The sequence below is a fragment of the Helianthus annuus genome, chromosome 11 (genome assembly GCF_002127325.2).
Source record: "Helianthus annuus cultivar XRQ/B chromosome 11, HanXRQr2.0-SUNRISE, whole genome shotgun sequence".
Lineage (NCBI taxonomy): Eukaryota > Viridiplantae > Streptophyta > Magnoliopsida > Asterales > Asteraceae > Helianthus > Helianthus annuus.
The window spans coordinates 102,090,269-102,162,357 of NC_035443.2; the positions used below are offsets into that span (position 1 = coordinate 102,090,269).

The following is a 72,089-nucleotide window of genomic DNA, read 5'->3' on the forward strand; positions in this document are numbered from 1 at the left end:
CATGGTTAGAGCCTCTTTAAAGTCAACCACCACAAGTGGCCTAGTGGTGGAGTGACTTGGGTTCTCCAATGGAGACCCAAGTTCAATTCCCATTAGTGCCACTTTGGTGGCCACCAACACCCGCTTTAAAGCCGGACCGAGGACACTCGAGGTCTCGGGTTTGAAACATGTCTTACCCCTCTTTGATGGCTATGGGTATTTGCCGCCAGGGATCCTTGTCGGGTGGTGAACTGGGAAGGGAGATCCCTTCCGCGGTCAGGGGTACCGTGCAACTACTCTTTTTTAGAGCCTCTTTAAAGTCATGATCAGCCGATATTTCAATGAGCGCCCTAGCATAGCTGCTCCTTCCCCAAGCCTCATTACACATATCACTTGTATACGAATCCAACCGCATAGGAGAACCAATTTTAGAAGCCAGCATGCTTAACCCATCATCTGTATACGCCACTAACGGAACCTCATGCAATTTAACCCAAACCGCAACCTTTTTAATATTGTCACACCCCCAAAATCCACGTGCGGAGTATCACCGCTTGGGAGCGTGACTGACCAGGATCAAGCCACCAATCATATTGAACATGTAATAAATAGTAATAATTAACCATCAATACGAAAGGTGTTTATCAAACCAACGTAATTAAGTATAGCGGAAGCATTAATGTAAAACCCAATCATAAGTATTAATGTATGAAATAACATAAGTAATCACGCTCCATGTGCCCACAACGACCTGCTCCTCTTTGTGCAAGCTCCATTAGTACCTAAGGTCCTGCAAGGCATGCAGCAGAGAGTCAACAACTAGTTGAGCGAGTTCACAGTAAGTAAATGCGTAACAGTAAGTACATGAGTATCAAGTAGCTCTAATGGGCCAGTATAGGTTTCTATTGGTGGGGGCTTCCTATGTTATTAATCCACTAGACTATGCGTAACCATATGTGTTCTTCACAACCGAGAACAGTAATACGTACAAGTTTACGCAGGATTTACGTAAGTATCCTTCACAACCGAGGATAGGGTACGCGGGGGTTTACGTAGGTTTTACGTAAGTGCCTGACACAACCGAGGCAGTAGTGAGTATCCGTTCACGCAGGTTTTACGTGAGTATCCTACACAACCGAGGATAGCGAGTAGCATAAGTGTACGTAGGTTTTACGTACGTGTCCTGCACAACCGAGGACGATGGTGTGGTAGTCTAGTAATGGTATCCGTATGAATCTATCCAATCTTATCCTTATCAATCCCATTCCCAACACCCCGGGAATCCCATGCCTTGGTAAGAGTGTGAACTCACCTTGGGTTGCTCGGCAGATACACAAATAAAAGACTCTTGAACTAAGGGTGGTCAACCACGTCCTAACAGGGTTACCACACAAGTCAGGTTTTGACTCAAGTATTGCACACAATCATCACATAAGATAGCATATAGGAAACACACACGGACCATGGCAAATACGACACTTCATGTTCAACAGTCATATCATTTTCGAGGATGGGCTCGCACAAGCCCAACCGTCTTGTGCGATCCATCATTTGCTTCCCAAACATGCCCGGCCCAAATATTAAACCTATCAGAATGTGGCCCAAAAGACAATGTGCGATTGAGTTGGGTTGTGCCATAGGAATGGGCTTGTGCGACTTGAGTTAGCCCAGCCCAACATACCATCCGGCCCACATAACAACATACAGCTTGTGTGATCGAGGTAACTTGTGCGACTGGAGACCCTTGTGCGACCAGGGTCTTTTGTGCGACCAGGACTGTTGTGCGATTGGATTGGGTTGTACGATCCAATCCATCTTGTGCGAGTGGGGGCCTTGGGCGGTCCAGCCCAATAGCAGCACAGTATAACAGGCCCAAATAAACAGACCTTGTGCGATCCAGGAACCTTGTACGAGTGGGCTCCCTTGTGCGATCGGCCAGTCTTGTGTGATTGATCCATTTGTGCGATTAGTTAACAACTTTCCATGAATTATGCAATCAGTTACAAATCAATGGTTTCCAAATTCATCATTCTATCAATTAACAGTTAATCAATTCCAAATCATGCTCATACACGATCAAATGAGAGTTTTAACCTTCTAAATCTCATGAACCCTAATCTTGATTCAACAATCAACAAGAACACCATTATAACATTCATACCATTTAACATCATACAACATCATCATCGAGCAACATTCAATCTATCATTCAAACAATCCGAACCTATGATATAGTGGCCGATCTACATCTATTATGCCTTAGATTATTTCATGCAATTCGATTTATTAACATCTTCACATAACCCGATTACATAATAACTATATCATCATTCCAGATCCTAGCACATGATTACCCATCTATATAATTCACATCTCATCCGATTACAATCATTCGGTAAACAATCAATTAGCATGAATACGAGCAATACCACATGAACCATACATGAACACAATCAAAGATATACTAACCGAATTAGAGAAGAAGCAAGGGTGATCCGAGTATGGAATGATCTTGCCGTCGGGTTCAAGCAAAACGAGAGAGAGAGAAGTCGTCTAGGGTTCTTGTGTGTGTTTTCTTGTGTTTGCTAGTTGTGAGAAACAAACCCACCACTTGGGTGTTTGTACGAATAAAAGGGGTGGGCCGGCCCTTGCTTGGGCTGCCCTCGGGCCGTGTGCGAGTGAAGTAGCCCAACATAGGCTTGTGCGATTGTTGTGTGTATGTGTTGTGCGGTTCGAGTTGTGTAGTGTTGTGCGTTCGGGTCATAACCATACATAAATACATTACATACACAAGCATAATAATCATACTTTCAATTAACCGATCAAGTTCATATAATCACATATCGTGCACAAAGTAAATCTAAAGTTCGAGTTGTCACAAATATCTTCTTTTTTCAGGGTGTTTGTAGGAGGTTTCGACGTCGAACCAATGCGTATAAAATAAATTGTTTTGTAAAACAAAGTCTTGTGAAAAATATGTTATTTAACCATGCATTATTCTTGGTTATTCATTTAACCAAGTCTTGTAAAACAACTCATTTTACTTGGTTATTCATTTAACCATGCATTATTCTTTATTTATACATATCATCTGATTTATTATCATTTTTCAAATGATTTATACAAACAAACACTTAAACAAGGTTCATGACAAATTTTCATTAAACATTTCTTTAAAACTAAGTCATGAATCCCATTTTCATAAAACCTATGTTACTCACAGGCATTTTTATGATGACGTACCTATTTTCACATGTGTTTCAGGAGCTAATGCATAGGACGTTCGTGACATGCTAGGGTGGACTTGGGCCTTAGTGACATAAAATGAAGATAGACTTAGTTTAATTATGTTATGTACTCTTTGGTTCTTGTTTTGAAACAATGTATTCCACCTTTGGTATATGAATAAAATGTAATTTAAATTGCATGGCTTTGGGTTTCATCAGAAGATGGTGGCATGGAACAATAATTCTGTTACAACACTCCCCGACGTTTCCGCCACGATTTGATGTTTTACGTGGTCGGGGTGTGACAGAAGAGTTGGTAACAGCCAATGGTTATAGGGAATTAGGTTATTATTTTTTTGGGTAAAGGGTTACCCCGGTGATTCTATATATTCACACCCAATAAAAAACCAAGTAGTGTAGGGAGTCTACACTAGTTCAATCATGGGACATGCCCCATGAAAGTAGAAACAAAGAAATCAACCAAGAAATACAAATCAAACTGAAACCGAACCACTAGACTACAATCTAGACCAAACCAATGTAAAAAACACAAATTACTCAGCCACCATCATCTACAATGTCGTTGCCATGAATCTCCCACTCCCTCCAAAGTCTTCGCACATTTTCCGTTGTCTTCAATCTCGCACCCATTAGCTTGTATCTAACCAAACTAATGATATTTTCACTAACAGTCTCTGGAGGACGCATCCGATTCTTGAATATCCTGAAATTACGCTCCTGCCAAATAACATAAGCACATGCCGCCACCAGCAGCTTCGCAACATAATCAGATGCTAACTTTGATTTGGACCGATCACGAAGCCAATTGATGATATCCTCCCATTTAGGTTGAACCGTACTCATGCCCACTTTTTGCCTCACGATATACCAAACTTTCGTGGAAAATTCACATTCGAAGAACAAATGGCTATGAGAGTCATGATTAGCATAGCAAAGCAGACAACACATCATATTCATCGTCTTTCTACGAGAGATATCCCACTTAAGAATCTTATCCTGCGTGAGAAGTTTACCTCTCATAATCAGCCACATCAAAAAAGCATGCCTCGGGATACATTGGTTAAACCAGACAATAGTGCACCAATCTATTTCTGTACCTTTGAAACGAACCGAATTCCAAGCCTCCGAAGACGAGAAAACACTTGTGTTATTACCATCACGCCACATAACTCTATCAGGATTATTCGGCCGGATATTGACATGATCTAGCTGAATCAGAACAGGAAAGAGATCCCTCCAAGCAACCGGCCACTTCCACTGACCGTTGGCCTGAATGTCAGAAACCGAATCCTCTAACCGGAACCCAGCATTTGAAATAACTCTTGGCGAGATAAATTCCCCAAGCGGCCCAATGTCACTCCAACGGTCGTACCAAGCCGAAGCCAAGGCCCCATTGCCAATATCAATCCAAAAGAAATCCCTCAAAACCGGACGAAGATTAAGAATCTTACGCCACGAGTAGCTACACGAAGAGGGCATTTTGGCAATCCAAAAGCTCTTACCTTTTAACCTGTAAACATGAACCCAATCCACCCACAAAGACTTCCTCCTCGTAAGAATACTGCAAATGTGATTAGCCATAAGGGCTTTGTTTACATCACCGATACGCCGAATACCCAACCCCCCTTCATATTTAGGAAGGCAAACTGCTTTCCAAGCAACTTTAGCTTTGCCTTTCTGGAATACCATATCTTGCGACCACAAAAAATTTCTCATCTTTGCCTCCAACTCGAGAACAACTCTATTCGGAAGCATAAACACAGAAGACCAGAAAATATGCATAGACGATAACACAGAAACAATTAGCTGCACTCTACCTGCGAAAGAGAGAAGCTTATTTCTCCAATGCATGATTCTTTTGTCTAATTTCTCCAACAGGACGTTACAGTCTCTATATAACAAACCCGACGAGATAAGCGGGACACCAAGATACCGCACAGGCAAAGAACCCTCCTTAAATGGCATGATACTCAGAATAGCACTTTTAATATAACTTGGAACATTACAAAAGAAGACAGTGCTTTTCTGATTATTAGGGAGGAGACCCGACATCTTCGCAAATGTAGAGATAGAGTTCATAAGGTACCTAGCCGAAGCAATCTCCCCTCTAGCAAAGAGAAACAGATCGTCTGCAAAACAGAGGTTGATAATTTGGTGCTTTTCACATTTATTATGGAACTTGAAGGATGAGTCAATCCTTAACGAATGATGCAAAATGGCCGTTAAAACTTCCATAACAAGAGTAAACAAATACGGGGAGAGAGGATCACCCTGACGAAGCCCACGATTACCTTTGAAATACCCATGCACATTGCCATTGATACACACAGAATACGATGTAGTAGAGACACATACCATGATCCAGTTCACCATCAAATCATTGAACCCAAAACCAAGGAGGATATTTTTGAGAAATTTCCAGTCAACCGTATCATAGGCCTTTTGGATATCAATTTTAAAAGCACATCTTGGAGGGCCGACATTCCTATGGTAATTGTGCATCAGCTCTTGGGTTAACAAGATGTTATCAGAAATCTTCCTGCCAGGAACAAAAGCGGACTGGTTTATACTAACAATATTAGCTAGAACCCCCTTCAGTCTATCCGCAATGATCTTGCTTATGCACTTGTAAATGACATTACAACAAGCAATCGGCCTATAATCCGTAACAACGGATGGTGAAGGAACCTTAGGCACAAGCACAATAAGGGTATGATTCAACTCTTTGAGCAAATGACCGGTGTCAAAAAAATCAATAATAGCCTTAGAAACATCATTCCCGACAATAGGCCAAGCACTCTTGAAAAACGCCGCTGTGAAACCATCCGGACCTGGCGCTTTATTAATACCAATAGAGAACATAGCCTTTTTGACTTCATCTTCAGTCACTTGTCTGATCATATGAGTAGCAATCTGAGGATCCAATATTTGCGTGAAAAGGTCCGGAGCCGGACTGGTCGACGTATCTCCATTGCAGCCCAAAAATTTCTCATAATGATCCACAAAGGCATGTTGAACTTTATCACCTTCAAAAACGACACCTCCCGAATCTCTAATAACATCAATACGGCTATGGTGATTCTTACATTTAACCGAAGAGTGAAAGAAAGCCGTATTATTATCCCCAGCCCTCAACCAATCGACTTTAGATTTTTGTTTCAGAAAGCGTTCCTCATCCAACATAGCTTCTTGAAGTTCACTAGTACTAGTAGCCTCTTGAGTCCGTAAACTTTCATCATTCGGCTCCTTGTCAATTAGATTCTGCAGATTATCTAGCTTATCACGAAGGCTTTCCACTTTTTTATGTAAATTACCCTGCTTGAATAAAAGCGCCCTGAGAGGAGTCTTTAGAAGTCGAAGCCTTTTAGCAACACAAAACTGATGAACACCTTGAATTCTCGTCTCCCAAACCCTCTTCACAATCTCCATAAATTCTGGTTTGTAAACCAAAAAGTTAGCAAATTTAAAAGACCGCGGCTTCAGGATACCAGCATCAGGAATAGATAGGACGCAAGGACAATGATCTGAAAGCCGATACGGCTGAAAGATAGCAACTGCACTCGGGCATTGGGTTACAAATTGCGTGTTCCCCAGCACTCTATCAATCTTCTTAAGCAACCCAATCCCTTTCTTAGGCTTTTGATTCCAAGTATAATGCAAACCTGACCTTTTGATATCGAACATCTCAATCTTATCTACACAATCTTGAAACTCTTTCATACTAGCAGACACGGTCGAGGAGCCCATCGACTTATCTTCTAGATTTAAAGCAGAATTGAAATCACCCAAAACAACCCAGGGATTATTCCCGACAAACACTTTATGTAAAGCCAAATGATGCCATAATTCCCTTCGAGTAACATGATAATTAGCGGCATAAACAATCGAGCAAAAGATCATTTTCTTATCCAGCTTGAAAAAAAGTTGTATGTGAATAACCTGATCCGTCTGAGATAATACCATGACATCAAAAACAGCTGGGTTCCACCCAATAATAATCCTTGTACCTTTTTTACACCGAGCACCATTAGACGTCCAATCCCATGAGCGAAAAATCGATTTACAAATGTGACCAAGTTTGCTGACATCAACATGCGATTCTAAGATAGCACATAAGCTCAAACTATAATCCTTGACTGCCTGACGAACCTCCGTTTGTTTCAGAGGGCGGTTCAACCCCCTAATATTCCATGAAGCAATGCTAACCATTGATAACATTCAGAGAAGGAGTGCTTGCCCCTTGTGGATTATCAGGTTTTAAAGTCCCACTAACCAGAAAATCATCGGTTTCATTATAAATTTCCTCGACTTCGTCGTCATCCGAACCATAAGGATCATCTCTATTTCCCACCCGTTCAGCCTCATTAACTAACTTGGAATCATTCAACACATCAAAAGGATTAGACGAGCTAGCCCTTGGATCAGATTTGCTACTACTTCCGCTAGCTTTAGAGGAGATAGGTCGGTATTCAAATTTTTGTTTCGGTTTAGACATAGGGAATCCTGTTCTTTTGGCCGCTTTTTTAGAATCAACATCCATAAACCCATCCTTGTCGATCATCGGTTTCTTTGAAGCCTCTTTATTCTTAGACACTAGTTGAGTTTGTTGAACTTTGCCAGGAGCTTTTGTGACCTGTCTGATCTGTTTCGGACAAGTATTATCATTGTGACCAAAAATTTTACAATAAGCACATCTATGAGGACACCATTCGTATTCAACGTAAACTTTCTCCTTAACAAACCCTTCACCTTCCAATTCCGGAACAGCAATAACAACTTCCTCTTTGAAATCATGCTCAGCCGAGACCTCCACTAAAGCTCTCGCAAAACTGCTCCTCCCCCAAGAGTCAAGGCACATAGAGGTAGTATACTTATCTAGTTCCAATGGAGTTCCAACAGCCGTCGCAATCATGCTTAACCCATCCTCCGTATATGCTGCAATTGGAACTTCATGAAGCTTAACCCAAACTTGAACATTCTTGACTTCTTTCTTTTCCAGTTTCGAAGACGGGGACCATATATTAAGAAATAAAGGTTGTGAGCGAATAATCCACGGACCCTCCTTCATAACATTCTTCATACCAATCTCGTCAGCAAATTTAAAGAAGAAAAAACCATTAGCGTTCATCATCGTTTTTTGAAGGCCAAACCTCTTCCAGTTATTCCGAACATAGAATTCAACCACCGGGTATGCAACACGATCACCTAGAAAGTAACCATATAGAGTGTTGGCTAGTTTATCCTTAACAGTTCTAACGGATTCTTTAGGTAAAACCACATCACAACCTGCAGGCCCAGCCGGACTCGTAAGAGCTCGAAAGTTAACTTTCTTATTAGTAGCTACCCCAACTGACTCAGCATACGATAATGGAGATTTACCCAAATCCAATCTGCCACTTTGAAAACCCTCGGACCCTAGATTCTCCAATGGATTAACAGGAACAGTAACCTTAGTTAATTCGTCAATAATATTAATCTGCTTCGGATCAGATTGAACAGTATGCACCGTACCCCTCCTAGGCAGCAGAGGGTTACCATCAATGTTCACCACTCTACTCGCTAAACCCTTAACCGGTAAAGGTGGCTTACCTCGATCATCCTTAGCAATATCATCAGACTTTGAGAAGATATCCATTAGACAGCAGACAACTCTCCCTTTAGACAGCAAAAGAAACAACCATGCACGCAAGAACCCTAGAAACCAAGAAACCCAGCCGTACGTATTAGGTTATTAGTAATGCTTTGACCTAGACTATAACTTTTCTAGGACCCCAACACAAGTTGCCTTGTGTTTAGATCTTAAATCATGCACTTCACCTATTCTTAGCAATTGTAAATCCAGTAGCGGATCAATTCCAACGAGCCTTTCAAACTATTACTTTTTGTAATTGACTCTATAGCTTCTTCAATAAACGCTGGTTCTTCGATCAAGTTTTTAATGACTTTCTAGTCAGATCGTTCCTGCGTTTCGGATATGAAGTTTCATTTGAAGCTTTAGACAAAGGTGCTGTTGAGATATTGGGCCCTTATGGTATCTCGTACACATTCCGACGATTGACCGAGCAAATAAGTCAACTTCAAAGTGGATTTGTTCTGCGAAGAGTGCGTTATGACCCGTGGCCACCTGCCTGGTGGGGGTGGCTCCTCCGTTGTGGGTAAACGGGAAACCCGACTCTACGAACAAGAGGAAAGGTTGCACAGCAGTAGTAGGGGCGTTAAGATCGGAGCTTTTTGTAGTGCTAGCAGGAATGCAAGTGAATGAATCCCATCCTCTAGCGAGTAAAGTGCTTACGCCCCTTTAGAGAGAGGGGCGCACTAGCGCTTGACTAATAGAATAGGGGGCTGGGAAGCTCTTGCTTGCTGTCTACTTCGCGAGCCTTCACTGCCCCGTTCTGTAACTTACCTTCTTTCGTCCGTCCACGAGGCTGTAAAAAGAGAGAAAGGGGCGGCTATGTAACATTTGTGCTCGAAACCATTATGAACAGTTCAATTATCAATAAAACAATGTTATTTGATCCCAATGTTTGTTTGGTTGTGTTTTACATTTTTCATGTTTTGACTTTTGTTCAATTTCAAACTCTACATCGCTTTCTAGAGAATTATACGCAAACTGGTGCGTAAACGTACTCAATTTAATGCGACAAATACTCCGGAACATCAACATATACTCAACATACCTTAAATAACCTTTACATAACTTAGAAATAAGTATTGAAGGCTTTTGGATGGCAAAAACAAGTTAATTCGCTTACAGGGACTAAACTTGACAAACTGCGAAAGTATGCCAATTTGAACTGTAACGAACATTCCGGAACATGTCCATAAGTTAAACATACCATAATTATCCTTTACATAGCTTAGAAATAGCCTTTCAGGGGTTTGGTATGCTAAAATAAACTTTTGGATCATTCAGGGACTAAAAGTGTCAAAAAGTGCACAAGTTTGCACTTTCGCGCATAACTTACGTTCTGAATACATCCGGACATCCAAAAATTTATGTAAGCATCCTTATATTATGCCTTAGTGGTTGGGATGAGAAAAATCCATTCGTCGCGTCATTTGGATCGTTTTTCGCGCTTATGCGCATTCCGTCATAATTAACCGAACATCGCGACCGTACGGCCAAACGAACCGACATCCGGGATATTTTTGAGCACATTTTAAGTTCCCTATACTTTAACTTCATTTTAGAGCTTTGAAATGGGGTTAACAGGGCTTAAACATGTCAAAAATGCATCAAATACCAAGTTTCGGGGTTGCAGGGACCAAAACTGTAAATCTGCCAAACTAAGGGCTTACGGACCGTAAGCCATCACCCATACGGTCCTTAAGTCTTCTCCAGTACAGCAGATTCAGCATTTAATGCTGTTGCCTCTTCATGAAGTGAAAGGCCAATCTTGCCCTTGTCTCTTCCAGCCAATAAGGGGCAAGATCAGATGTACCACAACAATTCGACAAGTGTACGGGTGAGATCGTGGCATGATATTCAAGAAACGATCCTAACGGCTCTACTTTTCCTAGAAATACCCCCCCCCATTCTTGCAAAAACCCACAAGAATCTGATCTAGAACTCTAAGTTGGAGCCATTGCTTCATACCTGAGTTCCTTGGATCGAGATTAGCATTCGGGGACCCTTTGTAAGTGTTCTTTCGTTCTTTATTTGCTTTTCAAGTCCGAAAGTCAATGTTTTGTTTGACTTTCTGCATTGACCAGTTTATGGTCGATGCGAAGTTCGTTGGAACTTCATAACGTGAGCGTGATCACGATGGTTATAGTCCGTAGTGACTATACCTACTGATTACCACGTTATCTAGGCTTAGTGACAAGATGTAGTTTCGGCCAAAAGGGCATTCTTGCGTATTTTGTAACCAAACTACTCGTGGGCATCAAAGCCGTTTGTTTTGATGCCAAACCTGTTTTCTAAACTTAGTTAAGCATGTCCTAACATGCTTAGCTCGTCACTTTTAGTTTAGTGCTTATATAGGGTCGTAAGGTAAGCGATCTAAACCATCGCTTATACTTTCGAACCCGACCCATTTGGTCGATCATTAGGATCCGACCAAACACATTAGGTGACCATAGCTGTAACCTTCGAGGTTATACCTTGTGGTCACGATGTTAGGCGTTCCAAACGCGTTCTACGCGAACGACGCGTTAAGGTAGCATAAGCTACCTAAACGGGTCGTAATGGGTCGCAAGCACTTAGGATAGGTTTCATTTTAGTATGTAGGCTTTGTTAAACCATATTTCACGAGTCTCCATACTCGTTTGGTTTACGAACCCGCATACTATCCGATCCTTCCGATTTTGGTCTGGTATATTAATATAGCTACCTATTACGTGTCGTTTGATATCCCGTGATCTCTAGCATTGTGTGATTATTACACAACGAATTCAAAGCAATCTCAGGTGAGTACATTGAACCCCTCTTTTACTGTTTTCCAAACTGTTTTGGGGTGAAACACATGTGCCTACTTGTTACTTTCATGCTTTCCCTGTTTTCACATCATATGCCTGCTATGTTCGTTAGTACATTATAGTACATTGCTTTACATTACATTTCATGCTATGTATGCCCATTGTGTGCGTACTTAGTACATTGCTTTGCATTACATTTCATGCTATGTATGCCCATTGTGTGCGTACTTAGTAAATTGCTTTACATTACATTTCATGCTATGTATGCCCATTGTGTGCGTACTTAGTACATTGCTTTACATTACATTTCATGCTATGTATGCCCATTGTGTGCGTACTTAGTACATTGCTTTACATTACATTCATGTTGTGTATGCCCATTGTGTGCGTACTTAGTACATTGTTTCACATTGCATTTCATGCTATTTATGCCCATTGTGTGCATACTTAGTACAATTGTTTACATCACATGCCTTCATTTTGGTATCACATTTGGTTTGTTTAACATGGAACAATACATTCATTAACATTAGCTACGCCGTTCGTTAGTAGGTAGTGGTACCATAGGAATTGACAACTCCCGTTCCTGAAATCCTGGGTTTGTTTGGATTGGAAGGAATGACCGAATTCGATATACATAACTTAGATAAACCGTTAATTTGTTTAAGGGTTTATCGCCACAGTCTCAAGGCTTGGATGTATGCATATTTCACAATACCGCATAAATGTTAATATCAGTAGAGCATGCATTGTTCCACAAAACATAACATTGATTTAAACCATGTTTTACTTCAACACCTTGTTTTGTGCATTTTACATATGGTTTAGTTGATACATCTCACTTACCATACAAGATATATTTTGGGTACACATTACATGATCTACATTAAACATAAACATTTTGACATTGATATACATACTTGGTGGTTTACATTGAACATAGACATTTCGATATGGTTTACACAATAACACTTGACAATTGATTTATACATGAACAATTTACATGGTGGTTGGTTTGGGTAAATGGTTGGAGTAACGTAGCGTATGTAATATGATACAAATATGGTGGATACGCCGCTGGTACTTCCTATATATAAATGTTTGTATGGTATTACATATCGTAGCGTTATTTGAATCATTTCAATGTGAGACATAGAACATTTTATACAAATAACATATTCTTCACAAGACATTGTTTTACAAACAACTTATCTTATACGTACTCATTTTACTAGGTTATCCTTTTAACCTTACATTTAGTTTAGATATCATCTGATATTATCGTTTTTCAAATGGTTTACAAAGAAAGACAAATTACAAGGTTCATGACTGACTGTTATTAAACATTTCTTTAAAACTCAAGTCATGAATCCCATTTTCACAAAAACTATGTATCTCACAGGCATTTTTATGCTGACGTACCTACTTTCACATGTGTTTTCAGGAGATATTCCATAGGATGATGATCATGACACTAGGGCGGACCTGTGCCTTAGAGAATAAAAAATGAAGATAGACTAATTTAATTATGTTCTAAACTCCTTGTTTTCCTGTTTAAGACAATGTACTACTCTTGTTTAATAAATAAAATGTAACTTTGATTTCCATGGTTATGAAACAATTAATTCTGTCAACAACACTCCCCGGCGTTTCCGCCGCGGTTGCATGTTATACGCGGCCGGGGTGTGACAGGCTATCTAGCGGGAGTCGTTTCTGTTGTATGCCACGAGGTCCCTATGGACAAGGGGATAAGTGAATCATCGCTTTTGGGCGCAGGCAGCCCTCTATCGTCTATCCCATTGCATTCCATTGTCTCGTATTGTACTGTAACGTATTAGACCAGATACATCTATTGAGTGAGAGAAAGGTAATTTATTTCATTCTATTTTATTCATTTTGATATTGATAGGGATCCCCATTCATTCCTAGATTCCCGGATTGATTGTCCCTACCTAACTACATGATAATGGTCTAGGGAGTGCAATTGCTAGAGCACGGGAGAATGAAGAGTAATGATTTCAGCAAGAACAGTCGGACGGACTACTATAGTGACTCTAGTGACTACTAGAGTAGAGTTAAGTCAGAAGGTATGGTATAGCAGCCTTTCCGAGCGAGCCTCTAGGATCTCCTGTAAACCCCCATCATGTGGTAAAGGGAGGATATTAGGGGAAGTAGTGAGTGGAGATTCCCCTGCAGAGAGCCGGATGAGGGGAGACCCTCACGTCCGGTTCGGAGGGCGGGGATATCCCGACCCTACTATCATTACGCCTTTGCAATGTTACTTGGTTCAACTCTATTTATGACCTTTTCTCGTATGTGGGACTCTCTATCTTCTTGGGGTAGATAATCGATCGTCTTTCATTTGGATAGTGAGTTGTTTTTATAATAAGTCAGGTCAAGAATCATAACCGAACTGGAGGAGCTTGCCAGGATGGCTTGGTAAGCAAGCAAGCAAGCAGTTATGTAGGCGCCAACTCCCAGTTCTTTCTTTTCTTTCCTTTCTTTTTTTCTCGGAAGAATAGAGATCCGTTCGCAACAAGGTAGCCATAGGGAGAACCTGTGGCTGGATTGAATCCTATGCCCTCAAGTTCTTCAAGTCCGGATTCATGGATAAGCCTTCAGCTAAGAGAAGGAGAAATGTTGTAAGTCAAAGTCAACTTCGTTCACCACTACGTTCTTTCACCCCTGAAAGCTAAGATGTGGAATAGCACTAGCTAACAAGTAAACGAGTGAATCTTGCATAAGTGAACGGAAGCATGTTCGAGCTAAGCAAGTAAATTACTTCTCTTCGTTGCGTAGGCAAAGTGAGTTGGCTATTTCGAGCTAGGGCTAAGCGTGCCAGAAGTGCTGGAAGTGAGCCGGAGTTCGTAGGCTAGGGAGCAACGGCTGATCAAAAAGCGAAGATAGGCGCATAGTTCAGTGATCTACAAGATTGGTAGAGGTCCCGATCAGGTTGTTTTAACAAGCTAGTTAGGCCGGATAGGCTAAACTAGTAGTTCGTAGTTCCCCAAGTAGGTGCTTAGCTTGTTAGGAACCGAAGGCTGTTTGCGTACTTGCTTATTAACTGAAAAGTGCTTAGCTTGTTAGGAACAAAAAATGCCGGGGTAACCCTTTACCCAAAAAAAAAAATCCTACCGTGTAATCAAGTTGATTTCTGAATGAGAAAGCTGTTTTAAAGTGATATCTCTGTTTTCTACTCCATTCTTCACTGATTCTAATATGTTTGTTAGATTCCGCCTCTCAAACAGTGTGTATTGCGTATTATTGACTCAATTGGTCGGTAAAACGATCCTACAATTGGTATCAGAGCCAGTGATGAGTAAATACACTTGAATCAGTGCCTTTTTCTACACTGTTTTGGACTTCTGGACATTTTAACGGACAAAATGGACTGATTTTCTAGTATTGTGTGTAAAACTATGTTTTAACAAACCCTTGATAGTTTTAGATCAAAATTCAAAGTAAAAGTGACAAAAACGGGCCAAACAAGTAATTTCCCTTGAACGTAACACATAATTTCGTTTCAAAAGGTCTTAGTAATTCCGCACGGAATTACTATTTTCGCTTGAAAAACATACTGAGTTTGGCTAATTTCGCACGGAATCACTATTTTCGTTTGAAATGACTTCTGATTTCGTTTGAAGTGGTAATTTCGTATGAAAGTAATCTCGCTTGAATCTAATTTCGTGTGAGGGTCTAATCTCATGTGAAAGTGTAATTTCGCCAAAGAAAGTGGAGATTTATGTCGCGAAGCTTCTAGTTGCGGCTGCTGCGTATACGATTTGGCAAGAGCGGAATGCTAGACTATTCAGAAACCAATTACGTCCACCTGAAATGGTGAAGGATGCTATTCTGAAAACTGTGAGATACAAGCTGATGGGAGCTAAGCTGAAGATCAACGCTAGGGTGCGGAAGCTGCTTGGGGATTGGGATGTTGCAAGTGAAACGAAAGATGACGGAGGCTAATTAGTTAGTTTATTTGTAGTTTCGTTTCTGTCTAGATGAGTGTCTAGGTGTTTATGTCCGGTTGGTGCGTTCGGTTTCTTTTGGTTTTGTTTTACTGGCTTTACTTTCATGGGGCATGTCTCATGAGTGAACTGGTGTAGGCTTTCTACACCACTTGTTCTTTTTTGGTTGTGAATATATAGAATCACCGGGGTAACCCTTTACCCAAAAAAAAAAGTGTAATTTCGCACCAAAGTCCATAGTGTACATAATTTCGTTTGGAAGGCTAATTTCGTGTGAACCTAATTTCGTTTTAAAAACCTGTTTTTCAAAACTTGAAACATTTTCGGTAATCTGATTTCTAAAAATGGAAAATCAAGATTTTTATAACCTCTTTGCTGGCGGTGGGATGACAGCAGCACAAAACCCAGCCAGTATAGTGCAAAACGTCAATATGGAGAATGAGTTAGGGACGATGCAGAAACCACCTAAACTGATGAATATCGATGAGTATGCGGGTTGGTCTGGGAGATTCAAAAACTGGGTATAAGCTAATCACTTTGAGTGTTGGATGAAGATTGAGTCAAAGTATGTTCCACCAAAAGATGGTTTGGGTCTTGAGAAGGGGATTGGCAGTTTGACACAAACTGAACAGGATGACTTCAAAGCTTAGAAGAAGATGATAAGTATTCTTCAACAGGCAATTAAAGAGGATATCTTGGTGTTGTTGCAGCATGAGGATAATTCACAATCTATTTGGCAGTCGATGCAAGTAAAATTTCAAGGGAGTGTGTCTATGATCAAAAGCAAAAAGGCTTTGATAAAGAAAGAATTTGACATCTTCACTGGTATGAAAGGTGAAACTACAAAACAATTGATTGAAAGATACTGCCATCTAGTTGTGGAGATGAAGAGATTGGCAATAACCAAGACTAATGAGGAGTGGATCGATAAGTTGGCAGATGCATTGCCATACGATGAATGGGGTACTTATTTGATGATGTTGAACAATTCAGATTTTGTTAATTTGAATCTTAGTTCGTTCATTGAGAAGATCGAAGCACATGAGTTAGAGTTAATAAAGATTAAAAAGATGAATTCTGCAAATGTTCAACAGGATGTGTCTCTTTATTACAAAGGCAGCACTCCGGCAACAACAAATCTAAGCCTGAAGATTCAAACAGAGTTCAGCGCAGATTCAACATCAGGTGTTTCGTCTAGTACTCCAATCAACAACAAGCCTTCACCGTTTGCTAGCTATGAGCCAAATTTCAAAGCTTCTGAACAGATGTCACCTCAAAGCTCATCTAGCTCGAACAATCAGGGATATGTTTCTGGGACTCAGTGTAATATTGCAGTCAACATCAAGAACGGACATGAGTTTACTGAAGCTGCTGCAAAACAACATATTTCACTGTTAACTTCCGTTCTGGGGTCGTACGAGAGTTTGGTGGCGGGAAAGATCGGTAATCCTGATATGACCAAGGAGGATTACGATCAAATAGATCCAGAAGAGCTTGAGTTGAATGACATAAAATGGGGAATGGCTAGTTTGGTTAGAAGAGCCCAAAGGTTTATGGAAATTACGGGTCGAAACAGTTTGTCTGGACCAGATCAAAAGCTCGGATTTGATAAGCCCAAAGTGACGTGTTTTAAATGCAAAGAGAGGGGGCATTTTAAGAGAGAGTGTCCGAATAGAGAGGTCAACAATCACCAAAATCCATTTACTAACGACTACTACAGACAGGCGATCTATCACAAGCCAAATCAACAACCAGTCGTTCAGAGACCTCAGATTGAGAACAAGCAGGAGAAAGCTCTCAGATGTCACCTCAAAGCTCATCTAGCTCGAACAATCAGGGATATGTTTCTGGGACTCAGTGTAATATTGCAGTCAACATCAAGAACGGACATGAGTTTACTGAAGCTGCTGCAAAACAACATATTTCACTGTTAACTTCCGTTCTGGAGTCGTACGAGAGTTTGGTGGCGGGAAAGATCGGTAATCCTGATATGACCAAGGAGGATTACGATCAAATAGATCCAGAAGAGCTTGAGTTGAATGACATAAAATGGGGAATGGCTAGTTTGGTTAGAAGAGCCCAAAGGTTTATGGAAATTACGGGTCGAAACAGTTTGTCTGGACCAGATCAAAAGCTCGGATTTGATAAGCCCAAAGTGACGTGTTTTAAATGCAAAGAGAGGGGGCATTTTAAGAGAGAGTGTCCGAATAGAGAGGTCAACAATCACCAAAATCCATTTACTAACGACTACTACAGACAGGCGATCTATCACAAGACAAATCAACAACCAGTCGTTCAGAGACCTCAGATTGAGAACAAGCAGGAGAAAGCTCTCATAGTCAACCAAGATGATGAGAAGGTAGCTGAAGGTTTCAGTTGGGATAAATACATTCCGGGCAGTGAGGGTAGAGCTATGATGGCTGAGATTGTGGAGGAGTCAGAGAGTGTTGTTGAACCAGAGGTGGTTAGTGCGGATGTATCTGAGGAAAATGTGGCTGATCTTGAGGAAATTGCTGCCGAAGTCAACTATTATCAATCGGAACAGGAGGTTTTAGCTAGTTCTTTAAAATCAATTATGCCTCCTAAAGTGTTTGATTCTTTTGCAGGTTACTTCGAAGAGGCAACAACAGGATTCTGCCCACAGTATGATGTAAAGAAAGATTCGGTTGAAGAGATAATTGATGTCTCCAAAGAGATGACTGAAGAGACATTGAAGGAGATTGCTGACAGAGCCTTGATGGGAAAACTAAAAGAGGTAGACACAGAACCTGTAAAACCAGAGTCTGTTGATACTGAGTCAGTTCAAAATGTTTCAGTCAAAAAGGAGTCAGTACAAAAGGAGTCTAATGAGCAGTCAAAACGGAAGGAGTGTCTGAGTCAGAGTCAGATGGTGTTGGTAAACTGGGTGTTAAAACTGATCAGGAAGAAAAGATTGTCGAGAAGATTGATTCAATTTCTGAAACTTCATGCCAAAACTGTTCAAAACCGTGCATGGAGTGTCTTGAAAAGGACACAAAGTTTCAGGAATTGAAACAATACACTGATATGATTAAATTTGATCTAAGTCAAGTAAAAGAAACATATGACACATTGGCTAGATCTATAAAAATGATTCAAAAGGAGAGTCTTGAAAATGATAAAGCCACAAGATTGTTAAAATCAACAATTTTTGATAAACAAGTGGAAATCAATTTTCATTTAGACATGATTGCTTCATTAAAGAAAGAGTTAGAGTTAACCAAAATTGAGAATGAAAGAATTGATAAGAAGTTAATGAGCTATGTTGCATCTTCTTATGTGATTGAGCAGATTGTCCTGCAACAACCAAATGCAACACCTGTCTTTAACAGTGTTCCACCCCCAATGTGGAATCATTACACTCAGAAATATCCAGATGGGGTGGAAGCTGCGTTGAATCTTAAACTGAGGACCATTGAGAATGAGTTACCGGAGAGTATTGATGTTACATTCTCTCCGTCCGACACTGACAATGAGTCACAGGTTATCAAGACCGTTGTTGACCAAGTGTTAGACGAAGAGAGTGATAACTCGGAGTCTGAGATTATGAAAACTCATTCTGAAAATTTTGTGTCTGATTCTGAAGAAGATGGTAACTTCTTAGACAGATTCATACCAAAATCAGACAAAGTCGCGAATGATGATCCGATTATTGTGGTTTACACAATGATTGGAACTGACAAGCTTTTTTCTGATTTTGAGTATCCGCTCCAAAATGCAAAGATTGAGAATGTTGAAAAAGTGTTTAAATTGGTCGAAATTGATATTTCTAAGGTAAACAACAAAGAGTTCTTTTCAAAACCAAAAAGGTCTTTTGTTAAGTCACAACCTAACGACTCGGGTAAGAAAGAGTGGGAGGGAAATGGTAATAACAAGAAAAATGGAAACAATTTTAAAAACAAAGGGATTGGATTTGAAAAGAAAATGGCTAAGAAGAATGTCAAGCCAAAGGAAAACATGAATGATGTTTTCGTTGTTGGTCCAAGTGTTGATGCTGAAAAATAGTACATTTTTAGTCAAAAAGCCATTGATGATTTCAATGCAGTGAAGAAATTAAAAGAAGAGTCGTTCAAATCAACTTTTGTCGAATATGACAAAAGAGTTTGCTATCGCTGCAATGAGATTGGTCATATGGCTAAACAATGCAAGAAAGTCTTTGAAAAATCTGTTTTACAAAAACCCCGACCTAAAACTCCAACTGATAACAAGGGTAAAAAAACAAATGATTTCACCGGTTCGCATTTTGAAGAGGGGTGAATCTCTGAAGACAGAAGATAAGCCGAAATCAACTTTTGAGGTTGGCGAATCTTCGAAGTTCAAAAGGCTTCAAAGATTTATCCAAAAATGAAAGTTTTTGAGAATCAATCTTGGGTGGTGAAATCAAAATCATCGGTTGAAGAGAAAAAGATGGATAGTGTTTTGAAAAATGAAACAAAAGTTTTTAAAGATGATGTTGAAAAGCTTGAGTTTGAACTTGATAAGATTCTTGAAGAGTTTCCACCGATTAAAAAAGTAGAATTAAAATCAAAAGTCAAAATTGATGTTCCAAATGTCATTTTTAACTTTCCAAAGGTTGATGTGACGTGTGACATAGTATTTGGAAGTGTTTCAGCTGTTAAGAAGTCATGGGCGTCATTGTTTGAGTGATTTGCTATAATGTTTGCAGGGGCTGCCGAGGTCGATAATATCAAAATGGATAATGGACAGCGGAGCCTCAAGACACATGACTTGAATGCTGGCGTTGCTCTATGACGTGAAATCTATCAATGGTGGATACGTCGGATTCGCTGGGAATCAGGGTGGAAGGATTGTTGGTCAAGGAACCTTAACGAATGGATTTAGATGAGGACGGGGGTAGACTCATAATCCGTTTTCTGCTCTCGAGTGTGTTGGGAGAAGGGATGTGTCAACTCAAGAGAGAAATAAAGGGGGTAGACAGGTTCATGAGGATTTAGATGAGGACGGGGTTGAAGTTGTCTATGATGAAACCAAAGATTCGGGTACATGTCCTTCGACTTCTAGTTCAGGGGCAAGCACCTCTTCCACAAAGATCTCCAATGGATAGTTTGTCATTGGTTCGTCTAAAGGGCCTGCCGGTTCGTGGCAACTTCGTCTTCGATGACAGAGGGTGAAGATTTTGGTTATGTATTGTTTTGTCTGCTAGATATCTTTGCATGATGTGTAGTAGGCTAGGTTTGATGTCATGTCATAGGTTCTTTTATGATTGTTGGCTTACATATATGGGGCATGTCCTGAATATGAACTAGTGTGGAATTCATCCTCACTACTTGTACTTATTTGCGGTTTATAATAGATTCACCGGGTAACCCTTTACCCAAAAAAAACCTTAACGAATGGATTTATATCGTTTGAAAAAGTGAACTACATAATTGAACTGGAAAACAACTTGCTCAGTATTTCACAAATTTGTGACAAGTCTTTTACCGTACATTTCACTAAAAATGAATGTCTTGTCTTAAAACCAAGTTTTAAAATTCCTGAGGATATGGTGTTGTTGAGTGCTCCACGAGAAAATGATTTATATATTCTTGACATGAGTGTCGCAACAACAACAGATCATCAAAAACAGTGTTTTGTGACAAAAACTAAAGCTACAGAAAAAGAGTCGATAATGTGGCATCGAAAGATGGGCCACATTCATGTTAGGAAAATGAATTTTCTTGTACATAATGATTTGGTTGAAGGTGTGAATTTGAAAAATTTTCATTTGAATGACGACTGTGTAGCTTGCAAGAATGGAAAGCAGACAAGGAAAACACACCCGCAGAAGTTGCTGAATTCGATCAAAGTACCGCTTGAGAGACTCCACATGGATCTCTTTGGGCCGGTTAATGTGAAGAGCATCAGTGGTGACTTATACTGTCTGGTAGTCACTGATGACTTCACAAGATTCTCTTGGGTGGTGTGCATGGAGAGGAAAGATCAGACGTTTGAGTCACTGATGGTTCTATTCAAAAAGATGGAGATGCTGTATAAGCTGCCGATCAGGAGAATAAGAAGTGATAATGGAACGGAGTTCAAGAATAATCGAATGCTCGGTTTCTGTAACGAGAAAGGGATTCTTCATGAATTCAGCGCGCCATACACTCCACAACAGAACGGTGTAGCTGAAAGAAAGAATCGCACTTTGATTGAAACTGCTCGAACAATGCTTGCCGATTCCAAGTTACCAATATTCTTCTGGAGTGAAGCAGTAGCAGCAGCGTGCTATACTTTGAACCGAGTGCTCACTGTCAAGAAATATAAGAAAACGTGTTTTGAACTTTTACACCGTTATAAGCCCAATCTAAGATTTTTAGAACCGTTTGGATCTCCATGTACCTTCATAGATCCAGATGGCAAATTTGGTGCTAAGACTAATGATGGTTTCTTTGTAGGTTATGCGAGCCCATTGAAGAGGGTGTTTTTTTGGGTAAAGGGTTAACTCGGTGATTCTATATATTCACAACCAAAAAAAACAAGTAGTGTAGAGAGACTACACTAGTTCAATCATGAGACATGCCCCATGAAAGTAAAACCAACAAAAGATAACGAAAAAACAGCCAAGAAAAACACCTAGACAAACATCTAGACAAGGCCGGAAATCAAAAGCTACAGACTAATCAGCCTCCATCATTTTCACTTTCTTTTGTAATCTCCCATTCTCCAAGCAGCTTGCGCACCCTATCAGTGTTCTTTAACTTTGCTCCCATCAACTTGTATCTCACTGTTTTCAGAATGATGTCACTAACCGTTTTAGGAGGTCTCAATTGATTTTCAAATAACCTGGCATTCCTCTCTTGCCAAATACTATACGCAGTGGCTGCAACAAGAATCATAGCAACATAAACATGAGCTTTCTTTGAACGAGCTCGAACACGAAGCCAATCGACGATATCCACCCATCTCGGACACACAAAACTCATCCCCACTCTATTTCGAACCATAAGCCACACTTGAGAGGAGAACTTACACTTAAAAAACAAGTGAGAGTGAGAATCAAAGTTCTCATAGCATAACAGACAGCACATCATATTCATGTTTTTACGCCGAGAAAGATCCCATTGCAGAATTTTGTCTTGAGTAAGAAGCTTACCTTTCATTATCAACCACATCATAAACGCATGCCTAGGGATACATTGGGCGAACCAAACAAAACTGCACCAGTCAACTTCTGGTTCTCTATGCCGAACCGAATGCCAAACAGCCGACGAAGAGAATTCATTAATTTCCCCATCATCCTTCCATAGTAATCGGTCAGGTTTTGACGGTTCTAAGTGAAGGTGATCGAGCTGAATGAGAACGGGGAATAGATCCCTCCACGCGACAGGCCAATTCCAAACACCATTATAGAATATCTTAGCCACCGGGTCATCCAAACGAAAATCAGCATCCGTAATAGTTCTTGGCAACAGAAAATCACCAAGAGGCCCCAAGTCGTTCCAATAATCAAACCAGGCTGACATATTATGGCCATTCCCTAACTTAGACCATATATGATTTCGAATAAAAGGCCGCAACTGAATAAGCTTTCTCCACGACCAACAGGTGTTCGACGGCGATTTGCAAACCCAAAAACTTTTGCCTTATAGCCGATATTAATGAACCCACTCAACCCATAGGGACTCTCGCTTAGAAACAATACTCCAAATGTGAGACGCCATCAGGGCTTTGTTCATATCCCAAATACGTCTAATACCCACCCCCCCCCTTCGTATTTAGGCGTACAAACAGATTTCCAAGAAACTTTAGATTTACCTCTACTAGCTTCAAGCTCCTGAATCACCCGATTCGGTAAGATAAAAACTGAGGACTAATATAATAAGTTGAAGTCTGCCCGCAAACGATAACAATTTGTTCCTCCAGTGCATTATTCGTTTCTCTAACTTTTCCACAAGCACACGACAATCATTATACCTAAGTTTAGAGGAAATAAGAGGAACCCCCAAGTACTTCACATGTAATTTTCCTTCCACAAAAGGCATAATGTTCAGAATCACCTGTTTGACATGGTCATTAACATTACAAAAGAAAACCGTGCTTTTCTGGTTGCTAGGCACTAACCCCGACATCTTAGTGAACTTTGAAAGAGATGACATAATACACTTGGCCGAATTCACTTCCCCTCTAGCAAAAAGAAAAAGATCATCTGCAAAGCAAAGATTAATAATCTGTTGCCTTTCACATCTGTTATGGAATTTAAACAAAGAATCTATCCGAACTACATGCTGAAGAATACCCGTCAAAACCTCCATGACAAGAGTGAATAAATAGGGAGATATTGGATCCCCTTGTCTTAACCCTCGGTTACCTTTGAAAAAACCATGCACCATGCCATTAACACAAACCAAAAATGAAGTAGAAGACACACAAATCATGATCCACTCCACCATCTTACTGTTAAAACCAAAACCAAGCAACACACTTTTTAGAAATCTCCAATCCACCGTATCATAAGCTTTTTGAATATCTACTTTAAACGCACATCTAGGAGGACACACATTTCAATGATAGTTATGCATTAACACTTGCGTTAAAAGAATATTATCCGAAATCTTCCTTCCAGGAACAAAAGCCGATTGATTGATGCTGACAATCCCATTCAGGGCTCCCTTTATTTTGTCTGCAATAATCTTGCTAATACACTTGTATAATACATTACAACAAGCGATCGGGCGAAAATCCGTAACAACCATAGGTGTCAAAACCTTTGGAATAAGAACTATGAGAGTATGATTCAATTCCCGAAGCAAGTTACCAGTCTCAAAAAAAAATCTTTAATCACATTAAAAATATCATTACCAATTAGAGGCCAAGCACTTTTGAAAAACGCCGCCGTATATCCATCTGGCCCAGAGCTTTATCATTACCAATAGAGAACATCGCCTTCTTGACCTCCTCCTCCATTACATGTCGGACCATGTGATTAGCAACATTATGAGATAAGATTTTCGGAAATAAATCCGGAGCTGGCTCAAGCGAAGTATCTCCTTGACTACCAAAGAACTTCTCATAGTGTTGAACAAAAGCTTTATAAACCATGTCACCTTCGTAAAGAGTCCCACCCGAATCGTTAATAACATCAATTCTGCTACAATGATTTCTGATTTCAAAGACGAATGAAAAAAGCGGTATTCATGTCACCCGCTCTCAACCAATCAACCTTCACTTTTTTTCAGAAAATGCTCCTCATCCAGCAACGCCTCCTGAAGATCACAGCTAGTAGACGATTCTTCGGCCCGGAGATCAACATTTAGAGGATCCTGATCAATATTTTGCTGAATAACATCTAACCTCGTCCGAAGTCTTTCAACTTTCTTGTGAAGGTTGCCTTGTTTGAAAAGCAATGAACGAAGAGGGTTTTTAAGTAACCGAAGCTTCTTGACAACTCGAAATTGGTGCACCCCATCAACGTTTGTACCCCAATGCTTTTGAACAATATCTACAAATTCAGGTTTAAAAACCAAGAAATTAGCGAACTTAAAAGACTTCGGTTTCATCTTCATAGCTTCCGGGATAGATAAGATACAAGGACAATGATCCGAAAGTCTATAAGGCTTGAACATGGCAACCGAGTTCGGGTATTCAGCAACAAAAGGGGTGTTTCCCATCACCCGATCAATTTTCTTTAGTAACCCAACACCTTTGTTAGGCTTTTGGTTCCACGTAAAATGAATACATGTTCGATTAATATTAAACACTTCAATGTCATCTACACACGCTTGAAACTCCCTCATACCAATAGACACAGAAGAAGTACCCATTGATTTATCTTCTATGTTAAGCGCTGAATTAAAATCACCCATAATAAACCAAGGCCTATCCGCAATAAGGACTTTATGCATAGAAAGATGATGCCATAACTCCCTACGGGAAACGTAATAGTTGTCTGCATACACAATAGAACAGAAAACCATTCTTTTATCCAGTTTAAACACTAGTTGGAGGTGCATAACCTGGGAGGATTGAGCCAAAATCATCACATCAAAGATAGCCGGATTCCACCCAATAATAATTCTTGTACCTTTGTCATAACATCCTCCATTCGAAGTCCAATCCCAAGAACGAAACACAGCTTTACACACTTTACCCAGTTTATCAACATCAACATGGGACTCTAATATAGCACACAAGCTCAAATTGTAATCCTTCACTGCCTGACGAACCTCCATTTGTTTAAGCAGGCGATTCAACCCCCTTATATTCCAAACCGCAATACTAACCATCAGTAACTATCTGAGAAGGAGTGCTTGCCCCTTGTTTACTATTTAAATTCAGCGAACCTTGCACCATAAATTCATCCATTTCATTGTGAACCTCTTCAACGTCATCATCATCCGTATCCTGAAGGCCCGAACCCGTCACCTTCTTGCTGGAACCCGATTCCGGGTCAACTTCATTCAGAATGTCAAAGGGGTTATTCGACTTGAAGGCCTTTGAAGTTGAGCCATTATTCTTATTCGGCTTAGTCTTTGACACTGGCCGATATTAAAATTTAGATTTTTGTTTGTTCACCGGAATACCAATCTTTCTAGCAACTTTCTTTCCATGGACTTCAGTATAACCATCCTGATCCACAGTCGGTATCTTTTTCACTTGCATGTTTCTTTGAACATTGCGATTATGATCCTCATGTCTAGCATTACCCGGTTTCATTGGCTTTTTCGGACACATCTCGTTTGAATGACCAAACACACAACATGTAGCACAACGATGCGGGCTCCATTCATATTCCACGTACATAGTCTCTTTGATATAACCCTCCCCGTCAGGTTCAAGTATAGCAATTGTAATCTCATCACGGAATTCCTTTTCAGCCGAAATTTCCACCAAAGCTCTATCATAGCTACTACGACCCCATGAATCCGTACACATAGACGTTGTAAACGAATCCAGCATCTTTGGCTCCCCAATTGTTGTAGCTATCAGGCTAAGACCATCTTCCGTATAGGCCGCAATTGGAACCACATGAATTTTCACCCAGACTTGCACTTGCTTTACTTCTTTCTTTTCCAATTTGGTCGTAGGAGTCCATGTATTCAGATTCAACGGTTGAGACCTGATAATCCACGGACCATCTTTGAGTACGTTCAACATCCCGACTTCATCATTAAACTTGAAGAAGAAAAAACCGTTGGCATTCATCATCGTTTTTTGCAATCCATATTTGTTCCAATTAACTTTCATATAATAGTCAACAACTGGGAATGCAAGTCGGTCCCCCAAAAAATATCCATAAATGGTATTGGCCAGTTTATCCTGCACAGTCCGGATAGATTCCTTAGGAAGAACAACGTCACAACCTTCTTGCACAGTGGATTGGGAATTTCTGGGTGAAATCTTGAAGGGGTATGGATTCCATGAGATTTTTTTTTTTTTGGGTAAAGGGTTACCCCGGTGATTCTATATATTCACAACCAATAAAAACCAAGTAGTGTAGGGAGTCTACACTAGTTCAATCATGGGACATGCCCCATGAAAGTAGAAACAAAGAAAACAACCAAGAAAACAACCAAGAAAAACAAATCAAACTGAAACCGACCCACTAGACTACAATCTAGACCAAACCAATGTAAAAAGACACAAAATTACTCAGCCACCATCATCTACAATGTCGTTGCCATGAATCTCCCACTCCCTCCAAAGTCTTCGCACATTTTCCGTTGTCTTCAATCTCGCACCCATTAGCTTGTATCTAACCAAACTAATGATATTTTCACTAACAGTCTCTGGAGGACGCATCCGATTCTTGAATATCCTGAAATTACGCTCCTGCCAAATAACATAAGCACATGCCGCCACCAGCAGCTTCGCAACATAATCAGATGCTAACTTTGATTTGGACCGATCACGAAGCCAATTGATGATATCCTCCCACTTAGGGTGAACCGTACTCATGCCCACTTTTTGCCTCACGATATACCAAACTTTCGTGGAAAATTCACATTCGAAGAACAAATGGCTATGAGAGTCATGATTAGCATAGCAAAGCAGACAACACATCATATTCATCGTCTTTCTACGAGAGATATCCCACTTAAGAATCTTATCCTGCGTGAGAAGTTTACCTCTCATAATCAGCCACATCAAAAAAGCATGCCTCGGGATACATTGGTTAAACCAGACAATAGTGCACCAATCTATTTCTGTACCTTTGAACCGAACCGAATTCCAAGCCTCCGAAGACGAGAAAACACTTGTGTTATTACCATCACGCCACATAACTCTATCAGGATTATTCGGCCGGATATTGACATGATCTAGCTGAATTAGAACAGGAAAGAGATCCCTCCAAGCAACCGGCCACTTCCACTGACCGTTGGCCTGAATGTCAGAAACCGAATCCTCTAACCGGAACCCAGCATTAGAAATAACTCTTGGCGATATAAATTCCCCAAGCGGCCCAATGTCACTCCAACGGTCGTACCAAGCCGAAGCCAAGGCCCCATTGCCAATATCAATCCAAAAGAAATCCCTCAAAACCGGACGAAGATTAAGAATCTTACGCCACGAGTAGCTACACGAAGAGGGCATTTTGGCAATCCAAAAGCTCTTACCTTTTAACCTGTAAACATGAACCCAATCCACCCACAAAGACTTCCTCCTGTTAAGAATACTGCAAATGTGATTAGCCATAAGGGCTTTGTTTACATCACCGATACGCCGAATACCCAACCCCCCTTCATATTTAGGAAGGCAAACTGCTTTCCAAGAAACTTTAGCTTTGCCTTTCTGGGATACCATATCTTGCGACCACAAAAAATTTCTCATCTTTGCCTCCAACTCGAGAACAACTCTACTCGGAAGCATAAACACAGAAGACCAGAAAATATGCATAGACGATAACACAGAAACAATTAGCTGCACTCTACCTGCGAAAGAGAGAAGCTTATTTCTCCAATGCATGATTCTTTTGTCTAATTTCTCCAACAGGACATTGCAGTCTCTATATAACAAACCCGACGAGATAAGTGGGACACCAAGATACCGCACAGGCAAAGAACCCTCCTTAAAAGGCATGATACTCAGGATAGCACTTTTAATATAACTTGGAACATTACAAAAGAAGACAGTGCTTTTCTGATTATTAGGGAGGAGACCCGACATCTTCGCAAATTTAGAAATAGAGTTCATAAGGTACCTAGCCGAAGCAATCTCCCCTCTAGCAAAGAGAAATAGATCGTCTGCAAAACAGAGGTTGATAATTTGGTGCTTTTCACATTTATTATGGAACTTGAAGGATGAATCAATCCTTAACGAATGGTGCAAAATGGCCGTTAAAACTTCCATAACAAGAGTAAACAAATACGGGGAGAGAGGATCACCCTGACGAAGCCCACGATTACCTTTGAAATACCCATGCACATTGCCATTGATACACACAGAATACGATGTAGTAGAGACACATACCATGATCCAGTTCACCATCAAATCATTGAACCCAAAACCAAGGAGGATATTTTTGAGAAATTTCCAATCAACCGTATCATAGGCCTTTTGGATATCAATTTTAAAAGCACATCTTGGAGGGCCGACATTCCTATGGTAATTGTGCATCAGCTCTTGGGTTAACAAGATGTTATCAGAAATCTTCCTGCCAGGAACAAAAGCGGACTGGTTTATACTAACAATATTAGCTAGAACCCCCTTCAGTCTATCCGCAATGATCTTGCTTATGCACTTGTAAATGACATTACAACAAGCAATCGGCCTATAATCCGTAACAACGGATGGTGAAGGAACCTTAGGCACAAGCACAATAAGGGTATGATTCAACTCTTTGAGCAAATGACCGGTGTCAAAAAAATCAATAATAGCCTTAGAAACATCATTCCCGACAATAGGCCAAGCACTCTTGAAAAACGCCGCTGTGAAACCATCCGGACCTGGCGCTTTATTAATACCAATAGAGAACATAGCCTTTTTGACTTCATCTTCAGTCACTTGTCTGACCATATGAGTAGCGATCTAAGGATCCAATATTTGCGTGAAAAGGTCCGGAGCCGGACTGGTCGACGTATCTCCATTGCAGCCCAAAAATTTCTCATAATGATCCACAAAGGCATGTTGAACTTTATCACCTTCAAAAACGACACCTCCCGAATCTCTAATAACATCAATACGGCTATGGTGATTCTTACATTTAACCGAAGAGTGAAAGAAAGCCGTATTATTATCCCCAGCCCTCAACCAATCGACTTTAGATTTTTGTTTCAGAAAGCGTTCCTCATCCAACATAGCTTCATGAAGTTCACTAGTACTAGTAGCCTCTTGAGTCCGTAAACTTTCATCATTCGGCTCCTTGTCAATTAGTTTCTGCAGATTATCTAGCTTATCACGAAGGCTTTCCACTTTTTTATGTAAATTACCCTGCTTAAATAAAAGCGCCCTGAGAGGAGTCTTTAGAAGTCGAAGCCTTTTAGCAACACAAAACTGAAGAACACCTTGAATTCTCGTCTCCCAAACCCTCTTCACAATCTCCATAAATTCTGGTTTGTAAACCAAAAAGTTAGCAAATTTAAAAGACCGCGGCTTCAGGGTACCAGCATCAGGAATAGATAGGACACAAGGACAATGATCAGAAAGCCGATACGGCTGAAAGATAGCAACTGCACTCGGGCATTGGGTGACAAATTGCGTGTTCCCCAGCACTCTATCAATCTTCTTAAGCAACCCAATCCCTTTCTTAGGCTTTTGATTCCAAGTATAATGCAAACCTGACCTTTTGATATCGAACATCTCAATCTTATCTACACAATCTTGAAACTCTTTCATACTAGCAGACACGGTCGAGGAGCCCATCGACTTATCTTCTAGATTTAAAGCAGAATTGAAATCACCCAAAACAACCCAGGGATTATTCCCGACAAACACTTTATGTAAAGCCAAATGATGCCATAATTCCCTTCGAGTAACATGATAATTAGCGGCATAAACAATCGAGCAAAAGATCATTTTCTTATCCAGCTTGAAAAAAAGTTGTAGGTGAATAACCTGATCCGTCTGAGATAATACCATAACATCAAAAACAGCTGGGTTCCACCCAATAATAATCCTTGTACCTTTTTTACACCGAGCTCCATTAGACGTCCAATCCCATGAGCGAAAAATCGATTTACAAATGTGACCAAGCTTGCTGACATCAACATGCGATTCTAAGATAGCACATAAGCTCAAACTATAATCCTTGACTGCCTGACGAACCTCCGTTTGTTTCAGAGGGCGGTTCAACCCCCTAATATTCCATGAAGCAATGCTAACCATTAATAACATTCGGAGAAGGAGTGCTTGCCCCTTGTGGATTATCAGGTTTTAAAGTCCCACTAACCAGAAATTCATCGGTTTCATTATAAATTTCCTCGACTTCGTCGTCATCCGAACCATAAGGATCATCTCTATTTCCCACCCGTTCAGCCTCATTAGCTAACTTGGAATCATTAAACACATCAAAAGGATTAGACGAGCTAGCACTTGGATCAGATTTGCTACTACTTCCGCTAGCTTTAGAGGAGATAGGACGGTATTCAAATTTTTGCTTCGGTTTAGACATAGGGAATCCTGTTCTTTTGGCCGCTTTTTTAGAATCAACATCCATAAACCCATCCTTGTCAATCATCGGTTTCTTTGAGGCCTCTTTATTCTTAGACACTTGTTGAGTTTGTTGAACTTTGCCAAGAGCTTTTGTGACCTGTCTGATCTGTTTCGGACAAGTATTATCATCATGACCAAAAATTTTACAATAAGCACATCTATGAGGACACCATTCGTATTCAACGTAAACTTTCTCCTTAACAAACCCTTCACCTTCCAATTCCGGTACAGCAATAACAACTTCCTCTTTGAAATCATGCTCAGCCGAGACCTCCACTAAAGCTCTCGCAAAACTGCTCCTCCCCCAAGAGTCAAGGCACATAGATGTAGTATACTTATCTAGTTCCAATGGAGTTCCAACAGCCATGGCAATCATGCTTAACCCGTCCTCCGTATATGCTGCAATTGGAACTTCATGAAGCTTAACCCAAACTTGAACATTCTTGACTTCTTTCTTTTCCAGTTTCGAAGACGGGGACCATATATTAAGAAATAAAGGTTGTGAGCGAATAATCCACGGACCCTCCTTCATAACATTCTTCATACCAATCTCGTCAGCAAATTTAAAGAAGAAAAAACCATTAGCGTTCATCATCGTTTTTTGAAGGCCAAACCTCTTCCAGTTATTCCGAACATAGAATTCAACCACCGGGTATGCAACACGATCACCTAGAAAGTAACCATATAGAGTGTTGGCTAGTTTATCTTTAACAGTTCTAACGGATTCTTTAGGTAAAACCACATCACAACCTGCAGGCCCAGCCGGACTCGTAAGAGCTCGAAAGTTAACTTTCTTGTAAGTAGATACCCCAACTGAATCAGCATACGATAATGGAGATTTACCCAAATCCAATCTGCCACTTTGAAAACCCTCGGACCCTAGATTCTCCAATGGATTAACAGGAACAGTAACCTTAGTTAACTCGTCAATAATATTAATCTGCTTCGGATCAGACTGAACAGTTTGCACCGTACCCCTCCTAGGCAGCAGAGGGTTACCATCAATGTTCACCACTCTACTCGCTAAACCCTTAACCGGTAAAGGTGGCTTACCTCGATCATCCTTAGCAATATCATCAGACTTTGAAAAGAAATCCATTAGACAGCAGACAACTCTCCCTTTAGACAGCGAATGAATCAACCATGCACGCAAGAACCCTAGAAACCAAGAAACCCAGCCGTACGTAACTCACAAGAAACCCTAGAATAGCTTGACGATAAAACAGAAAAGAAAAACCCTAGATTCAACTTAATCCTTCCGCTAACTAGTTCGAATCAGATATATTGATGAATCAATACTCCGATGATCAGACTGTTATACGAAAATCATGAAGAAAAATCCAAGGTAGGAAGAAGGTGCAAAATCGCCATAGCTAGAGAGAGAAACTAGGGTTTTCTTGGTCATGATGATAGTTCGTGCCCAAAGAACCCTCAGATTGTTCCGAATGGGGATTCCATGAGATTATGATTGACTGGATTATGAAATGCATCACTTCATCATCTTTTTCAGTTAGTGTAAATGGAAACATATTTGGGTATTTTAAAGGTCAGAGGGGTTTAAGACAAGGAGATCCGATGTCCCCATACCTTTTCACTCTTGTAATGGAAGTTTTAACGTCGATGCTCCAGCATACAATATCGCCTGAGTCTTCTTTCAGATTTCATAAGGGTTGTGAGAAGCAGCGGATTGTTAACTTATGTTTTGCAGATGATCTATTTATCTTTTCGAGAGGTGAAGTTGATTCTGTAAAGATTATTATGGATGCTCTTAATGGTTTTAAGGATATGTCGGGATTCGTTCCTAGTCTTACAAAGAGTACGGCCTTTTTCTGTAATGTTCCGAATCAAGTTAAGTGCATTATTCATTCTATTATGCCGTTTGATGATGGTACTTTGCCGATAAAGTATCTTGGTGTTCCTCTAATTGCTTCTAGATTACTTCTCTCGGATTGCAAGGTGTTGGTAGAAAAAATGGAAAACAAAATTACTGATTGGAAAACGAAAACCTTATCTTTTGCGGGTAGACTTCAATTGATTATTTCGGTCTTATCTGCTTTTTATGTCTATTGGGCTTCGATTTTCATTTTGCCGGTTAGTATTGTCAAACAACTTGAACAAAAGCTAAGGAGTTTCTTATGGTGCCAAGACAATTTCGTTAAAGGGAAAGCTAAAGTGTCTTGGAATATTGTTTGCTTACCAAAGGAAGAAGGTGGGTTGGGAATTCGACAGATTGTGGATGTTTTTTTTGGGTAAAGGGTTACCCCGGTGATTCTATTAAAATGCAACCGCAATTAAGTACAAGTAGTGAGGATGTGTTCCACACTAGTTCATATACAGGACATGCCCCATATATGTAAAACAAAAACAAAACCAAAGACCTATAATACCCCATAACCTAGTCTACTATACATCATGACACGACATCTAGTAGACAAACAATGCAAACCACAAACACATAATCTCAACCACCATCATCAAAAATAAAGTGGCCACAAAACCGCAGCCCCTTCAGACGAAAAGCAGACAACCTATCCATTCGAGAACTTGGAAGAAGAGGTGCTTGCCCCTGCTTTTGAAGAAAAAGGATAAGTACCCGATGTCATGAATGCACTAGTTTCGTTGTAGACTTCTTCGACCTCCTCCTCATCCGATTCCTGCCTGTCCCTCGAAGGTTTCTTCTCAACCCGACCCACGGTGGTACCTCCCTGATTACCAGCCACTCGACCCACCATGGTACCATTACCATCGTCATCTTTAAGACTATCAAAAGGGTTCGACGTTGAAACCTGATTCGAATTTTTCACAGCCGAATTCGGTTTAGGTTTGGCAACTGGACGATAGACTACCTTAGGTTTTTGATTTTTTATATGAAGCCCTTGAGTAGTAGCTTTCTTCTTTTTAGCACCCACAACCTGAAAATCATCACCATTTTTTCCATAATCCCCATTCGGAACAACCTGAGGGTTCTTTGGGCACGAACTATCATCATGACCAAAAACGCAGCAAGACGAACACCTTAAAGGCTCCCAATCATATTCAATTTTGACTTCCACCTTAGAATAACCATTACCATCTAAAGATGGAATGGCAACAGTGACACTTCTTTTTAATTCAGCCCCCGCCTGCACTTCAATAAGAGCTCTAGCGTAACTACTTCTTCCCCAAGATTCAGCACACATCGTAGCAGTATACGTATCCAACATCTTAGGCACCCCTATCTTTGATGCAATCAAACTAAGACCATCCTCGGTATAAGCTGTTAGCGGCACATCGTGCATCTTTACCCACACCGGAATAGCTTTAATATCCTCTTTTTCTAGTTTGATAGAGGCCGACCACATCTTCAAGATAATCGGAACATTTCTTATCATCCATGGCCCATCCTCTAACATTTTATCCATCCCTTCCTTAGTTTTAAACTTAAAGAAAAAGAAGCCATTCGCATTCATCATCAATCTAGCCAGACCATACTTAACCCAATTGTTCTTAGCAAAGTAATCCACCACCGGAAACGCTAGCCGTTTACCCAAGAAATACCCATAGAGAGTGTTTGCATACCTGTCCGTGACTTGCTTAACCGAAGACAGCGGAATAACAACATCAGCTCCATCGACAACCTCAGAAGACTCCATCTCCCTAAAGTTCACCGTCACCTTATCCTTAGAGTTCATTACTGCATTTGCAAATGATACCGGTTCCGTCGTCGCTGAAGTTTTCGAGTTCCCATGACCTGCCAATGCGGCTACATTGGATTCTAATCTTTGCGCATATCTCTTGGTAGCTTGCTTAATCCCTTCCCAATCAGAAACCCTAGTTGCTGACCGCAAGTTTTCAGCTTCAATTGGAACTGAATTCTTTATCAATTCATCAATTATGTTAACGTTACGGGGTTCAGTTTGAGCCGAGAGATCGTCAATGATATTAAACCTTGCTGCAATTTCTGCAAACGTTGCCCTCGGTGTCGCACCCTGTTGATTTCCACCAGAACTACTAACATATCCACCAGAACCGTTTAAATCATCCATCCCAGATTCGACAAACCCTAACAGCTGTCACAAACCAGATTTATTGCCGACAAGAACTAATCAGCCGCCAAAACCCTAGTTCGCAAACCAGCAGGTAGCGCCGTCAATAAACCCTAATCCGCCAAAGATGAAGCAGCCGACCCTAATCTTACGTAGCCCCAACATAATCAGAATCTGAATTAACACCCTTCTAAGAATCGAATGAAACTGAAGGATGATAATCTGGTCGCAATCTAATGAAACTGAAGGAAGTAAAAACGGCAAACCCTAACTAAAACTGAATCTGGTCGCAATTGATTACCTTCGAAGGATCTAAGAAAGCCCGTAAGATGATAATCAAGTACAAACAAGATTAGGAACAGCAATAATCTGGTAGAGTTTGCACGAAGAAACCACTTTGCCCTAATCGCCCAAATCGCCACTCTTAGAGAGAAAACGCCTTCGCTAATCACATACTACGATACAGATTGTGGATGTTAACAAAGCTTTAATGGCTTTTCATATTTACAGCATCATCTCCAAAAGAAAATCGCTATGGGTCGAGTGGGTGTACTTGCACCATTTACGCGAAAGAAGCTTATGGGATATTCCGATTCAGAATAATACTTGTTGGAGCTGGAGGAAGTTGCTTCAGATTCGGCCGATTGTCAGGAATTTTTTTGTGTCGAAAATTGGTAATGGTGAGAGCACTTTCCTTTGGTACAACAATTGGAGTGAACACTGCCCTTTAAGTTCTTATGTTACCACTAGACAGATGAACCGAGAGGGGTTGTCTATTTACTCTAAAGTGGCGGATGTGATTCAAGATAATAGATGGATATGGCCGGATGCTTGGCGGGATATATTTCCAATTCTCTTTCAGCTTAATCCGATCACAATAGATCCACATAAAGTAGATACCATTTTATGGAAGAAACAGGGTGATTCTATGGAACCCTTCTCTACAAAGGTAGCGTGGGATTCAATTAGAAGAACAGGTCAACGGGTTGATTGGTATAATATGGTGTGGTCTTCGTTTACTATACCAAGACATTCGTTTCTTATGTGGCTGATTTGTAGGAGGAAGCTAGCTACTCAAGATAGAATTCAGCAATGGTATAACGCAATGGGTAATGCCAATATGATGTGCTGTCTTTTGTGCAATCGAGGATTGGAAACACATGAACACTTATTTTTTGAGTGTCCTTACTCGAATCAGATTTGGGTTTCCCTTCGTAGGAAGATGGATATGAATCAGATTGATGGGAATTGGGAGGATGTGGTGACGTGGGTGCTCCCTCACGCTAAATCTAAACGTCTCATTTGGGTTATTCGTAAACTTGAGATAGCGGCGATGGCTTACTTTGTATGGCAGGAAATAAACGCGAGATTTTTCAATAACCAGTTGCGACGCCTGAGAAGCTTGAAGAGCTAATTGTGGAGACGATTCGTTTAAAATTACATTCTTTCAAGTTCAAGGTGAATCAACGGGTGATAAATCTTTTGAAGATATGGAAGATATCATCTTTGGATGATTTTTATAGCACCTAATCCTAATAGCTATTTAAATTCTCATGATGTATAGTTGTTAGGTTTTTGGTTGGTTAGTAGTTTTACTGTTATTGCTCGTTTACTTTAGTGTGGTCTGTCACACTATTGAACTAGATTGGTACTCTGCCAGTCTACTTGTTTTTTGTTGGTTTGGTTAGCAATACAATCACCGGGGTATACCCTTTTACCCAAAAAAAAAACGAACTCGACAGGGATTGGAAATTAACTTTCTGCATATTGCTGGCTATAACTGAATCCGCATAAGACCTAGGTTTAGAGCTGCTACCCTGAGCCGTATGTGATCCCTGAAAATTATTTGCAGCCACATTAACCTCTGAACCTTGAGTCACCGACGATTGAACAGGAACGGTAATCTTACTTAATTCGTCAATACCATTAAACAGCTTCGGATCAGACTGAGCATTCTGCACCGTACCCCTCCTAGGAAGCATTGGATTACCATCTATTGTGACAACTCGAACTTTAGACTTGCTTTGATGTAACGTTTGTGCACGATATGTGATTTTATAAACCCGAATGATTAATTGATTTCATGATACATGTTATGTTATATGCATTATGTGTGTATGTATGTCGTATGTTTGTGAACCGACCACACAAAGCCCTTTGGGCCACTCCTTGTTCTCGGGTCCATTAGACAACCGAGTGGGCTCGGCCCACTCCCCACTCGCAACACAAAACCGAGTTTAGGGGTTTTGTTTTACCACTTTTGCAAATCACAAACACACACACCTAACCCTAGCTCCTCTATCTCGTCTCTCTCTCTCTCGGCTTGCTTGGAACCCAACGACACGCACACACACTTTGAAACTTGTGAAGTGAATCGATCCTCTACCTTCAATCCAACCGGTTAGTGCTTGATAATTAGATTGCTTGTTAAATGGTTATCGTATGGTTTTGTATGTTGGTGTTGCTTAACCGAGAATTCTTGTTAATGTATTGATTGGGATGATAATTGATTTAGTTTTGTTAATCGACTCATGTATGCTAAACATGATCACAATAATTGACGTTTTGGATATAAGCACCGAGTAGTTAGTAATCGGCTGTTAGACATTGTTTGATCGGGTAGAGTTGGTAATCGGGATCCATGTTAGAATGTATGTATTGTTATGAATGTTACTATTGTTCATATGCATGATTACTAATTAAATTGCCGGTTTGATGTTCTTGAATTGTTATGGATATGCATGAAATCTGAATTAACTGTTGATGAATTTCTGTGATTGATCTGATTTCGAAACTGCCTTAGATGTTTGCTAGAATCACGGATAAGTCAATGCAGGAATTATGGAAATCAGTTACATACGCGGTTTCGACACCTGGTTGCGAGTCGGGACCATAGTTGCGAGTCAGAATCCCACTCGTAACCAAGCCAGCACAAGTCGAGACTACGGTTGCGAGTCCCGTTGCGACTCGTAACCAGCACATGATCAGTCGTAACCAGGCCATGATGAACCGAGATCACCGTTGCGACTCGCAACCAGCTGTTGCGACTCGTAATCTCCGGTTGCGACTCGAGATCTCCGGTTGCGACTCGAGATCTCCGTTGCGACTCGAGACCATCGTTTACACGCACACTGTTGGGCCTTCACTGTCACGGGCCCAATCTATTGAGCCCAACGATTTGAACTGTGGACTGTTTATTATTGGACTTGTTTGTGCTTGCTATTTGGGCCGATTGAGAATCTGGACTGTTTTGTTATTGGGCTGCTTATGTCATTGGGCCGGGTATGGTTGGACTTAGACAATTGGACCCTCACATGCTATGTCTTATCTGCTTACGTGCGTACATGCTTGCCATGACTATACGTGATTACTATATACGTGCTATATACAAACCTGACTCGTATAATAACCATGATAGGACGTGAGTGACCATTTACTTGCTACTTATATTCTTTGTGTATCTGCCGAGCAAACCAAGGTGAGTTCACACAGCCAAGGCATGGGATTCCCGGGTTGGGAATTGGGTTGGATATGATGGATATGGAATGATTACTCGTACTTACGCATACACCAGACTATAGACCATCGTCCTCAGGTTAGTCAGGACACGTTACGTAAAGCCTACGTAACCCAGTATACTTGCCTTATGTCTCCCGGGTCGGGAGGACACGTTACGTAAAGCCTACGTAACCCAATACCATCTACTGGCTTCCAGGTCGGAAGGCCACGCTGCGTAAAGCCTACGTAGCCCCCACGCGTACCACTGTCCTCGGGGAAGGGCACGTCACGTAAAGCCTACGTGACCCTGTACGTATTCCTGTTCTCGGTAAAGAAGAACACATGGTCGGATGTTAGTCTAGTAAGTACCGTTAATGAGAAGCCCTCATTGACCAGGATGAACATGGGAAGCCCCCACCTTTAGTACACACTAGTATGGGAAGCCCCCACTAGCTATACTTATGCATGTTATGAACTTACTTTCTGTGAACTCGCTCAACTAGTTTGTTGAATATTTGCTGCATGCCTTGCAGGACCTTAGGTACTTTATGGAGCTTGCACAAGGAAGGAGCAGGTCGTTGTGGGCAGATGGATCATGAACATTATTGAACTTATAACTTTATTTGGGTTTACTTTACATTGCTTCCGCTACTTAAAACAGTATTTGGTTTTGAAACATCAATCATGTCATGGAGACTTACGTTAATTACTTTTATATTTGATATGATTGATGGCTTGATCCTGGTCAGTCACGCTCCCAAGCGGTGGTATTCCGCGGGTGGATTTTTGGGGGTGTGACAGATTGGTATCAGAGCCATTGGTTATAGAGAACTTGGTTTTAATATGGGAAAACGTTTTTATTAAAACCGGACTATAACCAGAACAGTGCTCTCAACGATCCACAACGACGCTTCGCTCCACGTGCAAGACTCGACATCTTAGGTAATAAGGTTTATGTTTATTGCCTGTTTGCTAGAACTGCTTAGAACCTTGCTCGCATTACGCTTAGATACACATGCTTTGATTACATGAGAACACCTATATGCCTACGCTTTTCTGTCATCGTCCTACTCGCGAACCATTCTTACGTATGCTACTTGTTACTATGAAGATCATGTCTGGACGAATCAACATGACACAAGCCCAGCTAGAGGCTCTTGTTCAAGCTCAAGTTGCTGCGGCAGTTGCAGCAGCTCAAGCAGGTAGTATATCCTGCAGTATAGGCACACACTAGGATCTTTAGATCCTACATTAACTCTCGTATTTAACTTCGTCCTATTCGTACACAATAGGTCAACACGCGCAGCAGCCAGTCTGCACTTTCAAGAACTTTATGGACTGTCGTCCAAACTCTTTCAGCGGCACAGAGGGGGCAGTGGGACTCCTCCATTGGTTTGAAAAGTTAGAATCGGTATTCGAAATGTGCGAGTGCCCTGAGGCTCGCAAGGTCAAGTTTGCCACCGGCACTTTGGAAGGAATAGCACTGACTTGGTGGAACGCCCAAGTCCAGATCTTAGGGTTGGCAGCTGCTAACGCCACCCCATGGAACGATTTCAAGGAACTCATCAAGCGTGAGTACTGTACACGTGAGGATATTCACAAGCTGGAAGACGAGCTTTATAACCTGAAAATGGTTGGATCGGAAATCGAGGCGTATACTAAACGGTCTAATGAACTGGCCGTTCTGTGTCCTACTATGGTGGACCCTCCATACAAGCGCATTGAGTTGTATCTCAAGGGATTGGCGCCAGAAATTCAGAGCCACGTGACGTCGGCTAACCTCGAAAACATCCAGGAAATCCAGCGCCTTGCTCACCGTATCACCGATCAGGCAGTTGATCAGAATAAACTGCCCAAGCGTGTTAACGCTACTGCTAACGTCACCACCTCAGTTACTCCTGCTACATCTGGTGACAGTAAAAGGAAATGGGATGGGGATTCCAGCAAAGGTTCAGCGACCGTTCAGCCACAAGCTCAGCAACAGAAAATCGACCACTATCAGAGTCCCAGTCAGCAATCCTCTGGTGGTCACAGACAGAGGAGATATCAGGGTAGTCAACCCAGGTGCCACAACTGCAACAGGCATCACCACGGCCCATGTAACAAGGGTCGCTGTCAAAGGTGTCTCAAGATGGGTCACGAGGCCAAAGATTGTAGGAGCCCTCGTCCTGCGAATCAGAATCAGCAGCCTCAGCAACCAGCTCCACAGAACCAGCAGCAGCAGCAGCAGCCACAGCGTGGAAACCGGGGATGTTTCCAGTGTGGGGCTGAAGGTCACTTCAAACGCGATTGCCCTCAGTTGAACCAGAACCGCAACAACAATAACAACCAGGGCAACGGGAACAACAACGGTGGAAACAACAACAACAACGGCAATGAAGCTCGTGGTCGTGCTTTTGTGCTAGGTCGAGGCGACGCAGTGAACGATCCCAACGTTGTCATGGGTAAGTTTCTCCTCGACAATATTTACGTTACTGTTTTATTTGATTCGGGTGCGGATACAAGCTATATGTCTGTGAAAATGTGTCAACTGCTAAAACGTGCACCAACACTTTTACCCACCAAACATGTAGTAGAGTTAGCTAACGGTAAAAGTCTAGAAGCCACGCACGTAGTTCAGGGTTGTAATCTTATCCTAGCTGGTCAAGCCTTCTCCATTGATCTCATTCCCATAGTTTTGGGTAGCTTCGACGTCGTGATTGGGATGGATTGGCTTTCCCAACACCAGGCAGAAATCTTATGCAGCGAAAAGGTTATTCGCATTCCTCGTTCTGGTCAGGAACCTCTAGAAGTTCAAGGCGACAAGAGTGGTGCAGTGGTGGGCATCATCTCTTTCTTGAAGGCTCAGAAATGCTTACGTAAGGGTCACACAGCCATTTTGGCTCTTGTTACAGACGCCTCAGCAAAGGAAAAGAAATTGGAAGACATTCCAGTTGTACGTGATTACCCTCAGGTGTTTCCTGAAGACTTACCAGGCTTACCGCCTCATCGTCAGGTTGAATTTCAGATCGAGCTCGCTCCAGGAGCAGCACCCATAGCTCGCGCACCATATCGTCTAGCTCCATCGGAATTGGAGGAATTGTCAAAGCAACTGCAGGAACTCTTGGAAAAGGGTTTCATTCGTCCAAGCTCTTCGCCTTGGGGAGCTCCAGTACTTTTCGTGAAGAAGAAAGACGGTACGTTCAGGATGTGCATCGACTACCGTGAACTCAACAAGGTGACGGTGAAGAACCGTTATCCTCTTCCACGCATAGACGACTTATTCGACCAATTGCAAGGGTCGTGTTACTACTCGAAGATAGACTTGAGGTCTGGGTACCATCAGTTGAGAGTCCGGGATGAGGACGTCTCCAAGACAGCCTTCAGAACTCGTTACGGTCACTACGAGTTTCTCGTCATGCCATTCGGGTTAACGAACGCGCCTGCGGTATTTATGGATCTTATGAACAGGGTGTGCAAACCCTATCTCGACAAGTTCGTCATTGTGTTCATCGACGACATCCTGATTTACTCCAAGAGTCAGGAGGAGCACGAGCAGCATCTTCGCCTGATTTTGGAACTCCTTCGGAAGGAACAGCTGTACGCTAAGTTTTCTAAATGCGACTTCTGGCTTCGTGAAGTCCACTTTCTAGGCCACGTGGTGAACAAGGATGGGATCCATGTCGATCCATCCAAGGTAGATTCGATCAGGAACTGGCCTGCACCGCGTACACCGACAGAAATACGCCAATTCTTGGGTCTGGCAGGTTACTACAGACGGTTTATCAGGGATTTCTCGAAGATTGCTCAGCCGCTTACGTTACTGACACAGAAGGGTGTTACCTATCGCTGGGGAGAGCCCCAGGAGACTGCTTTTCAGCACCTAAAGGATAGACTTTGCAGTGCACCTATCCTCTCATTGCCAGAGGGCACAGATGACTTCGTGGTTTATTGTGATGCATCCATTCGGGGACTTGGATGTGTGTTAATGCAGCGCGACAAGGTTATCGCTTACGCCTCTCGTCAACTCAAGATTCATGAACGCAACTACACGACGCACGATTTAGAGCTGGGAGCTGTTGTTTTCGCGCTTAAGATATGGCGACACTACCTGTACGGTACCAGGTGCACGATTTACACCGATCACAGGAGTCTCGAGCATATTCTTAAGCAGAAGGATTTGAACATGCGTCAACGACGATGGGTCGAGTTACTTAACGATTACGAATGCGCCATCAAGTATCATCCAGGCAAAGCCAATGTTGTGGCTGATGCCCTCAGTCGAAAGGACACTTTACCGAAGCGCGTGCGAGCGCTACAGCTTACGATTCAGTCTAGCCTTCCAGCACAGATACGAAATGCTCAGGTAGAAGCATTAAAGCTCGAAAACGTCAAGGCTGAAGCCTTACGCGGCTCCCGACAACAGATGGAACGGAAGGCAGACGGCGCCTATTATGTAACGGGCCGGATTTGGGTCCCTCTCTATGGCGGTTTACGAGAACTTGTAATGGATGAAGCACACAAGTCTCGCTATTCGGTACATCCAGGGTCGGATAAAATGTACCACGATATCAGCACTACTTATTGGTGGCCTAGTATGAAGGCCCACATTGCTACGTACGTTGGAAAATGCTTGACCTGTGCAAGAGTCAAGGTCGAATATCAGAAACCAGCTGGCCTACTGCAGCAGCCTAAAATACCGCAATGGAAATGGGAGGAAATTTCCATGGATTTTGTTACGGGTTTACCTAGATCCCAGCGTGGGAATGATACTATATGGGTGATCGTGGATCGACTCACTAAGTCTGCACACTTCCTACCGATTAAGGAAACGGACAAGTTCTCCACACTTGCAGACGTCTATCTTAAAGAAGTTGTCTCGAGGCACGGGGTGCCCACATCTATCATTTCGGATCGCGACGCACGATTCACATCAGAACTATGGCAAGCGATGCATAAATCCTTTGGCTCACGACTAGACATGAGCACAGCATACCACCCTCAGACGGATGGGCAGTCTGAGCGAACGATTCAAACGCTTGAAGACATGCTTCGGGCATGCGTTATCGACTTCGGCAACGGCTGGGAAAAGCACCTCCCTTTGGTGGAGTTTTCTTACAATAACAGTTATCACACCAGCATTCAAGCCGCTCCATTCGAGGCATTGTACGGGCGTAAATGCCGGTCACCTCTCTGTTGGGCAGAGGTGGGGGATAGTCAGATTACGGGTCCAGAGATTGTAGTGGACGCCACGGAAAAGATAGCACAGATACGACAACGCATGGCGGCGGCACGCGACCGTCAGAAAGCCTACGCGGACAAGCGTAGAAAGCCATTGGAATTCGAGGTCGGGGACCGGGTTTTATTGAAAGTTTCACCCTGGAAGGGTGTGGTTCGTTTTGGCAAACGGGGCAAACTGAATCCGCGATACGTCGGACCATTCGAAATCATAGAAAAGATTGGCAAAGTAGCCTACAAGTTGAAACTACCAGCTGAACTCGGGGCAGTTCACAATGTTTTTCACGTGTCGAACTTAAAGAAGTGCTTATCAGATGAAAACCTCATCATTCCTTTTAAGGAACTCACTATCGACGAGCGGTTGCAGTTCGTCGAGGAACCAGTTGAAATCACGGACCGGGATGTGAAGGTCCTCAAACACAAGAGAATCCCTCTTGTTCGAGTTCGTTGGAACTCCAAACGTGGTCCAGAGTACACCTGGGAACGCGAAGACAGGATGACAGAAAAGTACCCCCAGTTATTCGGGAACCAGGCAACCACTACTGAGGCTGAAGCTACTACTTCGGAATTTCGGGACGAAATTCCAGATCAACGGGGGGAGGATGTGACACCCCAGGAAAATCAGTGAACAGTACAGTTTACCTAGCTTCCTCAGTGAGTGCATACCAAATTTCGGGACGAAATTTCCAATTAGTTGGGGATAATGTGACAACTCGAACTTTAGACTTGCTTTGATGTAACGTTTGTGCACGATATGTGATTTTATAAACCCGAATGATTAATTGATTTCATGATACATGTTATGTTATATGCATTATGTGTGTATGTATGTCGTATGTTTGTGAACCGACCACACAAAGCCCTTTGGGCCACTCCTTGTTCTCGGGTCCATTAGACAACCGAGTGGGCTCGGCCCACTCCCCACTCGCAACACAAAACCGAGTTTAGGGGTTTTGTTTTACCACTTTTGCAAATCACAAACACACACACCTAACCCTAGCTCCTCTATCTCGTCTCTCTCTCTCTCGGCTTGCTTGGAACCCGACGACACGCACACACACTTTGAAACTTGTGAAGTGAATCGATCCTCTACCTTCAATCCAACCGGTTAGTGCTTGATAATTAGATTGCTTGTTAAATGGTTATCGTATGGTTTTGTATGTTGGTGTTGCTTAACCGAGAATTCTTGTTAATGTATTGATTGGGATGATAATTGATTTAGTTTTGTTAATCGACTCATGTATGCTAAACATGATCACAATAATTGACGTTTTGGATATAAGCACCGAGTAGTTAGTAATCGGCTGTTAGACATTGTTTGATCGGGTAGAGTTGGTAATCGGGATCCATGTTAGAATGTATGTATTGTTATGAATGTTACTATTGTTCATATGCATGATTACTAATTAAATTGCCGGTTTGATGTTCTTGAATTGTTATGGATATGCATGAAATCTGAATTAACTGTTGATGAATTTCTGTGATTGATCTGATTTCGAAACTGCCTTAGATGTTTGCTAGAATCACGGATAAGTCAATGCAGGAATTATGGAAATCAGTTACATACGCGGTTTCGACACCTGGTTGCGAGTCGGGACCATAGTTGCGAGTCAGAATCCCACTCGTAACCAAGCCAGCACAAGTCGAGACTACGGTTGCGAGTCCCGTTGCGACTCGTAACCAGCACATGATCAGTCGTAACCAGGCCATGATGAACCGAGATCACCGTTGCGACTCGCAACCAGCTGTTGCGACTCGTAATCTCCGGTTGCGACTCGAGATCTCCGGTTGCGACTCGAGATCTCCGTTGCGACTCGAGACCATCGTTTACACGCACACTGTTGGGCCTTCACTGTCACGGGCCCAATCTATTGAGCCCAACGATTTGAACTGTGGACTGTTTATTATTGGACTTGTTTGTGCTTGCTATTTGGGCCGATTGAGAATCTGGACTGTTTTGTTATTGGGCTGCTTATGTCATTGGGCCGGGTATGGTTGGACTTAGACAATTGGACCCTCACATGCTATGTCTTATCTGCTTACGTGCGTACATGCTTGCCATGACTATACGTGATTACTATATACGTGCTATATACAAACCTGACTCGTATAATAACCATGATAGGACGTGAGTGACCATTTACTTGCTACTTATATTCTTTGTGTATCTGCCGAGCAAACCAAGGTGAGTTCACACAGCCAAGGCATGGGATTCCCGGGTTGGGAATTGGGTTGGATATGATGGATATGGAATGATTACTCGTACTTACGCATACACCAGACTATAGACCATCGTCCTCAGGTTAGTCAGGACACGTTACGTAAAGCCTACGTAACCCAGTATACTTGCCTTATGTCTCCCGGGTCGGGAGGACACGTTACGTAAAGCCTACGTAACCCAATACCATCTACTGGCTTCCAGGTCGGAAGGCCACGCTGCGTAAAGCCTACGTAGCCCCCACGCGTACCACTGTCCTCGGGGAAGGGCACGTCACGTAAAGCCTACGTGACCCTGTACGTATTCCTGTTCTCGGTAAAGAAGAACACATGGTCGGATGTTAGTCTAGTAAGTACCGTTAATGAGAAGCCCTCATTGACCAGGATGAACATGGGAAGCCCCCACCTTTAGTACACACTAGTATGGGAAGCCCCCACTAGCTATACTTATGCATGTTATGAACTTACTTTCTGTGAACTCGCTCAACTAGTTTGTTGAATATTTGCTGCATGCCTTGCAGGACCTTAGGTACTTTATGGAGCTTGCACAAGGAAGGAGCAGGTCGTTGTGGGCAGATGGATCATGAACATTATTGAACTTATAACTTTATTTGGGTTTACTTTACATTGCTTCCGCTACTTAAAACAGTATTTGGTTTTGAAACATCAATCATGTCATGGAGACTTACGTTAATTACTTTTATATTTGATATGATTGATGGCTTGATCCTGGTCAGTCACGCTCCCAAGCGGTGGTATTCCGCGGGTGGATTTTTGGGGGTGTGACATCTATATTCAGCACTCTACTAGTTAAACCCTTAAACGGTAACGGCGGCTTACCTCGATCACCCTTAGCAACATCATCAGATTTCGAACGATCATCCATTGAACAATAAACGACTCTCTCCCTTAACCAGCAATTGAGACAACCATGCACGCAAAATAACGAAGCACCAATAAAACCAGCCGAACGAAAAACAGGAAAAAAAACCCTAATTTAGCTTGACGAAAAAACAGAAAGAAAACCCTAGATTCAACTCAATCCTTTCGCTAACTAGTTCGAATCAGATGTATTGATAGATCAATACTCCGATGATCAGACTGTTATACAAAAATCATGAAGAAAAATCTAAGGCAGGAAAAGGAACCAAAGTCGCCATAGCTAGAGAGAGAAATTAGGGTTTTTCACCTCCGATAATGCGCTTCTCCAACCTTTCCTGTTGAAGAGGGTGTTTGTGCCATGCCTGGGAAAAGTAATTCAAGTTCAGCATGTAGACTGTCAGAAGCACACTGCTCCACCACAACTTCCCGGACAAAGATTCTTGTTCGATTACGACAAACTCTGGGAGTCTTTCCAACTACCGATTCGGCCAAGTGATGAGGAACTAGCACTTTTGTATCAATATCAGCAGTCCATGTCACAAGAACAAGTGCCTAGACCGCTAGTAGTTTCCCCACCCACCGAGGGTACGCACAATCATGAGGCTAGTCTAAGTGGAACTGCTCACGAACCACCAGAGGAACCAGCTCCAACATTTGACAACTCTGACGACTCAGAATCAGAACCCGGTCCGATTTTTGACGAGGAACCAAATGTTGCTACGACAGAAGCTGAGGATCACACCGGTGATCAAGACATTCCGAACTTGCAATCGGAAGTTAATGTGCCTGACACTGCTATGCCACGAACATTGTCTTATCATCCTTCAGAGCAGATTATCGGTGACCTACAGAGTGGTGTTAAGACGAGAGATTAGATCAACAAAGCACTTACTTGTTTTTAATCATTTGTTGCTCCTTTACAGGAAGAATTCTCACTTAAATGTTTTATCTCGCAGATTGAACCCAGAACGTATAAAGAAGCCTTAACGGAGGAAAGTTGGGTGAATGCAATGCAGGAAGAGCTGCAACAATTTGAGAAGTTGGGAGTGTGGAGACTAGTAGACCTCCCTGAGAATCAAAAGTTGATTAAGACAAAGTGGGTTTTCAAGTGCAAGAGAGATGATAAAGGAGTCATTGTTCGAAACAAAGCACGATTGGTTGTACAGGGATTCAGTCAGCAAGAAGGCATTAATTATAATGAGGTTTATGCACCTGTTGCTAGACTTGAGGCTATTAGGATCTTCCTGGCTTTCGCGTCGTGGAAAGGATTCAAAGTATACCAACTTGATGTGAAATCTGCATTCCTGTATGGAAGAATCAAAGAAGAAGTGTATGTAGGACAACCACCGGGTTTCACTGATCCCCTACACAAGAACAAAGTCTATCTACCGGATAAAGCGCTATACAGACTTCACCAGGCCCCGAGAGCCTGGTATGAGATGCTTTCCCAACATCTGCTGGCCAACGGATTCACCAGAGGGACAATTGATAGTACTCTGTTTACAAAGGAAGTTGTAGGCCATCTCTTAATCGTGCAGATCTATGTCGATGACATCATTTTTGGTTCGACAAATGACGACTTGTGTAAGGATTTTGAGAAGGTGATGAAAAAGAAGTTTGAGATGAGTTCGATGGGGGAAATGAAGTTCTTCCTCAGGCTGCAGGTGGAGCAGATGCCCGACGGAATCTTCATTCAAACCAAATATGTGAATGACGTACTAAAGAAATTCGACATGAGCTATACGTAGTTAGGTAAAAAAGGTGAATATGAGGGTTCTCTGGGCGATATTGGCGACTTCGACACTCTTGTGAAAACCCAACTGATTTCGTGCGTCTCCTACACTCGATTAATCTTGATTATCAACTTAGGGTTTTTCCAATCAATCCTTGGAAGATAATCGGGTGAAATCGGATTAGATTTTGTTTTGAGGGTTTTGTTTTTCACTGTTTTTCTGTCTGTTAGGGGTGTGCGGCTGCTAATTAGGTTTGGCGAAACATTCAGATTTGGGTTTTGGCAACTATCGGCGCTGATTATACCTTGATTCGGATTGAGTTTGGGTGTTACATCAGATTAGGGTTTCGTATTCCTGTGCTAATTGACGTTAGGGTGTGCGGCCGCGTATCTTTATCAGGTTCTGGCGTTTCTCCTTTATCGCTGATTGGATTAGGGTTACGAGTCTTGTTGTTGTGTTTACAAAGTTGCTGCATTATTGTCGTCTGCGTTTATCTTTCTTTGACGGCTGCTAAGGTTTGTCTAATCTTTCGGGTGACGGCTGCTAGGGTTTGGTCAAAATTGGAATGGATAACTGTAACAGTTCTGGTGGAAACCAACCGGATCTTCGTGGGAAGCCGCGATTATCGTTTGACGAAATTGCTGCACGTTTTCTTGATGTTGATGGGAACACTTTGCAGCCAAAGAGTGGTGTAATGATTGGAACACAAAATGACCCTAAGTCTTCAAACATCATTGATGATCTCACAAAGGTCACGGTTCCGGTTCGCTTGGAAAAACGGGATATCGAAAAATCAGACAACTTTTGGGATTTCCCTAGCAAGTATACGCCAAAATCAGACCTATTTGGTGCATCTTTCTCGGCTGACAACAGGGCTGCCCAAGGTAAAACTTCGGGGCCTGCAGATCCTGTCTCCTTCGGTCACATTGTAAAGAATACAAAGGAGAAGGTTAAAGTCAATTTTCGGGCGATGGAATCTGCTGAGAAAGTTGATGGTGCTGATGTTGTTATTCCATAGTCATCGGTTCAACAAGTTACTAATAGGTATGCTAACACTTTGTTTGGATATTTTCTGGGTAAACGGTTGGCATTTCCTATGGTCGATTACTTTGCTAAAAACAACTGGGCTAAATATGGTCTTTCCCGGCTCATGATGAATGCAAACGGGTTATTTTTCTTTAAGTTTACGTCTAAGGAAGGGATGAATCAAATGCTAGAGGATGGGCCTTAGCTAATCAGAAGTGTTCCCATAATTTTGAAGGAGTGGTCGCCCTCTATCAAGATGGAAAAAGAGGACATTAAAGTGGTTCCAGTTTGGGTCAAGATGCATGATGTGCCGTTAGCGGCATTTACTGAGGATGGGCTTAGCTTGGTTGCCTCTATGATTGGGACACCTAAGATGTTGGATACGTATACCGCCTCGATGTGTGCTGAATCTTGGGGTAGGAGCAGCTATGCTAGAGCGCTTATTGAAGTGCAAGCGGGGGCTGAGTTAAAAAAGAGTGTTACTGTTGCTATCCCATCTATGGATGGTAGTGGGTATTCCAAGGTAGAAGTCAAGATTGAATATGATTGGGAGCCTCTAAGGTGCTCCTCTTGTTGTGTGTTTGGTCATGATGACAGCTCGTGCCCGAAGAACACTCAGGTATCTTCTAGTGGGGATGTTGAAAAGAATAATGATGAATTTCAGGTTGTAGGGGTCAAGAAGAAGAAAGTGAACAACCAAGGCATTCACATGAAAAATCAGAAGCCTAAGGTAGTTTACAGGCCAATTGTTAACCCTAAACCAAAATCGTCCTCAAAGAGTCCGATGCAGAATCAGGTTTCAACGTCTAACCCGTTTGACATTCTGAAGGATGATACTGGTAATCAGGGAGGTACCACTGTGGGTCGAGTGGAGAAGAAACCGTCGAGTAACAGGCAGGAATCGGATGAGGAGGAGGTTGAAGAAGTATACAATGAAACTAGTGCATTTATGACATCGGGTACTCATCCTTTTTCTTCGAAAGCAGGGCAAGCACCTCTTCTACCAAGTTCTCTAATGGATAGGCTATCTGCTTTTCGTCTGAAGGGGCTGTTGTTTTGTGGCTTCTTTATCTTTGATGATGGTGGCTGAGGATTATGTTTTGTGGATTTGCATTTTGTGTCTATTAGATGTCGTGTCATGATGTATAGTAGACTAGGTTATGGGGTGTTATAGGTCTTTGGTTTTTGTTTTGTTTTACATATATGGGGCATGTCCTGTATATGAACTAGTGTGGAACTCATCCTCACTACTTGTACTTATTTGCGGTTGCATTTTAATAGAATCACCGGGGTAACCCTTTACCCAAAAAAAAAAAAAGAAATTCGACATGGCTCAATCCAGTCTAGCATCAACCCCCTAGCTCAGAATCATGGAATCTGTCTAGATGAGAGTGGAGTAAAGGTGGAAGAGACGTTGTATCGGTCGATCATCGGATCCTTGATGTATCTTACTGCTTCTCGCCCAGACATCATGTATCCAACGTGCTTATGCGCCAGATATCAGTCAAGCCCAAAGCAGTAACACCTGACAATCGTAAAACGAATTCTACGGTATTTGAAAGGCTGCCCAAGCATCGGCTTGTGGTATCCTAAGTCTGGTGACTTCACTCTTACTGGTTTTGCTGATTCTGATTTTGGTAGCTGCAAGCAGAACGCTAAGTCCACCACTGCAGGCTGTCAGTTCTTCGGAACTCGATTAGTCACTTGGCAATGCAAGAAACAAACCTTAATAGCGCTCTCTATTTGCGAGGCTGAATACATTTCGGCCTCGAGCTGTTGCTCTCAGATCCTTTGGATCCAACAGCAGATGCGAGACTTTGGTTTGCAGTTCTTGGACACGCCGATCTTCGTGGACAATGAAGCAGCAATTAATATAACGAAAAATCCGGTTCATCATTCTAAAACCAAACATATTGAAATCCGTCATCATTTCATCCGTGATTTCACGAGAAGAAATTGATTCGGATAGAACATATACACACCGATGAACAGAGGGCTGATTTTTACACCAAACCGTTTGACAAAAAGAGATTTTATTATCTTTTGAAATTAAATGGGATGAAAATTTTGCTTTCTGGGAGGGTTGAGGAATGTGAAGCCGAGGAGGACGGCGATCTGATGTGATCCACGTCATGTTGTCAAATTTGTACTGTACAGTTTATTTTCTGCTTTCGATAAAACCAAAAACACAAAAAATATGTTCTTGATTTTAGGGGGAGAAAGTTTGCAGAAAAATACAAAAAACATGATAAAATTTCAAAAATCCAAAAACATTGAAAAACTGAAAAAGAGTTTGTGTAAAAAGGGGAAATGATAGTACATCAGCTAGACAGATGCAGTACGCTAAAGAAATGTAATGTTTAATATGCGTTAAACAGTCTTGCTGATGATATGCCGATAGGTTTTTACAAAATTAGTAGATTTGTTTGGGATATAAACATAAATAATTACTTGCTTTTACGTGGGGAACATCTCCAGGACATATGGGTAACCCCTGAAATCTTGTTTGAAAGGTCCCTCTTTCTGAGATACTAGGTCTTTATACTTAGTGATATCTGGGGTATTATCCCGGGACTTCTGATTTTGCAGAAGCATTGGCCTAGTCCACGTATAATACTTTACGCATGATTTACTCGTAAAGCCTCCCCTTAACATAAAAAATGATGAAACATTGCAAAATGCTAATGATGTGCTGTTGTAAAAAAGATTCCCTAAAGGGAACTCGCCGAAAGTCGAGCCGTCATCTCTCTGCTGAACAGAAGTTCTGACCTGAGCTCTCACGGCCTCGCATTCACCCCATTACAGATATCATCTAGGTATACTCACCTGTAAGACTGAATATTCGGATCTGGATACAGGAGTATATACTGAGGTGGTACACGCGTAAAAGTTAAGATCTTAAAACATTAAATCCGTATCCCGAATAGATTGAAAATTGTGTGAATATTTAAGAGGATTAGTATATCGACAATCTAAGCGAATTGTTTAATACTGGGAATGAAATCTAAGCTTAACAGTATTTGTGTCTTGTCAGAAGCTGATATGATCCCCTAACACGCTCACAAAAATATTGTGTGTACAGTTTCTTGCTTATCATAATCTAAAATCCAAAAAGATTTTCATTTCATCTTATTTTCGACAACGGACGTTGGGAATCAGATGATCAAAGTCTTATGTGCAGAGCATGTCTGGATCATGAGGGGTTGGGTAAGCAGAAGATTGAAAAAGTGTTGGTAAACTGCTTGAAAGTCCAAAAAGTTCATTAACTTGAACTTAAAATTGTTTCAAAATCTGCATCTTCATAAACAGGTCAGCCAAGGTCATTAACTTGGACTTGGCTGGCTAAACAGTTGACCAGGGTCATTAACTTGGACTTGGTTAACTAGGTGTGTCGGTAAATTCTGAAAAAGTTGAAAAATTGAAAAATTGGTCTTAATTCCGCTTGTAACATTAATTTCGTTTGAAATTAATACCGCTTGAAACAAGTAATTCCGCGTGAACCGTGTTATCGTTTGAGACTTAATTTCGCGTGAAGGACATCAGTGGTAATTCCACGCGGAATTACCCTGCATATATATAGGGGTTTAATGTCGTGTGAAATCATTATTCACCTAATTTCGTTTCAAAGACCATCAAGAGCGATTTCATACTTGTATTCTTTGGTTGTGATATATAAAATTTACCGGGGTAACCCTTTACCCAAAAAAAAGAGCGATTTCAAGCGAAATCTCTAAACCTTCAATTTACAGCCGTTATACTGCCCGATTTTCTACTGATTCTTGATTTTAGTTGGCTGGTTCAACTATTCTCATGGGAAAGGTAAGAAATTGTACCGATTTGGACCAGATCTGACTTAATCTCGTTTGAACGGTGTTGAACTGTTGGTATATCTTAGATCTAGGGTTTGTTTATGATGTGTATTGATCGAATAACAGACAACTGTACTCGGATTGTGACAGAGATCATGATTAGGGTTTCAATTTTGTCGGTTTTAAGTTGTCAGCGATTCAGGGTGTTTCAAACCTAGATCTAGGGCATTTTACTTGACAAAAATGTATAAAAAACACACCATGGTGCTCGGAATTAATCATAGAACAAACCCAATTCATCAATTGAATCATCAGTTATTGAAAATGGATTTTTGGGTAATTTCGTTTCAAAATATTAATTCCGCTTGAAGTAGATAATTTCGTTTCAACTGTAATTCCGCATGAAACCTGGTTTCAGTGTGTAATGTAATTCCGTTTGTGTGTGATTTCGACTGTAAATGATTCCGCATGAATGTATTTCCGCATGAGTGTGATTCCGTTTGAACAAGTGTTTCCGTTTGAGACATAATTTCATTTGTAGATGAGATTTCGTTTGAAGTGTAATACCGCATGAGATTGTGTGACACCCCAGGAAAACCAGGAAACCAACACAACTTAACTAGCTTCCTCAGTAACCACGTGCTAAATTTCGGGACGAAATTTTCTTAACAAGGGGAGAATGTGACAACCCTCAAAATTTCATGTAATCCGTACAATTTATTAATGATAATTAAAGGGCTTGATGACTGTGCTGAATCATTTAGCTGCTCTCTGATTACTGTGTTATACTTACATGTGCGTGTTAACATACTAGTGGTATACATAAAATTTACTAAATGGTCCTGAATATTTTTCCTATGTGTTAGAAAATAAAAGTGTTACAAAAAATATATATAAAAGACATTCTACAGAATAATTAAACACTTTAACGGAACAGTATCCGACCGAACAACCGGACATTACCCGGGACACCAAATATTTGCCAAAAATATTATTTAATTATTCTTGGCTAGTCACGATCCCCGTTTGTCATAACACCCACTAAAAACCATATAACTAATATATTACCTCAAGTTACTTGCTATCTAACTTATGCTTACATTTTAGTTGAAACTTTGCAAATATACCCCCCCAACCGATTTTTGGTCCCTCATGGACCCCACCATATATTTTTTTTTTTGGGTAAAGGGTTACCCCGGTGAATTTTATAAACGAAATAAGCACAAAATGTGCAACTGAAGTGTTACACACCGAAACCTTGGCATACCAAGGTAAATACAAAACAGCCAAACAAACAAAAACACAACCCAAAGGAAAACAACCAACCAACTAAACAACCCAGCTCAACAGAGCAACAAAAACACAAAGAAGACTCTACACATCAGCCTGGATCGATGACCATGTTCCCACTCGGGATCTGCCATTTCTCTAACAATCTTCGAGTACTCGGATGCCACTTGAACTTGAAGGACAAGAGCCGCAGTCTAACCGTTCGAATGATCTCGCGAGCAATCACCATCTCCGTACGGTGACTTCTAGAGAAGAGCCTATTATTTCTTTCCTGCCAAACAAAATAAGAAGCAGCTGACAATACCAATCGGCTGATAATATTCTCGGGAACCTGCATGTTCGAGTTCTGATTCATCCAAGACAAAATTTCGGCCCAAGAACCGTTAACACTATTCATATTCGTCCATGTCTTAACGTTATTCCAAACCTGTAAAGCAAACGAGCATTCAAAGAATAGATGATCCCTTGAATCTCATGGTAACACAACGGACAACACATGAGGTTTAAATTCGTGGCACTACCAGCTTCCCAAACGGATAATCTATCCTGCGTCTTCAGTTTATTCCGAATAACAAGCCACAGATGGAACGAGTGCCTAGGGATACAATGTTTGAACCAAACCATATTAACCCATGACACTAAGCTTTCACGCTGTCGAATATTGTTCCAAACCTCCCAAGAAGAAAAATGACAAGAATTGCCATCAAGATCCTTCCAAACCAGCCGGTCCTGCCTATCAAGAAAAGTTGGAACCTGAATATTGATTAGAACAGGAAATAAATCATACCACGCTGTCGGCCATTTCCATTCACCATTGGCCGAAACCAAGTCAGCAACCGAGGAATGAAGATGAAAACCTGCATTAGAAATGCGTCTCGGGCTGATAAAACGGCTCAAGGGACACTGATTACACCACATGTCATTCCATATGTTTGTTTGCGACCCATTGCCAATAGACGTCCACAGGTGAGGGCGGATTAAGCTACGGATTGCAAGTAGCTTCCTCCATCCCCAAGTCATACAACCCCGGCCCGGGACCTCCCAGAGACTCCTACCTTTCAGCTTATACATATGGATCCATTGAACCCAAAGAGAATTCCTGTTAGTAAGAATACTCCAAACATGCGTAGAAAGGAGGGCCTTGTTAACATCAGAAATACTTCTAACACCCAATCCCCCCTCGTACTTGGGAAGACAAACAACCTTCCAAGCCACTTTAGCCTTAACAGACTGATGGGTAGATCCAGACCAAAGAAAAGCACGCATACACCGCTCAAGATCAGTCACAATTTTAACTGGCAACATAAACACGGTCGCCCAATAAATGTGCATAGCTGAGAGGACTGAGTTCACCAACTGAAGTCTACCCGCAAAAGATAGAGATCTCGTCATCCAATTGTCAATCTTCTTCTCCATTTTATCAACTAAAGTTTTGCAGTCTTTATAAGCAAGCTTTGTTGAAATTAACGGCACACCCAAATAACGAACCGGAAGAGAACCCTCTTGGAAAGGCATAATATGGAGAATTTCCTGTTTAATAGGCCGAGGAACATTGCCAAAATAAACGGTACTTTTCGGCAAACTTGGAACCAAACCCGAGACATTTGTAAACATCTGAAGAGTGTCCCTTAGAATTTTAACCGAAGCCGCATCCCCATTAGCGAATAAAAACAGATCATCGGCAAACAACACGCTAATTATCTTCTGTTTTTTGCAAAAACGATGGAACCGAAACGCGTTACTAGAATAGGCTGCCTTCTTAAGTAACAACGTGAGAACCTCCATGACAAGAGTAAATAGATAAGGGGATATAGGATCACCCTGCCTGAGCCCTCGTTTACCCTTGAAATACCCGTATAGATTCCCGTTAATGCTCAGCGAATAAGAGACACTCGTAACACAAGTCATGATCCATTTAACCATTCTTTGGTGGAAACCGAAAGCATGTAAAATATCCTCAAGAAAAGACCAGCTCACCGTATCATAGGCCTTTTGAATATCAATTTTAAAAGCACATCTGGGCGGGCCTACATTTAAGTGATAATTGTGCATAAGCTCTTGGGTAAGAAGAATATTATCAGTGATTTTCCTACCCGGGACAAAGGCAGACTGATTAATGTCAACAAGATACTCCAAACTACCTTTAATTCTGTCCGTGATAATTTTACTAATGCACTTATAAATAACGTTACAGCAAGAAATCGGCCTATAATCCGTCACTGCGTTAGGAGACGGAATTTTCGGCACCAAGGCAATGATGGTGTGATTAATCTGCTGAAGCAGCTTACCGTTATCAAAGAAATCCAAGACAGCTTTTGTAACTTCATCACCCACTATATCCCAAGAGTTTTTGAAAAACGCAGAAGTGTAACCATCTGGCCCCGGGGCTTTATTGACACCTATGGAAAACATAGCACTTTTGACCTCCTCCCGAGTAACCTGTCTAATCATATGGCTAGCAACATTCGCATCAAGAACATTAGTAAAGCAATCATGATCCGTCAATTTGATAACTTGGTCCTGTGTACCCAAAAAACTTGAGTAATGGGAGACCATGACACCCATAACATCATTACCAATAAATCGGTTCCCATGAACATCTTGAATACTATGGATCTTGTTATTAGCATTCCTCATTTTAACACAATTATGAAAGAATTTCGTATTCGAGTCACCTGCAGCAAGCCATTCTGCCTTGGATTTTTGCTTTAGAAAACACTCCTCGTCATAGGACACAGTATTGAATTCCTGAATACACCTAGCTTCAGATTCACGAAGATCCAGGTCCAAAGGATTCGCGTCAATAGCCTTTTGGATATCATCCAGCTTTACCCTAAGCTCCTTTACACGACTATGCAGATTACCCTGAGCAAACAGAAGCCGTCTCAACGGAGACTTGAGAGCCGACAACTTCTTAACCACTGAAAACATAGTTTTCCCCGGAATCACCTTTGCCCATTCTTTTGTAACACAAGGGATAAAGCCCTCCTTACTTGCTAGAAAGTTAGCAAACTTGAAGGGTTTTGGCCGATTGTGGTTGAACGGAGACAAATGGAGAATGCAAGGCGAGTGGTCCGAAACTCGATACGGATGGAAATGAACATAAGCATCTGGGAACGAGTCAAGGAACTGAGTGTTGCTCATAACTCTGTCAATTTTCTTTAACACCCCTACACCATTTTTCGGCTTTTGGTTCCATGTGTATCGCAACCCATGACTCTTAATATCAGAGAGTTGATTATGTTGCACACAATCATAAAACTCCCTCATCCCAATCGGAATTGCAGAAGGCCCAACTAGGTAATCATCCATAGATAGAGCCGAATTGAAATCCCCAAGCACCATCCACGGTCTGTCATGAATAAAACACTTGTGCTTACATAAGTCGTCCCAAAGAGCCCTTCTATCTTGGTATTTATTTTCAGCATAAACAAACGAACAAAAGAACACTTTATTATTAGACTTAGTACGAATTTGCACATGTAACACTTGATCCGATTGAGCTATCACCATAAGGTCCAACAGATCCTTATTCCAGCCAACAATGATCCTAGTCCCTCTAGCACAGCAATAGCCATTGGAAGTCCAATCCCACAACCTAAACACCCCTTTACAAACTCTATCAAGATTGGTGACATTAACATGAGACTCTAAAACAGCACATACTTGAAGCCGATTTTCAGAAACAAGATGACGAACCTCTCTTTGTTTCAGGGGAAGGTTCAATCCCCTTATATTCCAAACACCAATACTATCCATGGACACCATCTAAACCGGGAGTGCTTGCCCCCTCAGATTTTTTATCACTAGTTCCAGCACACATAAATTCAGCCGTCTCAGTTGTGTTTTGCCGCACAAATTCATCTACTAGAGGCCTATCTTCTTGACTATTGCTCGTACTCGGAACCCCATCAGCCATACTATCCAGGACCGAAAAAGAATTCCTCAAATTCAGATCACGCTTGTTACCTTCCTGATTAACCTTATCCACATGCCGTTCTGCATTAACGCTCTTTGTGCCAGATGGTTCCGGACCCGCATGGATATTCTTTGGTCTATAAACAACTCTAGCCTTCTGCTTCTTTTGAGGAAATCCGTGTCTTGCCACTTTCCTAGTATCGGTAACAAAACCCTCCTCATCGGTTGTAACTTGCTTCGGCTTAACATTAACAGATTTAGGACACTTCGCATCCGAGTGACCAAATAAACAACAAACCGCACACCTATGAGGTTTCCACTCATATTCAACGTCCACTCTTTCCATCAGATAACCCTCTTCATCTAGTTTAGGGATAGCAAGAACAATGTGATCTTTTAATTCATTATCAGCCGAGATCTCTATCATTGCTCGAGCAAAACTTGTTCTGCCCCAATTTTCAGCACACATATCAGCCGTGTAGGCATCAAGTCGTTTTGGAATTCCGAGCTTCGACGCTAATAGACTAAGCCCCTCATCGGTATACACAGCAAGAGGAACATTATGAAACTTAATCCAAACCGGCACCGTTTTAATCCCATCCTTTTTCAAGCTAACTGAGGGAGTCCAAATATTTAAGAATAACGGAATTTTCCTAATGAGCCAAGGACCACCTTCCAACACACTTAACATACCTTCTTTGGTGTCAAATTTGAAAAAGAAAAAGCCGCCCGCATTCATCATGAGTTTTGAAAATCCAAACTTCGCCCAAACATTCTTTGCGTAATATTCTACTACCGGAAACGGAAGCCTATTACCCAAGAAATAGCCGTACAGAACATTCTCAAGTTTATCCTGAGCCTTCTTGATCACTTCTTTTGGTATCACCACATCCGCATCATCTCTAGTTTCCATCGGCTTCATAAGCCTGAAGTTAATCTCTCTTTTGTTCCGGGAAGATGACTTTAGCTTGTCTGCATATGAGATTGGTGTTGCCGACTCATCATGCTGAGGATTACCCATAGGTTGAACTGGAACAGTGATCTTTTCTAATTCATCAATAACGTTTATGACATTTGAATCTTTCTGCACCACACCCCTACGTGGAAACAAAGGATTCCCATCGATCTTTAATGGTTTACTAAATAATGACGGCTGATCATGCAGACCATGCATGTTTCTTGAACCCTTAGAAGAAATAAAAACATCCTGATGCATCTTTTCCGAGAATGATTGAAACCCTAGGCTCTCCAAATCCTGATCCCGATTATCATCCATATCCAAGGATGTAGACAATAATCAGTAGGCTGAAGCATGCAAAAACAAACGAACAGAAAGAACAATACCCGGAGCGATTGAAGGACAAACCCTAGCCGAAAGAAAGAAACGAAAAAACCCTAATAACAACTTCAAAAGATTAGTGACCAAGGTAGAAGTCTAGAAACCTTACTCAGAAGGATCGACAACACCTCAATACCTAACCCAGATCAATTGAAACTAGGATTGGAAGATCAAGAAACTAGGGTTTTAGATGTGTCGCCCAAATCGCCTAGAGTACCAGAGAGAAGCCATCCATATGGGTTCTGTTATGGAAGTTCCACCATATATTTTCACCATGCTCTAAATATTTGTTTTGATTTTTTGCCATTTGTTTATTAGATTACTTACTTATGTAAGTAAACAAAATGTGTAAGAAATCTATAAGAAGCATGGTCTTGAGATATTCATCATTCCACCAAGATTCACACTCAACCCTCACACCATACACCATACTCCATAATCTTCTCATTGATTTTATTCCATTTTTATAATGGATGGTTACTTGTGGATCTAACCAAAATATTGAAAGAACAATTATAAGTATGAAGCTTGGGATTTGTCATCATCATTTTCAAGATTCACACTCAACCCTCATCACTCTTCTCTCTCCCTCTATTCGGTTTACCACAACCGAATCCACCACCATCATCTTTAAACATCTTCATCTCTTCCCTTATACAAGTTCCATTTAAGTTAGAAGGTGAATCAAGAAGGTTACTACTTGTGGAGCTTCAAGAAGGGCTTTGTTCTAGTCTTTTTCACCATCACTTTCTCATCACTTCTTCACAAGATTTCATCCCTAGCTATAAGCTAGTAGTAAGTCCTTTGTTACACTCTTGTTAATTTTGTTTCATCTCGTTTTTATGATCAAAGGGTGTAGTATGTTTAAAATCACTAAAGTGTCAAGAACAAATAGATAAATATTAAAAGTTTACTTATGATTGATACATAAAGATGAAAACTTGTTGGTTTAAGGTTAGTTAATGCATATATGATGTTTGATCGTCAAACTTTTGATAAACCCGTTGTTCGGACACTTGTTAATACGTTTAGTAACATTTAAACCACAAAACAGCAAGCTGAGTAATGATTTCCAGCCGATTTCATCAGGCTGTAAACAGGTCATAAACGCTACGAAAAACTGATATTTTGACTCTAAAATGTGATATTAGGAAATACGGTTCTAATGGCACCAGAATCATAATTTTTGGACTCCGTTTACTATTTTTAAAAGGTCATTTTGTAACAGCAGCTCAAGCTGCATTTTTGCTGCTGAAAATAGGTGTTATGTTTTTGGTCATAACTGGAAAAATATGATGAATCAGCTCATGGAATTCATACAGTAGATGACAATTGATGTATCTGTAATTACTTCACTGGAATTTCGTAAATCGGACACTCGATGAATTTTTAATAAATTGTTCCGTGGACTGTGGTCAGAAATACATAAATCTGAGTTCAGTCTGGAATATGAATTTTTATAAAATATTGGTAGTGAACCGGACCCCGATATTTTTACACAATTAAATTTGGAACGTTTAAGACATTTTGTAAAAATTTGGGAATTTTTGGAATAATTTAACTATTTTATTTAAATGTCCGAAAACAGCCAGTTTTGAATATAAATGCTGAATTGAGATAAGTTGTGACTTGCGTGTCTAAATGTCGAGTATGTTATCCGTGAATGATCTAACATGTTATATATGTTATGTGCATTATCGTATGTTTGATTTTGAGTGGGGAATGGATGGGAAACTTAGATGGGCATAAAACGTTAAAACGATGCATGTTGTGTGATAGATACGTGTAGGAACTTTGTGTTCTATTTGAAAGCCACTAAATGACTAACTTGTAAATTATATTAGGACGTGATTGACCGACCTTGACTGTTAGCTATATTTGAGAATCTAACCAAGCAAACCGAGGTGAGTTCACACACTTTCTAAGGCATGGGATTCCCGGTGGTTTGGGAATGGGTTAAAGAACTTAAAATTGAATCTACATATCCTCCTTGGGTAGGATATGTACGGCCATCCTCCTTGGGTAGGATGCCAATATTATTCCTGCGTATTCTCCTTGGGTAGAACTACGTACGTTTGTCCTCCTTGGGTAGGACAACAACTTTAAAACTTACTAGACAAAACTCTATCATAAGTCCCTCATTTTATATCGACTTAATCGCCGAGGCCAATGGCGAGAGGGTCATTAGTTAATAGCGCTATTAGGTTTAACAAACCTCACACCGTGCCAGTCGGACGGGCGTGTACTAATGGACTATGGCAAACCATCAGTGATGATAGACACTGATGTAGGGCACAACTTACTTGCGTAGTAGTCGATATCATACGGTCTAGTGGTTCACATGGGGAAGCCCCCACTAATCATGGAAATGGTTTGGGTAATAAAGAATGAACTGGTTAATCTTACTTTCAACTACGGGGTAACCCCCACGGCAATTACGCCAACGAAAGACAAGCCACGTTTTCAGAAACAACTTAAAACTAAACAACTAAACGTGAACTCACTCAACTTTGTTGTTGACTCGTTGTTACATGCCTTACAGGTCGTTAAATGCTTGGAGCTTGCATATGAAGGTGGTCGTTGTGGGATGCGAACTGATATGTCCCGTATTTAATAAATAAACTTTATGAACTTATTAAACCTACGTTTTGGACTTTAAACTTATGAACAATGGACTATGTTTTGAACTTATGTTTTATGCATCCGCTGTTAAACTAAAATCGGTTTACTTCCTTTTAGTCACCAATCGTATTGTGTTTGGTTTTATTTACTTAATTATGTTGTTCGATATGATTGGTGGCTCGATCCTGGTCATGTCACCCCTCCAAGCGGTGATACTCCGCATGGTGGATTTTGGGGGTGTGACAGATTGGTATCAGAGCCATTGGTTATAGTGAACTTGGTTTTAAAAAGGGAAAAGCTTTTTGGTAAAACCAGACTATAACCTATACAGTGCTCAACGATCCACAACGACGCTTCGCTCCACGTGCAAGACTCGACACCATAAGTGGTATGATATATGTTATATTGTCGGTTAGATAGTTCTCACTGTGCATTAGTTAACGTGATAATTGCTATTTGAACCTTGTGTGCTTACTCTCTCCTGTCGTCCCACACTTACGCACTTCTGCGACACTTTCCTCACTTACGCTGCTTTGTTATGAAGATCATGAGCGGACGTGGAGGACGTATCAACCTCACTCAAGCCCAGTTGACGACTTTGATCAACGAACGAGTTGCTGAGGCACTCGCAGCTGTTCTTGCAGGAGGTCAGCATGCTCAGCCTCCTGTGTGCACGTTCAAGACATTCATGGACTGCCGACCTACCACTTTCAGTGGCACCGAAGGAGCAGTGGGCCTTCTTCACTGGTTTGAAAAGCTTGAGTCAGTTTTCGAGATGTGCGAATGCCCCGAAGACCGTAGGGTGAAATATGCTACCGGAACACTTGAAGGAGCTGCGTTAACCTGGTGGAAGGCGCAGGTTCAACTACTAGGACAGGCAGTTGCTAATGCCACACCCTGGAACAGTTTCAAAGAACTGATTAGAGAAGAGTACTGCAGTCGTGACGACATCCATAAGCTGGAGGTAGAATTTTTCAATCTGAAGATGACTGGGTCTGAAATCGAGGCATACACGAAGAGGTCAAACGAGCTGGCCATCCTGTGCCCCACTATGGTGGACCCTCCTTACAAACGCATTGAGCTGTACCTTAAGGGCTTGGTGCCAGAAATTCAAAGCCACGTAACCTCAGCTAACCTTGGTACTATACAACAAATCATCAAGTTGGCTCATCGTCTCACTGATCAGGCAGTTGAGCAGAACAAACTGCCCAAACGTATTAGCGCCACTACTTCTGATGCTCCCAACGACAATAAGCGCAAGTGGGATGGAAATCTGGGCAAGGGTTCTGCTTCAGCTCAATCTCAGCAGCGAAAGACAGATGAGTACAGGAGCCCCAGTCAGCAGTCATCTGGAAATCAAGGTCAGGGTGGGTACAAGGGAAATCACCCTAAGTGCAATCGATGTAATCTGCACCACAGCGGCCAGCGCAACAAGGGTCGTTGTCAGAGGTGTCACAAGCTGGGTCATGAAGCTAAGGATTGCAGGAGCCCACGTCCTGTGAATCAGAATCGCCAACAACAGTAACAAGCTCCGCAGAACCACCAGCAGCAGCATCAGCAGGGCAATAAAGGATGCTTTCAGTGTGGCGCCGAAGGCCACTTTAAAAGAAACTGTCCCCAGCTGAACCAAAATCAGAATAACAACCAAAGAAACAGGAACCACAATGGAAACAACAACGGAGGCAACAACGGAGGTAACAATAATGGCAACGGCGCCCAAGGTCGAGTGTTCGTGATTGGTCAGGGAGAAGCAAGGAACGACCCCAACGTTGTGATGGGTAAGTTTCTTCTGGATGATTTCTTTGTTACTATTTTATTTGATTCGGGTGCCGATACTAGCTACGTGTCCTTAAAAGTTAGCCAAATGCTTAAGCGCACTCCAACACTTTTGAACACCAAGCACATGGTAGAAATAGCAAACGGTAAAAGTCTTGAAGCCACACACATAGTTAAGGGCTGTGACCTCGTCCTAGCTGGTCAGACCTTCTCCATCGATCTTATTCCTATCGTTCTGGGTAGTTTCGACGTGGTCATTGGAATGGATTGGTTATCTCGACACCAATCGGAGATTATTTGCAAGGAGAAAATCGTCCGTATCCCTCGTTCTGGTAAAGAATCGCTCGTGATTCGTGGCGACAAGAGTGGTGCTGTTGTAGGCATCATCTCTTTCCTTAAAGCCCAGAAGTGTTTACGAAAGGGCCACACCGCTATCCTAGCCCTCGTTACTAATGCATCCGCGGAAGAAAGGAAGATAGAAGACATTCCTATTGTATGCGACTTTCCCGAGGTATTTCCTGAGGAACTACCTGGCCTTCCGCCTCATCGACAAGTCGAGTTTCAAATCGAGCTAGCCCCTGAAGCAGCACCAATAGCTCATGCGCCTTATCGTCTAGCTCTATCAGAACTTGAAGAACTGTCCATGCAACTACAAGAACTCTTGGAAAAGGGTTTCATACGTCCTAGCTCTTCGCCCTGGGGAGCTCCAGTCTTGTTTGTGAAGAAGAAAGACGGTACTTTCAGGATGTGTATTGACTATCGCGAGCTTAACAAGGTGACTGTGAAGAATCGTTATCCTCTTCCACGTATTGACGACTTGTTCGACCAGTTGCAAGGGTCGAGCTATTACTCCAAGATTGATTTGAGATCGGGATACCATCAGCTGAGAGTCCGAGATGAGGACGTCTCCAAAACAGCATTCAGAACTCGTTACGGCCATTATGAGTTTCTGGTTATGCCATTCGGGCTGACGAATGCATCAGCGGTCTTCATGGATCTCATGAACCGAGTGTGCAAGCCTTACCTGGATAAGTTCGTTATTGTGTTCATCGACGATATCCTGATCTATTCTAAGAGTCAGGAGGAACACGAGCAGCATCTACGACTTATACTGGAACTTCTTCGAAAAGAGCAGTTGTATGCCAAGTTTTCGAAATGTGACTTTTGGCTTCGCGAAGTCCACTTTCTAGGCCATGTGGTAAACAAGGATGGGATTCATGTTGATCCATCCAAGGTTGACTCGATCAAGAACTGGCCTGCACCCCGTACACCAACCGAAATCCACCAATTGTTGGGTTTGGCAGGATACTACAGAAGATTCATCAAAGATTTTTCCAAGATTGTGCAACCCCTCACTTCACTGACTCAGAAGGGTGTCATCTATCGTTGGGGTGATGCACAAGAGTCCGCATTTCAGCACCTAAAAGATAGACTTTGTAGCGCGCCTATCCTCTCATTGCCTGAAGGCACGGATGATTTTGTGGTTTATTGCGATGCCTCCATCCAAGGACTTGGTTGTGTGTTGATGCAACGTGACAAGGTCATTGCCTACGCATCGCGCCAACTTAAAGTTCACGAAAGGAACAACACTACGCACGACTTGGAATTGGGAGCAGTTGTTTTCGCGCTTAAGATATGGAGACATTACCTGTTCGGTACCAAGTGCACCATTTACACCGATCACAGGAGTCTCGAGCATATCTTCAAGCAAAAGGAATTAAACAGGCGTCAACGCCGATGGGTCGAACTCTTGAACGATTATGAATGCGCTATCAAGTACCATCCGGGCAAAGCCAATGTTGTGGCCGATGCTCTCAGCCGAAAGGATACTATACCTAAGCGTGTACGTGCATTACAGCTTACCATCCAATCTAACCTTCCCGCCCAGATTCGCGATGCTCAGGTTGAAGCATTGAAAGCAGAAAACATCAGGGCTGAGTCCCTACGAGGATCGAGGCAACGGCTAGAACAAAAGGAAAACGGCGCCTACTATGTTAATGGACGCATCTGGGTTCCACTGTATGGAGACCTACGCGAGCTTGTGATGGATGAAGCACATAAGTCTCGTTATTCAGTACATCCTGGTTCGGATAAGATGTACCACGACCTAAAGACTACATACTGGTGGCCTGGTATGAAAGCCAGCATAGCCACCTACGTCAGTAAATGCTTGACTTGTGCTAGAGTCAAGGTCGAATACCAGAAACCATCAGGCCCACTCCAACAACCAGAGATACCTAAATGGAAATGGGAGCAAATTTCCATGGATTTCGTTACTGGCCTGCCCAGATCTCAACGCGGAATTGATACCATTTGGGTGATCGTGGATCGACTGACCAAGTCTGCGCATTTTCTGCCTATCAAAGAAACGGATAAGTTTTCTACTCTAGCAGACATCTACCTAAAAGAAGTGGTATCAAGGCACGGAGTGCCAACCTCCATCATTTCTGATCGTGACGCTCGTTTTACCTCTGAACTATGGCAAGCTATGCATAAGTCTTTTGGCTCACGATTAGACATGAGCACCGCTTATCATCCACAAACGGATGGGCAATCTGAACGCACCATTTAGACTCTCGAAGACATGCTTAGGGCATGCGTGATCGACTTCGGCAACGGCTGGGAAAAGCATCTCCCGTTATTGGAATTTTCGTATAACAACAGCTACCACACCAGCATCCAGGCCGCTCCGTTTGAGGCATTGTACGGACGTAAATGCCGATCACCTCTTTGTTGGGTAGAAGTTGGTGACAGTCAAATCACTGGTCCAGAACTTGTAGTAGATACAACCGAGAAGATTTCTCAGATACGACAGCGAATGGCGGCAGCTCGTGACCGTCAGAAAAGCTATGCCGATAAGCGAAGAAAACCACTCGAGTTCCAGGTTGGGGATCGAGTGCTGCTCAAAGTCTCACCTTGGAAAGGTGTAGTCCGATTTGGCAAACGGGGCAAGCTCAACCCACGTTATGTCGGACCGTTCGAGATCATTGAGAGAATTGGCAAAGTCGCTTACAGGCTGAACCTACCTGAAGAACTCAGTGGAGTTCACAACGTATTCCATGTGTCGAATCTGAAGAAGTGTCTGTCAGATGAGACCCTCATAGTTCCTCTCAAAGAGCTCACAATCGACGACAAGCTGCGATTCGTCGAGGAACCAGTAGAGATTACGGACCAAGACGTTAAGATTCTCAAGCACACCAGAATACCTCCCGTCCGAGTTCGTTGGAATTCCCGCCGTGGCCCAGAGTATACCTGGGAACGAGAAGACCAAATGAAACTCAAGTATACCCAGCTGTTTAAGAAAAATGCAACCACTACTGAGGCTGAAGCTACCGCAGAATTTCGGGACGAAATTCCAAATCAACGGGGGGATGATGTGACACCCCAGGAAAACCAGGAAACCAACACAACTTAACTAGCTTCCTCAGTAACCACGTGCTAAATTTCGGGACGAAATTTTCTTAACAAGGGGAGAATGTGACAACCCTCAAAATTTCATGTAATCCGTACAATTTATTAATGATAATTAAAGGGCTTGATGACTGTGCTGAATCATTTAGCTGCTCTCTGATTACTGTGTTATACTTACATGTGCGTGTTAACATACTAGTGGTATACATAAAATTTACTAAATGGTCCTGAATATTTTTCCTATGTGTTAGAAATTAAAAGTGTTACAAAAAATATATATAAAAGACACTCTACATAGATGTGGCAAAATGGACCCAACTAAGAAAGTTTGGGTTGATTTTGGTGCAAAATAGCTAAGCAATGGGTTAAGTTGGGTAAGCCTTTATAGTTACAAGGGTCCGGATGGGTAAATTTAAAACTAAAAGAAAAATCCAATGGGTCAGGATGGGCCAAGATAATAAAAAGAGTGGGTTACAATGGACTCATTCGGAACCCAAAATAGAAACAGTTGAACACAACGTCAATTGGAGATTAGGTTCTTCAATTACTAAACATCAAACCATAATTCACAACAAATCAGTCCATCCAGCGATTGAATTCCCAAAATCATCACATCATTCCGGTGAATTCACCAATCTGTTCGTCGTTTCTAAGTTTCTGACAGTCAATTTTAGTTAAGTTGATCAACTGTTTGTGGTAAGAAGTTCGAGTGAAGCCCATACAACATCCTTTCAATCTCTCCAAACAAATTAACCGGTGTTCTCCGGCACGGTGGCCGGCGGCGGCAACAAGAAGTATCGATCTGAATTCTGAACATCGAATACTAATTTTAATTGCTCACAGCAAACATCAGGTTAGATCTATCTAACTTTTTTGTTGGGTTGTAACTTGTAATTGATGAGATTTAATGTATACTTGACGAATTCATTAAGGATGTATTCTGGGTTTCTTTCATTTTGGTTAAAATTGTGTTCTTTTTCAAGTAATTGTTACAATTTATGTTGATTTTATGCTAAAAAGTGTTTACCATTAGTAGTGCCCGTAAGGTGTTTGTTGAAATGCCCAAGTGAGTTTTGATCCTAAATTAGATAATTTGTTATGAAATACAACAATCTTTACCACAAATGCAAGATAAAGAGATATTATTATTTAGCATAGTACTACAACCTTATTTACGGATTGCTAGTACAGATTTATAAGTTAAGTGACCTTTAGGAAGTGTAAAGTAATTAACTGCTATAACTGGTAGTGTTAAAGCTTTAGAGATTCTTGTTTTGCAACAAAGTGACAAATAAAGTATGTTGAATACGCAAGATATTGCAAATTTTGATCACTTGACAGGCTTGATGCCTCTTTTCACTGGTAAAATGGTTGTTTATCTCGAAGAGTCGAAGTGACAGTTAAGGTGGTTGAAAAATCTTTTCGTTTTTTTAATTTTTTTTTAAATATTTTTCAAAATTTTTTCATTTTTTTTAATTTTTTTTTATTTTTTTTAGTTTTTTTTTATTTTTTAAAATTTTTTTCGTTTTTTTAATTTTTTAATAATTTTTTTCATTTTTTATAATTTTTTTCAGTTTTTATTATTATTGATTTATTCTCAACCCATCCTGACCCAAACCCATCCTGACCCGAACTCATCCTGACCCAAACCCATTATGACCTTCTTCTTTCTTTTACCCATCTTAACCCAAACTCATTCTAACCCAAACCCATCTTGACCCAACAACCAATCCAATCCAACCCATCCATTTTGACACCTCTAACTCTACAGAATAATTAAACACTTTAACGGAACAGTATCCGACCGAACAACCGGACATTACCCGGGACACCAAATATTTGCCAAAAATATTATTTAATTATTCTTGGCTAGTCACGATCCCCGTTTGTCATAACACCCACTAAAAACCATATAACTAATATATTACCTCAAGTTACTTGCTATCTAACTTATACTTACATTTTAGTTGAAACTTTGCAAATATACCCCCCCCCCAACCGATTTTTGGTCCCTCATGGACCCCACCATATATTTTCACCATGCTCTAAATATTTGTTTTGATTTTTTGCCATTTGTTTATTAGATTACTTACTTATGTAAGTAAACAAAATGTGTAAGAAATCTATAAGAAGCATGGTCTTGAAATATTCATCATTCCACCAAGATTCACACTCAACCCTCACACCATACACCATACTTCATAATCTTCTCATTGATTTTATTCCATTTTTATAATGGATGGTTACTTGTGGATCTAACCAAAATATTGAAAGAACAATTATAAGTATGAAGCTTGGGATTTGTCATCATCATTTTCAAGATTCACACTCAACCCTCATCACTCTTCTCTCTCCCTCTATTCGGTTTACCACAACCGAATCCACCACCATCATCTTTAAACATCTTCATCTCTTCCCTTATACAAGTTCCATTTAAGTTAGAAGGTGAATCAAGAAGGTTACTACTTGTGGAGCTTCAAGAAGGGCTTTGTTCTAGTCTTTTTCACCATCACTTTCTCATCACTTCTTCACAAGATTTCATCCCTAGCTATAAGCTAGTAGTAAGTCCTTTGTTACACTCTTGTTAATTTTGTTTCATCTCGTTTTTATGATCAAAGGGTGTAGTATGTTTAAAATCACTAAAGTGTCAAGAACAAATAGATAAATATTAAAAGTTTACTTATGATTGATACATAAAGATGAAAACTTGTTGGTTTAAGGTTAGTTAATGCATATATGATGTTTGATCGTCAAACTTTTGATAAACCCGTTGTTCGGACACTTGTTAATACGTTTAGTAACATTTAAACCACAAAACAGCAAGCTGAGTAATGATTTCCAGCCGATTTCATTAGGCTGTAAACAGGTCATAAACGCTACGAAAAACTGATATTTTGACTCTAAAATGTGATATTAGGAAATACGGTTCTAATGGCACCAGAATCATAATTTTTGGACTCCGTTTACTATTTTTAAAAGGTCATTTTGTAACAGCAGCTCAAGCTGCATTTTTGCTGCTGAAAATAGGTGTTATGTTTTTGGTCATAACTGGAAAAATATGATGAATCAGCTCATGGAATTCATACAGTAGATGACAACTGATGTATCTGTAATTACCCCACTGGAATTTCGTAAATCGGATGCTCGATGAATTTTTAATAAGTTGTTCCGTGGACTGTGGTCAGAAATACATAAATCTGAGTTCAGTCCGGAATATGAATTTTTATAAAATATTGGTAGTGAACCGGACCCCGATATTTTTACACAATTAAATTTGGAACGTTTAAGACATTTTGTAAAAATTTGGGAATTTTTGGAATAATTTAACTATTTTATTTAAATGTCCGAAAACAGCCAGTTTTGAATATAAATGCTGAATTGAGATAAGTTGTGACTTGCGTGTCTAAATGTCGAGTATGCTATCCGTGAATGATCTAACATGTTATATATGTTATGTGCATTATCGTATGTTTGATTTTGAGTGGGGAATGGATGGGAAACTTAGATGGGCATAAAACGTTAAAACGATGCATGTTGTGTGATAGATACGTGTAGGAACTTTGTGTTCTATTTGAAAGCCACTAAATGACTAACTGGTAAATTATATGAGGACGTGATTGACCGACCTTGACTGTTAGCTATATTTGAGAATCTAACCGAGCAAACCGAGGTGAGTTCACACACTTTCTAAGGCATGGGATTCCCGGTGGTTTGGGAATGGGTTAAAGAACTTAAAATTGAATCTACATATCCTCCTTGGGTAGGATATGTACGGCCATCCTCCTTGGGTAGGATGCCAATATTATTCCTGCGTATTCTCCTTGGGTAGAACTACATACGTTCGTCCTCCTTGGGTAGGACAACAACTTTAAAACTTACTAGATAAAACTCTATCATAAGTCCCTCATTTTTTATCGACTTAATCGCCGAGGCCAATGGCGAGCGGGTCATTAGTTAATCGCGCTATTAGGTTTAACAAACCTCACACCATGCCAGTCGGACGGGCGTGTACTAATGGACTATGGCAAACCATCAGTGATGATAGACACTGATGTAGGGCACAACTTACTTGCGTAGTAGTCGATATCATACGGTCTAGTGGTT

At 41.4% G+C, this 72,089-nt stretch overlaps 5 protein-coding genes across 5 annotated transcripts; 1 reads left to right on the top strand and 4 right to left on the bottom strand.

Annotated features, from left to right (window-relative positions):
- Positions 1-22,254: 22,254 nt before the first annotated feature.
- Positions 22,255-23,097, bottom strand: LOC110888150. Its single transcript, XM_022135690.1, has one exon. The coding sequence runs from the start codon at positions 23,095-23,097 to the stop codon at positions 22,255-22,257; it is 843 nt and encodes a 280-aa protein (XP_021991382.1).
- A 1,339-nt stretch (positions 23,098-24,436) lies between these two features.
- Positions 24,437-25,803, bottom strand: LOC110888151. Its single transcript, XM_022135691.1, has 2 exons — positions 24,795-25,803; positions 24,437-24,678 (listed from the first exon to the last, which is right to left on the bottom strand). Exons 1-2 carry the CDS (start codon positions 25,801-25,803, stop codon positions 24,437-24,439), a joined length of 1,251 nt encoding a protein of 416 aa, XP_021991383.1.
- A 46-nt stretch (positions 25,804-25,849) lies between these two features.
- LOC110888152 lies at positions 25,850-26,779 on the bottom strand. The gene is made up of 2 exons (XM_022135692.1): positions 26,155-26,779; positions 25,850-26,109 (listed from the first exon to the last, which is right to left on the bottom strand). The coding sequence occupies exons 1-2, from the start codon at positions 26,777-26,779 to the stop codon at positions 25,850-25,852; spliced, it is 885 nt and encodes a 294-aa protein (XP_021991384.1).
- Positions 26,780-35,737: 8,958 nt separating this feature from the next.
- Positions 35,738-36,661, top strand: LOC110888154. The gene has a single exon (XM_022135693.1). The coding sequence runs from the start codon at positions 35,738-35,740 to the stop codon at positions 36,659-36,661; it is 924 nt and encodes a 307-aa protein (XP_021991385.1).
- Positions 36,662-58,670: 22,009 nt separating this feature from the next.
- Positions 58,671-60,113, bottom strand: LOC110888155. Its single transcript, XM_022135695.1, has one exon. The coding sequence runs from the start codon at positions 60,111-60,113 to the stop codon at positions 58,671-58,673; it is 1,443 nt and encodes a 480-aa protein (XP_021991387.1).
- Between the last annotated feature and the right edge of the window lie 11,976 nt (positions 60,114-72,089).

What these genes read in the sequence shown, in the direction of transcription:
- LOC110888150 (XM_022135690.1), bottom strand. Translation starts at nt 23,097, where the DNA reads ATGTCAGCCTGGTTTGATTATTGGAACGACTTGGGGCCTCTTGGTGAT.
- LOC110888151 (XM_022135691.1), bottom strand. Translation starts at nt 25,803, where the DNA reads ATGGAGGTTCGTCAGGCAGTGAAGGATTACAATTTGAGCTTGTGTGCT. An exon ending in TTTTCTGAAAAAAAGTGAAG is followed by an intron (nt 24,679 to 24,794) that starts GTTGATTGGTTG and finishes CTCTTTACGAAG; the next exon opens with GTGACATGGTTTATAAAGCT.
- LOC110888152 (XM_022135692.1), bottom strand. Translation starts at nt 26,779, where the DNA reads ATGATGAATGCCAACGGTTTTTTCTTCTTCAAGTTTAATGATGAAGTC. An exon ending in GAAAGTTGCTAGAAAGATTG is followed by an intron (nt 26,110 to 26,154) that starts GTATTCCGGTGA and finishes AATATCGGCCAG; the next exon opens with TGTCAAAGACTAAGCCGAAT.
- LOC110888154 (XM_022135693.1), top strand. Translation starts at nt 35,738, where the DNA reads ATGGCTTTTCATATTTACAGCATCATCTCCAAAAGAAAATCGCTATGG.
- LOC110888155 (XM_022135695.1), bottom strand. Translation starts at nt 60,113, where the DNA reads ATGGATGATAATCGGGATCAGGATTTGGAGAGCCTAGGGTTTCAATCA.